This window comes from Triticum urartu, chromosome 5A, assembly GCF_056163025.1.
Source record: "Triticum urartu cultivar PI428250 chromosome 5A, HENAU_Tu73, whole genome shotgun sequence".
NCBI lineage: Eukaryota > Viridiplantae > Streptophyta > Magnoliopsida > Poales > Poaceae > Triticum > Triticum urartu.
Window position 1 is genome coordinate 417,346,299 of NC_141877.1, and position 72,089 is coordinate 417,418,387.

Below are 72,089 nucleotides of genomic sequence, written 5' to 3' on the forward strand. Positions count from 1 at the left end.
ATAGTCTTTTCTTCAACTTTAATAGGTGCAACTACTTTTACTTCAATGGGAGGATTATATTTAAACCACTTCTCCTTAGGGAGATCAACATAAGTAGCAAAGGATTCACAGAAAGAAGCTACTATCTCAGAGTCAAGCCCATATTTAGTGCTAAATTCACGAAAGGCATCGGTATCCATAAAAGATTTAACACAATCAAACTTTAGGGTTATACCTGACTCCTTACCTTCATCGAGATCCCAATCTTCAGAGTTGTGTTTAATTCTCTCCAATAAATCCCATTTGAATTCAATAGCCTTCATCATAAAAGAACAAGTACAAGAAGTATCGAGCATGAAGCAATTATCGAGAGAAAGGCGAGCATAAAATTTTTGAATAATAATTTCTCTTGAGAGCTCATGATTGGGGCATGAATATGACATTGACTTAAGCCTCCCCCAAGCTTGAGCGATGCTTTCTCCTTCGCGAAGCTAAAAATTATATATATATATATATATAATTATGATCACGATGAACAAGATGCATAGGATAAAACTTCTGATGAAATTCCAATTTCAATCGGTTGTAGTTCCATGATCCCATATCATCACATAGCCTAAACCATGTAAATGCCTTTCCCTTCAAAGATAAAGGGAAGAACTTCTGTTTGATAACATCCTCGGGCATACCTGCAAGCTTAAATAATCCACAAACTTCATCCACATAGATTAGGTGCAAAACGGGATGCAATGTTCCATCTCCTGTAAAAGGATTAGCTAGCAGTTTCTCTATCATACCCGAAGGAATTTCAAAGTAAACATTTTCAGTAGGTTCAGTAGGTTGAGGAGAAACTCTTTGCTCTATTGGTCGGGGTGAAGATACCCCGAACAAGCCCCTCAAAGGATTATGTTCCATAGTAACAAGTGACAGTAAATTTCAGCACACTATATAATTTTTTCCTTACCAAATTCCACCTATCAAAGGCGCTTCACTCCCCGGCAACAACGCCAGAAAAGAGTCTTGATGACCCACAAGTATAGGGGATCTATATAGTCCTTTCGATAAGTAAGAGTGTCGAACCCAACAAGGAGCAGAAGGAAATGATAAGCAGTTTTCAGTAAGGTATTCTCTGCAAGCACTGAAATTATCGGTAACAGATAGTTTTGTGATCAGGTATTTGTAACGGGTAACAAGTAATAAAAGTAAATAAGGTGCAAAAAGATGGCCCAATCCTTTTTATAGTAAAGGACAAGCCTGGACAAACTCTTATATAAACAAAAGCGCTCCCGAGGACACATGGGAATTATCGTCAAGCTAGTTTTCATCACGCTCATATGATTCGCGTTCGGTACTTTGATAATTTGATATGTGGGTGGACCGGTGCTTGGGTACTGCCCTTCCTTGGACAAGCATCCCACTTATGATTAACCCCTCTTGCAAGCATCCGCAACTACAAAAGAAGTATTAAGGCAAACCTAACCATAGCATGAAACATATGGATCCAAATCAGTCCCTTACGAAGCAACTCATAAACTAGGGTTTAAGCTTCTGTCACCCTAGCAACCCATCATCTATTTATTACTTCCCAATGCCTTCCTCTAGGCCCAAACAATGGTGAAGTGTCATGTAGTCGATGTTCACATGACACCACTAGAGGAGAGACAACATACATCTCATCAAAATATCGAACGAATACCAAATTCACATGACTACTTATAGCGAGACTTCTCCCATGTCCTCAGGAAAAAACGTAACTACTCACAAATCATATTCATGTTCATAATCAGAGGGTATTAATATGCATAAAGGATCTGAACATATGATCTTCCACCGAATAAACCAACTAGCTTCAACTACAAGGAGTAATCAACACTACTAGCAACCCACAGGTACTAATCTGAGGCTTTGGGACAAAGATTGGATACAAGAGATGAACTAGGGTTTGAGATGAGATGGTGCTGGTGAAGATGTTGATGGAGATTGACCCCCTCCCGATGAGAGGATCGATGGTGATGATTTCCCCCTCCCGGAGGGAAGTTTCCCCGGCAGAACAGCTCCGCCGAGCCCTAGATTGGTTCCGCCAAGGTTCCGCCTCGTGGCGACGGAGTGTCATCCCGTGACCTTGCTTATGATTTTTTTCCTAGAAGAAAGACCTCATATAGCAGAAGATGGGCACCAGAGGGCTGCCAGGGGGCCCTCGAGGCAGGGGGCGCGCCCAGGGGCGTAGTGCGCGGGTGGCCCCCCTCTGGTACTTCCTTCACCCAATATTTTTCATATATTCTGAAACGTGCTCCCGTGAAGTTTCAGGACTTTTGGAGTTGTGCAGAATAGGTCTCTAATATTTGCTCATTTTCCAGCCCAGAATTCCAGCTGCCGACATTCTCCCTCTTCATGTAACCTTGTAAAATAAGAGAGAATAGGCATAAGTATTGTGACATAATGTGTAATAACAGCCCATAATGAAATAAATATCGATATAAAAGCATGATGCAAAGTGGACGTATCAGTACTCCGCTTCACACATAGATCCCGCCACGACGCTCTGCTTGGAACTGCACCAACTGACAGCTCCACCATTCAATATAAATACGTATACGGTTTGTGACTTAGAGTCATCCGGATCAGTGTCAAAGCTAGCATCAACGTAAGCATTTACGAATGCTCTTTCTCACCTCCATAAACGAGAAACATATCCTTAGTCCTTTTCAGGTATTTCAGGATGTTCTTGACCGATGTCCAGTGATCCACTCGTGGATTACTTTGGTACCTCCCTGCTAAACTTATATCAAGGCACACATCATGTCTGGTACACAACATTGCATACATGATAGAACCTATGGCTGAGGCATAGGGAATGACTTTCATTTTCTCTCTATCTTCTGCAATGGTCGGGCATTGAGTCTGACTCAACTTCACACCTTGTAACACAGGGAAGAACCCTTTCTTTGACTGATCCATTTTGAACTTCTTCAAAACTTTATCAAGGTATGTGCTTTATGAAAGTCCAATTAAGCGTCTTGATCTATCTCTATAGATCTTGATGCCCAATATATAAGCAGCTTCACCGAGGTCTTTCATTGAAAAATTCTTATTCAAGTATCCTTTTATTCTATCCAGAAATTCTATATCATTTCCAATCAACAATATGTCATCCACATATAATATTAGAAATGCTATAGAGATCCCACTCACTTTCTTGTAAATACATGCTTCTCCAAAAGTCTGTATAAAACCATATGCTTTGATCACACTATCAAAGCGTATATTCCAACTCCGAGAGGCTTGCACCAGTCCATAAATGGATCGCTGGAGCTTGCACACTTTGTTAGCACCTTTAGGATTGACAAAACCTTCTAGTTGCATCATATATAACTCTTCTTTAAGAAATCCATTAAGGAATGCAGTTTTGACATTCATTTGCCAAATTTCATAATCATAAAATGCGAAAATTGCTAACATGATTTGGATAGACTTAAGCATCGCTACGGGTGAGAAGGTCTCATCATAGTCAACTCCTTGAACTTGTCAAAAACCTTTCGCAACAAGTCGAGCATTGTAGACAGTGATATTACCGTAAGCGTCAGTCTTCTTCTTGAAGATCCATTTATTTTCTATGGCTTGCCGATCATCGGGTAAGTCAACCAAAGTCCATACTTTGTTCTCATGCATGGATCCCATCTCAGATTTCATGGCCTCGAGCCATTTCGCGGAATCTGGGCTCATCATCGCTTCCTCATAGTTCGTAGGTTCGTCATGGTTTAGTAACATGACTTCCAGAACAGGATTACCGTACCACTCTGGTGTGGAACGTACTCTGGTTGACCTACGAGATTCAGTAGTAACTTGATCTGAAGTTTCATGATCATCATCATTAGCTTCCTCACTAATTGGTGTAGGCATCACTGGCACTGATTTCTTTGATGAACCACTTTCCAATTCAAGAGAAGGTACAACTACCTCATCCAGGGCCGGTCCTAAGGGGGGCAGGAAGGGTGACCGCCCTGGGCCCCCATGATCGAGGGCCCCCCTCCCAGGTACATACGTATAGCCTGTAGCGTATGCACGCAATGCAGCCGAGCACACATAGTGCTTTCATTCCTCTCCGATCGCTGAATGCCCAAGGTAGTTGGGCCTATACTGGATCGCTCCACCTAGCCCAAGTAGTAATAGCTACGTTGATGTATCTAGAGCATCTAATCCCCTTAAATAAAGCTGGATCGTCGGTTAGGATCGGGAGCTAGGAGCCAGGGCACATTCCACTAGCACACGCTTCCCTTTTTGCCTAGCTATGAGATCGCCACAGTTAACCTAACGCTTGCTCGAGAAGGAGACTCAAAGATACATGGCTGCGTGTCAGAGCAGGTGGCGCACCGGCGTGTAGTTTGTGGATCTGAGCGTTGTCTGCCAGGTCAATGTATTCCGCTATACGTATCACTGACCGATATGCTTCTACAGTTTGGGAACAAGGATTTTATGGTGTAGATCTCAAATATATTAAGAACAGGATGATGTTTGGATGCAAATCGTGACGAGTAGTTTTGGGTTGAATTATAGGATGGCACAATAAATTTGCACAACTAGTAGGAGTAACTTTGCATGGTTGCAGATTTGATTTCTAATCTATGAAGAATATTTTTCATATCATTTTTATTTATTTGCTCCTCTAATCTTAATTTCTTGGACATTGCTATTTATAGAATAATAATCTTACCATTAAGCAGTCCAAGTACAACTATGCTTTTTGATCAAATTTCTTTTAGCACTATTCATGGAGTCATTGTCTTCAAACCTTCTGTACCTGAAACCATATAACTATGCTCCATCGTTCTAGTAACCTTGATAATAAACATGCCTTCGTATTTTCAAGGATGTCTTTTGATAACGACATTCATATATTTTCTATACATATAGGGATACTTATAAGATCACAATGACACAAATATCAAGTGTTCACCAAAAACATTTTCTATATATACATGCATTGATTATTATTAAGGGCCCCAAAATTTAGTTTCGCCCCGGGCCCCTAAAATCTCAGGACCGGCCCTGACCTCATCAAGTTCTACTTTCCTCCCACTCACTTCTTTTGAGAGAAACTCCTTCTCTAGAAAGGATCCATTCTTAGCAGCAAATATCTTGCCTTCAGATCTATGATAGAAGGTGTACCCAACAATACCTTTTGGGTATCCTATGAAGATGTATTTCTCCGATTTGGGTTCGAGCTTATCAGGCTGAAGCTTTTTCAGATAAGCATCGCAACCCCAAACTTTAAGAAACGACAGCTTAGGTTTCTTCCCAAACCACAGTTCATATGGTGTCGTCTCAACGGATTTAGATGGTGCCCTATTTAATGTGAATGCATCCGTCTCTAAAGCATAACCCCAAAACAATAGTGGTAAATCGGTAAGAGACATCATAGATCGCACCATATCTAATAAAGTATGGTTACGATGTTCGGACACACCATTACGTTGTGGTGTTCCAGGTGGCGTGAGTTGCGAAACCATTCCACATTGTTTCAAATGGTGACCAAACCCGTAACTCAAATATTCGCCTATGCGATCAGATCGTAGAAACTTTATTTTCTTGTTACGATGATTTTCTACTTCACTATGAAATTCTTTGAACTTTTCAAATGTTTCAGACTTTTGTTTCATTAAGTAGATATACCCATATCTGCTCAAATCATCTGTGAAGGTCAGAAAATAGCGATACCCACCGCGAGCCTCAACACTCATCGGACCGCATACATCAGTATGTATTATTTCCAATAAGTCAGTGGTCACTCCATTGTTCTGGAAAACGGAGTCTTACTCCTCTTGCCCATGAGGCATGGTTCGCAAGCATCAAGTGATTCCAAAAGCCCATCAGCATGGAGTTTCTTCATGCGCTTTACACCAATATGACCTAAACGGCAGTGCCACAAATATGTTGCACTATCATTATTAACTTTGCATCTTTTGGCTTCAATATAATGAATATGTGTATTGATACGTCTCCGCCGTATCTACTTTTCCAAACACTTTTGCCCTTGTTTTGGACTCTAACTTGCATGATTTGAATGGAACTAACCCGGAGTGACGCTGTTTTCAGCAGAATTGCCATGGTGTTATTTTTGTGCAGAATTAAAAGTTCTTGGAATGACCTGAAAATCAACGGAGAATTATTTTGGAATATATAAAAAATACTGGAAGAAAGATCCATGTCAGGGGGCCCACACCCTGTCCACGACGGTGGGGGGCGCGCCCTACCCCCCTGGGCGCGCGCCCCTACCTCGTGGGCCCCCTGACGCTCCACCGACCACAACCTTGACTCCATATATTCACTTTCGGGGAGAGAAAAATCAGAGAGAAGGATTCATCGCATTTTACGATACGGAGCCGCTGCCAAGCCCTAAACTCTCTCGGGAGGGCTGATCTGGAGTCCGTTCGGGGCTCTGGAGAGGGGAATCCATCGCCACCGTCATCATCAACCTTCCTCCATCACCAATTTCATGATGCTCACCGCTGTGCATGAGTAATTCCATCGTAGGCTTGCTAGACGGTGATGGGTTGGATGAGATTTATCATGTAATCGAGTTAGTTTTGTTAGGGTTTGATCCCTAGTATCCACTATGTTCTGAGATTGATGTTGCTATGACTTCTCTATGCTTAATGCTTGTCACTAGGGCCCAAGTGCCATGATTACAGATCTGAACCTATTGTGTTTTCATCAATATATGAGAGTTCTTGATCCTATCTTGCAAGTCTATAGTCACCTATTATGTGTTATGATCCGCTAACCCCGAAGTGACAATAATAGGGATACTTACCGGTGATGACCGTAGTTTGAGGAGTTCATGTATTCACCATGTGTAAATGCTTTGGTCCGGTACTCTATTAAAAGGAGGCCTTAATATCCCTTAGTTTCTAATAGGACCCCGCTCCCACGGGAGGGTAGGACAAAAGATGTCATGCAAGTTCTTTTCCATAAGCATGTATGACTATATTCGGAATACATGCCTACATTACATTGATGAACTGGAGCTAGTTCTGTGTCACCCTAGGTTATGATTGTTACATGATCGATCGCATTCGGCATAATTCTCCATCGCCGATCCAATGCCTATGAGCTTTTCATATATTGTTCTTCGCTTATTTACTTTTTCGTTGCTACTGTTACAATCACTACAAAACCCAAAAATATTACTTTTGCTACCGTTACCTTTTGCCACCATTACCACTACTATCATATTACTTTTCTACTAAACACTTTGTTGTAGATATTAAGTCTCCAGGTGTGGTTGAATTGACAACTCAGCTGCTAATACTTGAGAATATTCTTTGGCTCCCCTTTTGTCGAATCAATAAATTTTGGTTGAATACTCTACCCTCGAAAACTGTTGCGATCCCCTATACTTGTGGGTTATCAAGAACATTTTGGCGCCATTGCCGGGGAGCATAGCTCTATTCTTTGAGTCACTTGGGATTTATATCTGCTTATCATTATGAAGAACTTGAAAGATCAAAGAACCAAGATTTTCCCCTCAACTACGAGGGAAGGTAAGGAACTGCCATCTAGCTCTGCATTTGATTCACCTACTGTTTTGAGTAAGCTTGCGACACCTAAACCTACTTCTGCTATTAATTCTGATATGTCGCATGTTATTAATGATGCCACTTCTGCTTTGCATGATACTTATGATGAAACTACTTCTATGCTTGATACTACTGTGCCACTAGGTGAATTTCTTGATGAACAACTTGCTAGGGCTAGAGAGAATGAAATTATTGAAATTGATAATATTGATGAAAGTGATGATGAAGATTCTCCCCCAAGATATGAATTGCCTGTTGTTCCTGAGGGTTATGTTATGGATGAAGAAACTGCTAGAGACTTTCTTGCCTGCAATAATAGAAGTGATCTTAAGAAATTATTAGCTAAGCTTAAAGAAAAAACTCTGGATGCTAGAATGAAATATGATCCTGCTTATGCTACTTCACCTATCTTTATTATTGATAAGGATTATGATTTCTCTATTGATCATGAGTTAATTGCTTTGGTTGAATCTGATCCTTTCTATGGCTATAAATCTAAAACTGTTGTGGCACATCTTACTAAATTAAATGATATAGCTACCCTGTTTACTAATGATGAGAAAACTCGTTACTATTATATCCTTAAATTATTTCCGTTCTCCTTAAAGGGTGATGCTAAGATATGGTTTAATTCTCTTGATCCTGGTTGTGTGCGTAGTCCCCAGGATATGATTTACTACTTCTCTGCTAAATATTTCCTCGCTCATAAGAAACAAGATGCTTTAAAGGAAATATATAATTTTGTGCAAATTGAAGAAGGGAGTCTCCCACAAGCTTGGGGGAGGCTTCTCCAATTACTTAATGCTTTGCCTGATCATCCTCTCAAGAAAAATGAAATACTTGATATCTTTTATAATGGACTAACCGACACTTCCAGAGATTACCTGGATAGTTGTGTTGGTTGTGTTTTCAGGGAAAGAACTGTTGATCAAGCTGAAATTCTATTGAATAATATGTTGACCAACGAAAATAATTGGACACTTCCTGAACCAACTCCTAAGCCAACTCCGAAGAAAAGGGGTATTCTATTTCTCATTCCTGAAGATATGCAAGAGACAAAGAAATCTATGAAAGAAAAAGGTATTAAAGCTGAAGATGTTAAGAATTTACCTTCTGTTGAAGAAATACATGGTCTTAATTCATCACCTACTGAAGAAACACACGATCTTGATAACCCGACACAGGTAATAAAGGTAAATTTTCTCTATAGATATGATAAAGCTGAAATTCCTCGTAATAAGTCTGCTAGCCAATGCTTAGATGAGTTTGATAATTTATTGTTAAATAAGAAAACTTCAATGCTTATGTTGGTAGACAATTGAAACATAATGCTTATATGATTGAACACTTGAGTGATTATATGGCTAGTGTTAAAAGTGAACTTAAACTTATTAGTAAACATGCTTCTATGGTTACCACTCAAGTAGAACAACTACTTAAAGCTTAGAATGATTTGCTCAGTGAATTAAATAATAAGAAGAATGATAATGTTGTTAGAGTTATGACTAGAGGTGGTAAAATGACTCAGGAACCTTTGTATCCTGAGGGCCATCCTAAGAGAATTGAGCAAGATTCTCAGAGAACTAATATAGATGCACCTAGTCCTTCTAAGAGGAAGAAAAAGAAAAATGATAGGACTTTGCATGCTTCTAGTGAACCTGTTGTAGACAAACCTGAGAATCCCAATGATATTTCTATTTCTGATGTTGAAACACAACCTGGTAATGAACATGAACCTAGTGATAATGTTAATGATGATATTCATGTTGATGCTCAACCTAGAAATAATGATGATGTAGAAATTGAACCTGCTGTTGATCTTGATAACTCACAATCAAAGAATCAATGTTATGATAAGAGAGACTTTGTTGCTAGGAAGCACGGTAAAAAAAGAGAACCATGGGTTCAGAAACCCATGCCTTTTCCTCCTAAACCATCCAAGAAAAAGGATGATGAGGATTTTGAGCGCTTTGCTGAAATGATTAGACCTATCTTTTTGCGTATGCGTTTGACTGATATGCTTAAAATGAATCCTTATGCTAAATATATGAAAGAAATAGTTACTAATAAAAGAAAGATACGGAAAGCTGAAATTTCCATCATGCTTGCTAATTATACGTTTAAGGGTGGAATACCAAAGAAACTTGGAGATCCAGGAGTACCAACTATACCATGCTCCATTAAAAGAAACTATGTTAAAATTGCTTTATGTGATCTTGGAGCCGGTGTTAGTGTTATGCCTCTCTCTTTATATCATAGACTTGATTTGAATAAGTTGACACCTACTGAAATATCTTTGCAAATGGCTGATAAATCAACCGCTATACCTGTCGGTATTTGTGAGGATGTTCCTGTTGTGGTTGCAAACGTTACTATTTTAACGGACTTTGTTATTCTTGATATTCCTGAGGACGATAGTATGTCTATTATTCTTGGAAGACCCTTTTTGAATACTGCAGGGGCTGTTGTTGATTGCACCAAAGGCAATGTCACTTTTCGTGTTAATGGTAATGAGCATACGGTACACTTTCCGAGGAAACAACCTCAAGTCGACAGTATCAATTCTATTGGAAAAATTTCAACAATTACTATTGGAGGTTTTGAATTTCCTCTTGCTACTGTCAAGAAGAAATATGATATTCTTATTGTTGGGGACATGCATATCCCCGTTGAGGTAACCTAGTGTTATTCGAAAATTCTCCGGTTTCATGTCATTCGAAATGAGTTTGTTAACAAGACCTGATCAACCTTGTTAGTGGATTCCTTTTGATAAGCATGAGATGGATGAATTTAGAAAACACAACTCTCTGTACCCTTTTTTTACTTTCTGTTATTTATACTAAATAAAGTAACAATAGTAATTTCTGCCTATTTTCTGAATTATCCATGCAATAAAAAATGCCCCAAAAATAAAACTTCTCCAAATGCCCTGAAAATTAAATATGATTTTTTCTAGAATATTTGAGAATATCTGGCACTGAAAACACAACAGGGGGAGCAGCCACGTGCCCACGAGGGTGGAGGGCACGCCCCCCTGCCTCGTGGACCCCACGTGAGTCCCCTCCACTTATTCCAGCTACCACACACTCCTTCCTCCCAAAGAACCACTAGCCAGCTCAAACCCGAGTCCAAGCTCATCTTGCTGCCATTTTCGATCTCCTTGCTCAAAGCTCCATTCACAAAACTGCTTTGGGGGATTGTTCCTTGGTATGTGACTCCTCCAATGGTCCAATTAATTTTTGTTCTAGTGCTTTATTCATTGCAAATTTTTGCTGCTTAGGTGACATTGTTCTTGAGCTTGCATGTCAAATTTATATGGTCAAAAGTAGTTTTAATGCATGATATTGCCACTAGGCACTTGTAGGAGTAGTTGCTATCAATATTGTTGAGTTTGGTTCACTTTTATTTTAAAGTTACTAAAAAATTTAGAAATTTTTCAGAGGAAGAAATATGTTTAGGAAAATGTACCAAGGTGGTTCTTCAAGGAAGCAAGGACCCAGGCCCACAATACGCGATGCAGACAAGGAACCACCAAGAGATGCTCAAGTGCGGCCTTGTGAATGGCCGTCAGAGGATTTCATGATCCGAGCAGGAATTAAAGAGGAATTTGATGCATATGTGCGTAATGCTGATCTGGAGAGCTTCAAGGCAGATAAGTGCCGTCAATACCTCTATTTAACTGATTCATTTGTGAGAAGGTTTAAATTCTCATCATCACGCAATCCTCAAACTGTCCTATTTGACCTTTATGATAAATATTATACCATGGACTTAGAAGATTTTAACACTGCTTGTAAACTCCCACAGTGGGGTAATGTTAGTGAACCTCGCAAATCTGAATTTAGAGATTTTCTTGCTAGTATTATAGTGGGGGAATCTAGAGATGTAACACAAGCCACCATAGGGAGCATTCATTTTCCTGCTATACATTATTTTGCTCTCTTCATAGGAAGGTGCATAAACGGTTAAGATGAAGCATGTCACATGTGTGTACCTGATCTTAGCGTTCTCAGGAGCGCTGTTTTAGGAGATAAACAATACAACTTGGGGGCTATTGTTGCACGTAGGTTGCATAATATAATCGTATTCATGGAGATTTCTTTGGTGGAATTTATGCAACTCGTATAGCTAACTTTCTTGCGATACCCATACGTGGAGATGATATTGAGTTGCCTCCTTCTTATCTAGGTTATGATGCTATGGTTCGTCATCAGTTTGTTGAGAGGAACGTTCAGTTCCTCCAGTACCGACTAATCTTTGACAGACGACGCACCTATCACGTCGCTCTCCCTGCTCCTACTTTCTTTGACTTTCAGGCAAAGGGGAGATATGTTATAACCAGGGAGGAGGCGACCGAGTAAGAGAGGATGGTGGAGACAGCTCGCCTCCAAGCTGCAGCTCATCAGGCAATTGCCGCTGCATCTCAGTACGACCCTAGCTACAACTTTGGATATCCGCCAGGCCAGCCGTGGCCATAAACCAACTTATGCCAAAAGCCTAAGCTTGGGGGAGTATGTATTTCTCACCGACATTACATTTATGTTCACACACTCATGCTAGTTGTCGGTGCTCATACTTTTTCATTGTAATATCCATGCTAGTTTATTTTCCTTTTTATGCTTTCTTCTTGTGTGTTTGATAAACCTTAAGAGAACCAAAAAAAATAGTTGTAGCTTTCAGTTAGTTTACTTTCCATGCCTGTAGTAGTAGAAATTAAAAAGAAAACCGAAAAAGATTTCTCAATCTTCTTTTGCTTGTTGGGAGCTTTCCCGTGTAAATAGTTTTATTTCTTTTCTTGTTCTTTGGGGGTCGAGAGGAGAAGACCATGATTAGAATCTTGACTGGCTCTTATATGCATTATTGTTGATCTAACAAAGAACCCGTATTACCTTGTCTTCTCTCTTGAATTGAATGCTTGCAGATTCCAGCTTAGTCCAATGCACGTGCACTATTATTATTATCCACACTATTCGGTCATGCAAGTGAAAGGCAATAATGATGATTATATGATGAACTTATTGAGATGAGAAAAGCTGGTATGAACTCAACCTCTCTTGTTTTTGTAAATATGATTAGTTCATCGTTCTTGATTCAGCCTATTATGAAAGAAACATGTTTGCAATGACAATTAGAGATTGTAGTTGCTTATGCCATGCTTAATTAGCTAGGAGTTTATAATGGTTTACCTTGCGTGCCAACATGCTATTAAAATGGTTGTGATGTGGTATGATAGGGTGGTATCCTCTTTTGAACGATTCGAGTGGCTTGACTTGGCACATGTTCACGCATGTAGTTGAAATAAAATCAACATAGCCTCTACGATATTTATGTTCATGGTGCAGTATATCCTACTCATGCTTGCATTCGGTGTTGATTAATTTTAATGCATGTTCATGATTGTTGTCGCTCTCTAGATGGTCGCTTCCCAGTCTTTTTCTAGCCTTCACTTGTACTAAGAGGGAATACTGCTTGTGCATCCAATTCCATAAACCCCAAAGTTGTTCCATATGAGTCCACCATACCTACCTATATACGGTATCTACCTGCCGGTCCAAGTAAATTTGTATGTGCCAAACTCTAAACCTTCAAATAAACATTCTGTTTTGTATGCTCGAACAACTCATGTATCAACTAGGGTTGTCTGTATCTTCCATGCTAGGCGGATTATTCTCAAGAGGAGTGGACTCCGCTCTTCACTCACGAGAGAATGGCTGGTCACCGGGATGCCCAGTCCCATGCTTTATGCAAAATAACTACAAACAAAACTCCCCCGGGACTCTTGTTAGTTGGAGGCACTCGTTGTTTCGAGCAAGCCATGGATTGATGCTTGTGGGTGGAGGGGGAGTATAAACTTTAGCATTCTGTTTGGGAACCGCCTATAATGTGTGTAGCATGGAAGATATCGAGATCTCTCGGTTGTTATGTTGACAATGAAAGTATACCGCTCAAAATATTATTCATATCTATTTCAAAACCGAGCTTTGGCACCTCTACAAATCCCTGCTTCCCTCTGCGAAGGGCCTATCCATTTACTTTTATGTTGAGTCATCATCCTCTTATTAAAAAGCACTAGTTGGAGAGCACCACTGTCATTTGCATCCATTACTATTAGTTTACGTTGAGTATGACTTGATTGGATCTCTTTTACCACGAATTACAATGTCTGGTCAATCCTTGATCTTTAAAGGTGCTCTGCATTTATGTTTTGCGGTCTCAGACAGGGCTAGCGAGATACCATCTTGTCATATCATATCATGATTGTTTTGAGAAAGTGTTGTCATACGAGATTTATTATTATTGCTTGCTAGTTGATTATGTCATTGATATGAGTAAACATGAGACCTAAGTGTTATTGTGAATATGGTTAGTTCATAATCTTTGCTGAAAACTTGAATGCTGGCTTTACATATTTACAACAACAGGAGCAAACAGAGTTTGTAAAAGTTTTTCTTTATCACTTTCAGTTTATCAACTGAATTGCTTGAGGACAAGCAAACGTTTAAGCCTGGGGGAGTTGATACGTCTCTGTCGTATCTACTTTTCCAAACACTTTTGCCCTTATTTTGGACTCTAACTTGCATGATTTAAATGGAACTAACTCGGACTGACGTTGTTTTCAGCAGAATTGCCATGGTGTTATTTTTGTGCAGAAATAAAAGTTCTTGTAATGACATGAAAATCAACGGAGAATTATTTTGGAATATATAAAAAATACTGGAAGATCCACGTCAGGGGGCCCACACCCTGTCCACGAGGGTGGGGGCGCGCCCTACCCCCCTGGGCGCGCCCCTGCCTCGTGGGCCCCCTGACGCTCCACAGACCTCAACCTTGACTCCATATATTCACTTTCGGGGAGAAAAAAATCAGAGAGAAGGATTCATCACGTTTTACGATACGGAGCCGCCGCCAAGCACTAAACTCTCTCGGGAGGGTTGATCTGGAGTCCGTTCGGGGCTCCGGAGAGGGGAATCCGTCGCCACTGTCATCATCAACCTTCCTCCACCACCAATTTTATGATGCTCACTGCCGTGCATGAGTAATTCCATCATAGGCTTGCTGGACGGTGATGGGTTGGATGAGATTTATCATGTAATTGAGTTAGTTTTGTTGGGGAACGTAGCAATAATTCAAAAAAATCCTACCTGTCACCAAGATCAATCTAGGAGATACTAGCAATGAGAGAGAGGGAGTGCATCTTCATACCCTTGAAGATCTCTAAGCGGAAGCATTACAAGAACGCGGTTGGTGGAGTCATACACGCAGCGATTCAGATCGCGGTCGATTTCGATCTAAGCGCCGAACAACGGCGCCTCCGCGTTCAACACACGTACAGCCCTGGGACGTCTCCTCCTTGATCCAGCAAGGGGAGAGGAGAAGTTGAGGGAGAACTCCGACAACATGACGGCGTGGTGGTGATGGAGTTCGTGGTTCTCCGACAGGGTTTCGCCAAGCGCTACGGAGGAGGAGGAGGAGGTGTAGGAGAAGGGTAGGGGCTGCGCCAAGGGAAGGGTGCGGCTGCCCTCTCTCTCCCTCACTATATATAGGGGGAAGGGGTTGGAGGAGGTGCCCTAGGGTTCCCTAGGGGAGGGGCGGCGGCCACAGGGGAAACCCTAGATGGGTTTGGGCGCCCCCACCCCTAGGAAACTTTCCCCCCAAGCCGGGAGGGGTGGCTGCCCTAGGGGAGGCGCCCCCACCTCTCCAAGTCACGTGAGATGCGGTGGGAGGGGCGCTCGGCCCCTTAGTGGGCTGATGTGCCCCCTCCCCTTGGCCCATAAGCCCCCCAACGCTTGCCGGGGCCCCCGAAACCCCTTTCGGACACGCTGGTCGTCACCCGGTACCCCCGAAACAATTCCGGACTCCAATACCCTTCGTCGAATATATCGATCTTCACCTCCGGACCATTTCGGAACTCCTCGTCACGTCCGGGATCTCATCCGGGACTCCGAACAACCTTCGATAACCACATACTATTTCCCATAACAACTCTAGCGTCACCGAACCTTAAGTGTGTAGACCCTACGGGTTCGGGAAGCAGAGATGACCGAGACATCTCTTCGGCCAATAACCAATAGCAGGATCTGGATACCCATATTGGCTCCCACATGTTCCACGATGATCTCATTGGATGAACCACGATGTCGGGGATTCAATCAATCCCGTATACAATTCCCTTTGTCCATCGGTATGTTACTTGCCCGAGATTCGATCGTCGGCATCCCCATACCTCGTTCAATCTTGTTACCGGAAAGTCTCTTTACTCGTTCCGTAATGCATGATCCCGTGACCAACTTCTTAGTCACATTGAGCTCATTATGATGATGCATTACCGAGTGGGCCCAGAGATACCTCTCCGTCATACGAAGTGACAAATCCCAGTCTCGATTTGTGCCAACCCAACAGACACTTTCGGTGATACCTGTAGTGCACCTTTATAGCCACCCAGTTACGTTGTGACGTTTGGTACACCCAAAGCATTCCTACGGTATCTGGGAGTTGCACAATCTCATGGTCTAAGGAAATGATACTTGACATTAGAAAAGCTTCAGCAAACGAACTACACGATCTTGTGCTACGCTTAAGATTGGGTCTTGTCCATCACATCATTCTCCTAATGATGTGATCCCGTTATCAATGACATCCAATGTCCATGGTCAGGAAACCATCACCATCTATTGATCAACGAGCTAGTCAACTAGAGGCTTACTAGGGACATATTACGATCTATGTATTCACACATGTATTCCGGTTTCCGGTTAATACAATTACAACATGAACAATAGAAAATTATCATGAACAACGAAATATAATAATAACCATTTTATTATTGCCTCTAGGGCATATTTCCAACAGTCTCCCACTTGCGCTAGAGTCAATAATCTAGTTCACATCTCCATGTGATCAACACTTATAGTTCACATCGCCATGTGACTAACACCCAAAGAGTTCACTAGAGTCAATAATCTAGTTCACATCACCATGTGATTAACACTCAATGAGTTCTAGGGTTTGATCATGTTATGCTTATGAGAGAGGTGTCAGTCAATGGGTCTGCAACATTCAGGTCTGTGTGTTCTTTGCAAATCTCTATTTCATATTGTAGATGTTGCTACTATGCTCCACTTGGAGCTATTCCAAATGGTTGCTCCACTATACGTATCCGGTTTGCTACTCAGAGTCATCCGGATAGGTGTTAAAGCTTGCATCAACGTAACCCTTTACGTCGAACTCTTTATCACCTCCATAACCGAGAAACATTTCCTTATTCCTAAGGACAATTTTGACCGTTGTCCAATGATCCACTCCTGGATCACTCTTGTACCCCCATGCTAGACACGTGGCAAGGCACATCGCGGTACACAGCATGGCATATCGTATAGAGCCTATGGCTAAGGTATAGGGGATGACTTTCGTCCTTTCTCTTTCTTCTGCCGTGGTCGAGCTTCAAGTCTTAACTTCACACCTCACAAATCAGGCAAGAACTCCTTCTTTGACTGGTCCATCTTGAACTCCTTCAAGATCATGTCAAGGTATGTGCTCTGTGAAAGTCTTATCAGGCATCTTGATCTATCTCTATAGATCTTGATACCCAACATGTAAGCAGTTTTACACAGGTCTTCCTTTGAAAAACTCCATTCAAACAACCCTTTATGATTTCTAGAAATTCTACATCATTTCCGATCAACAATATGTCATCCATATATACCTATCAGAAATGTTGTAGTGCTCCCACTCACTTTCTTGCAAATACAAGTTTCTTGCAAACTTTGTATAAACCCAAATGCTTTGATCGCCTCATCAAAGCGTATGTTCCAACTCCGAGATGCTTGCTCTAGTCCATAGAAGGATCGCTGGAGTTTGTATACCTTTTAGCATCCTTAGGATTAACAAAAACCTTTTGGTTGTATCACATACAACCTTTCCTCATGGAAACCATCAAGGAAACTTCGTTTTGACATCCATCTGCCTGATTTCGTAAATGAAAATGCAGCAACTGCCAACATAGCTCTAACAGACTTTAGCATCACTATGATTGAGAGAGTCTCATCATAATCAACTCCTTGAACTTGTCGGAAACTTCTTTGAGACAAGTCGAGCTTCACAAATGGTGACATTACCATCAGCGTATGTCTTCTTCTTAAAGATCCATTTATTCTCAATGACTTGCCGTTCATCGGGAAAGTCCACCAGAGTCCATACTTTGTTATCATACATGGATCCTATCTCAGATTTCATTGCTTCTAGCCATTTGTTGGAATCCGGGCCCACCATCGCTTCTTCATAGTTCATAGGTTCATCGTTGTCCAACAACATGACCTTTAAGACAGGGTTACCACTCAGAAGTTGTACACACCCTTGTCGACCTACGATGTTTGATAGTAATTTGATCTAAATCTTCATGATCATCATCATTAGCTTTATCCTCAACTGACGTAAGTGCCACAAAAACATCTTTCTGTGATGCGCTACTCTCTGGTTGAAGTGAAGGTTCAACAACCTCATCAAGTTCTATCTTCCTCCCACTCAATTCTTTCGAGAGAAACTCTTTCTCGAGAAAGGACCTGTTCTTAGCGACAAACACTTTGCCCTCAGATCTGAGATAGAAGGTATACCCAATCATCTTGTTTGGGTATTCTATGAAGACACAATTTTCCGCTTTGGGTTCAAGCTTTTCCGACCGAAGCCTATCGACATAAGCATCGTAGCCCCAAACCTTAAGAAACAACAACTTTGGTTTCTTGCCAAACCAAAGTTCATACAGTGTCGTCTCCACGGACTTAGATGGTGCCCTATTTAAAGTGAATGTAATTGTCTTTAATGCATAACCCCCAAAAATAGCGGTAGATTGGTGCTACCTCTTGAGCACTGCGTTGGTTTTCCCCGAAGAGGAAGGGATGATGCAGCAAAGTAGCGTAAGTATTTCCCTCAGTTTTTGAGAACCAAGGTATCAATCCAGTAGGAGGCTACGCGCGAGTCCCTCGTACCTGCACAAAACAAATAAATCCTCGCAACCAACGCGATAAGGGGTTGTCAATCCCTACACGGCCACTTACGAGAGTGAGATATGATAAGATAATATTTTTGGTATTTTTATGATAAAGATGCAAGGTAAAATAAAAGCAAAGTAAAAGCAAAGGAAATAACTAAGTATTGGTAGATTAATATGATGAAGATAGACCCGGGGGCCATAGGTTTCACTAGTGGCTTCTCTCGAGAGCATAAGTATTCTATGGTGGGTGAACAAATTACTGTTGAGCAATTGACAGAATTGAGCATAGTTATGAGAATATTTAGGTATGATCATGTATATAGGCATCACGTCCGAGACAAGTAGACCGACTCCTGCCTGCATCTACTACTATTACTCCACTCATCGACCGCTATCCAACATGCATGTAGAGTATTAAGTTAATGAAAATAGAGTAACGCCTTAAGCAAGATGACATGATGTAGAGGGATAAACTCATGCAATATGATGAAAACCCCATCTTGTTATCCTCGATGGCAACAATACAATACATGCCTTGCTGCCCCTACTGTCACTGGGAAAGGACACCGCAAGATTCAACCCAAAGCTAAGCACTTCTCCCATTGCAAGAAAGATCAATCTAGTAGGCCAAACCAAACTGATAATTCAAAGAGACTTGCAAAGATAACCAATCATACATAAAAGAATTCGGAGAAGATTCAAATATTGTTCATAGATAGACTTGATCATAAACCCACAATTCATCGGTCTCAGCAAACACACCGCAAAAAGAAGATTACATCGAATAGATCTCCACAAGAGAGGGGGAGAACATTGTATTGAGATCCAAAAAGAGAGAAGAAGCCATCTAGCTACTAACTATGGACCCGTAGGTCTGAGGTAAACTACTCAGACTTCATCGGAGGGGCTATGGTGTTGATGTAGAAGCCCTCTGTGATCGATGCCCCCTCCGTCGGAGCTCCGGAACAGGCCCCAAGATGGGATCTCGTGGATACAGAAAGTTACGGCGGTGGAATTAGGGTTTTGGCTCCGTATCTGGTCGTTTGGGGGTACGTAGGTATATATAGGAGGAAGGAGTATGTCGGTGGAGCAACAGGGGGCCCACGAGGGTGGAGGGCGCGCCCCCCTACCTCGTGGCCTCCTCTTTTGTGTCTTGACGTAGGGTCCAAGTCTCCTGGGACTTGTTCATTGAGAAAATCACGTTCCCGAAGGTTTCATTCCGTTTGGACTCCGTTTGATATTCCTTTTCTTCGAAACCCTGAAATAGGAAAAAACATCAATTCTGGGTTGGGCCTTTGGTTAATAGGTTAGTCCCAAAAATAATATAAAAGTGGATAATAAAGCCCAATAATGTCTAAAACAGTAGATAATATAGCATGGATCAATCAAAAATTATAGATACGTTGGAGACGTATCAAGCATCCCCAAGCTTAATTCCTGCTCGTCCTCGAGTAGGTAGATGATAAAAACAGAATTTTTGATGCGGAGTGCTACTTGGCATAATTTTGATGTAATTCTTCTTCATTATGGTATGAATATTCAGATCCGAAAGATTCAAGACAAAAGTTCATATTGACATAAAAATAATAATACTTCATGCATACTAACTAAGCAATTATGTCTTCTCAAAATAACATGGCCAAAGAAAGTTCATCCCTACAAAATCATATAGTTTAGTCATGTTTCATTTTCGTCACACAAGAATGCTCTCATCATGCACAACCCCGATGACAAGCCAAGCAATTGTTTCATACTTTAGTAATCTCAAACCTATAAACTTTCACGCAATATATGAGCGCGAGCCATGGACATAGCACTATGGGTGGAATAGAATATAATGAGGGGGGTTATGTGGAGAAGACAAAAAAGGAGAAAGTCTCACATCAACGAGGCTAATCAATGGGCTATGGAGATGCCCATCGATTGATGTTAATGCAAAGAGTAGGGATTGCCATGCAACGGATGCATTGGAGCTATAAATGTATGAAAGCTCAACAAAAGAAACTAAGTGGGTGTGCATCCAACTTGCTTGCTCATTAAGACCTAGGGCACTTGAGGAGGCCCATTGTTGGAATATACAAGCCAAGTTCTATAATGAAAAATTCCCACTAGTATATGAAAGAGACAAAACAAAAGACTCTTTATTATGAAGATTATGGTGCTACTTTGAAGCACAAGTGTGGCAAAGGATAGTAGCATTGTCCCCTTTTTTGGGACAATGCTCTATGAATGATGGTCATCACACTTCTATTTACTTACAACTCAAGAATTGCAACTCGATACTTAGAACAAGATATGACTCTATATGAATGCCTCCGGCGGTGTACCGGGATATGCAATGAACCAAGAGTGACATGTATGGAAGAATTATGACAATATCCACCGCGTGCGTCAACACTCATCGGACCGCACACATCAGCATGTATGATTTCCAACAAGTCACTTGCCCATTCCATTGTTCCAAAGAACGGGGTTTTAGTCATCTTGCCAAAGAGGCATGGTTCGCATGTGTCAAGTGATTCAAAATCAAGTGACTTCAAAAGTCCATTAGCATGGAGGTTCTTTCATGTGCTTTACACCAATATGACCTAAGCGGCAGTGCCACATGAAAGTGGTACTATGATTATCAACTCTACATCTTTTGGCATCAATGTTATGAACATGTGTATAACTACGACCGGGATTAATAAACCATTCACATTGGGTGCATGACCATAGAAGGTATTATTCATGTAAACAGAATAACCATTATTCTCTGACTTAAATGAATAACGATATTGCAATAAACATGATCTAATCATCTTCATGCTCAACGCAGACACCAATGCAAACAACATTTATCTAGGTTCAACACTAATCCCGAAGGTAGAGGGAGCGTGGGATGGTGATCACATCAACCTTGGAAACACTTCCAACACACATCGTCACCTCACCCATAGCTAGTCTCCGTTAATTCCGTAGCTTTTGTTTCGAGTTACCAATATTAGCAACTGAATCGGTATCTAATACCCATGTGCTACTAGGAGTACTAGTAAGGTACACATCAATAACACACATATATCAAATATACTTTTGTTGAAGTTGACAGCCTTCTTATCTACCAAGTATTTGAGGCAGTTCCGCTACCAGTGACCGTTCCCCTAATAGAAGCACTTTGTCTCGGGTTTGGGTTCTTGGGTTTCTTCACTGGAGCGGCACTTGGCTTGCCATTCAAGAAGTTTCCCTTCTTGCCCTTGCCCTTCTTTGAAACCAATGCTCTTGTTAACCATCAACACTTGATGCTCCTACTTGATTTCTACCTTTACGACCTTAAGCACGATGAACAGCTCTGGGATTATCTTCCCTTGCATGTTATAGTTCATCATGAAACTCTAGTAGCTTGGTGATAGCGACTGGAGAACTTTTGTCAATCACTCTCTTATCTGGAAGATTAACTCCCACTTGATTCAAGTGATTGAAGTACCCAGACATTCTTAGCACATGCTCACTGGCTGAGCTATTCTCCTCCATCTTGTAGGCAAAGGTCTTGTTAGAGGTCTCAACCTCTCAACATGGGCATGAGCCTGAAAAACCAATTTCAGATCTTTGAACATCTCATATGTTCTATGGCGTTCAAAACGCTTTTGGAGCCCTGACTCTAAGCCGTAAAGCATGGCGCACTAAACTATCAGGTAGTCATCAAAACGTGTCTACCAGATGTTCACAACATCCACAGATGACGCCAGAGGGGTTGGCACGCCGAGCGGTGCATCAAGGACAGAAGCCTTCTGTGTAGTAGTGAGGACAATCCTCAGACTACGACCCTAGTCCGCACAATTGCTTAAATATCTTTCAACTTCATCTTTCTCTAGGAACGTATTAAAACAAAGAGCTAAAGCGCGAGATATTAATCCACAACATAATTTGCAAACACAATTTAGACTATGTTCATGATAATTAAGTTCATCTAATCAAATTATTCAATGAACTCCCACTCAAATAGACATCCCTCTAGTCATCTAAGTGATACTTGATCCAAATCGACTAGGCCGTGTCCGATCATCACGTGAGACGGTCTAGTCATCAACGGTGAACATCTGCATGTTGATCATATCTTCTATACGACTCATGTTTGACCTTTCGGTCTTCCGTGTTCTGAGGCCCTGTCTATACATGCTAGGCTCGTCAAGTCAACCTAAGTGTGTTGCGTGTGTAAATCTGGCTTACACCCATAGTATGCGAATGTTAGAATCTATCACACCCGATCATCACATGGTGCTTCGAAACAACGAACCTTCGCAACGGTGCACAGTTAGGGGGAACACTTTCTTGAAATTATTACGAGGGATCATCTTATTTAAGCTACCGTCGTTCTAAGCAAATAAGATGTAAAACATGATAAACATCACATGCAATCAAATAGTGACATGATATGGCCAATATCATTTTGCTCCTTTTGATCTCCATCTTCGGGGCTCCATGATCATCGTTGTCACCGGCATGACACCATGATCTCCATCATCATGATCTCCATCATCGTGTCTTCTTGAAGTTGTCTCATCATCTATTACTTCTACTACTATGGCTAACGCTTTAGCAATAAAGTAAAGTAATTACATGACGTTTATGTTGACACGCAGGTCATAAATAAATTAAGACAACTCATATGGCTCCTGCCAGTTGTCATACTCATCGACATGCAAGTCGTGATTCCTATTACAAGAACATGATCAATCTCATACATCACATATATCATTCATCACATCCTTTTGGCCATATCACATCACAAGGCATATGCTGCAAAAACAAGTTAGACGTCCTCTAATTGTTGTTGCAAGTTTTTACGTGGCTGCTATAGGTTTCTAGCAAGAATGTTTCTTACCTACGCGAAAACCACAACGTGATATGCCAATTTCTATTTACACTTCATAAGGCCATGTCTGTACATGCTAGGCTCGTCAACACCCGTTGTATTCGAACGTTAGAATCTATCACACCCGATCATCATGTGGTGCTTCGAAATAACAAACCTTCGCAACGGTACACAGTTAGGGGGAACACTTTCTTGAAATTTTAGTGAGGGATCATCTTATTTATGCTACCTTCGTTCTAAGCAAATAAGATGTAAACATGACAAACATCACATGCAAATCATAAAGTGACATGATATGGCCAATATCATCTTGCGCCTTTGACCTCCATCTTCGAGGCGCGGCATGAACACCATCGTCACCGGCATGACACCATGATCTCCATCATCGTGTCTTCATGAAGTTGCCTCGCCAACTATTACTTCTACTACTATGGCTAATGGTTAGCAATAAAGTAAAGTAATTACATGGCGTTTTCAGTGACACTCAGGTCAAAAATAAATTAAGACAACTCCTATGGCTCCTGCCGGTTGTCATACTCATCGACATGCAAGTCGTGATTCCTATTACAAGAACATGATCAATCTCATACATCACATATATCATTCACCACATCCTTTTGGCCATATCACATCATATAGCATACCCTGCAAAAACAAGTTAGACGTCCTCTAATTGTTGTTGCATGTTTTACGTGGCTGCTATGGGTTTCTAGCAAGAACGTTTCTTACCTACGCAAAACCACAACGGTGATATGCCAATTGCTATTTACCCTTCATAAGGACCCTTTTCGTCGAATCTGATCCGACTAAAGTGGGAGAGACAGACACCCGCCAGCCACCTTATGCATCAAGTGCATGTCAGTCGGTGGAACCAGTCTCACGTAAGCGTACGTGTAAGGTCGGTCCGGGCCGCTTCATTCCACAATGCCGCCGGATTAAGATAAGACTAGTAACGGTAAGCAAATTGAACAAATCATCGCCCACAACTGCTTTGTGTTCTACTCGTGCATACCTAGCTCTGATACCATAGTTGGGGAACGTAGCAATAATTCAAAAAAAATTCCTACGTGTCACCAAGATTAATCTAGGAGATACTAGCAATGAGAGAGAGGGAGTGCATCTTCATACCCTTGAAGATCGCTAAGCGGAAGTGTTACAAGAACGCGGTTGGTGGAGTCGTACACGCAGCGATTCAGATCGCAGTCGATTCCGATCTAAGCGCCGAACAACGTCACCTCCACGTTCAACACACGTACAACCCAGGGACGTATCCTCCTTGATCCAGCAAGGGGAGAGGATAAGTTAAGGGAGAACTCCGACAACATGACGGCGTGGTGGTGATGGAGCTCGTGGTTCTCTGGCAGGGCTTCGCCAAGCGCTACAGAGGAGGAGGAGGTGTAGGAGCGGGGTAGGGGCCGCGCCAGGGGAAGGGTGCGGCTGCCCTCTCTCTCCCTCACTATAATAGGGGGAAGGGGGTGGAGGAGGCGCCCTAGGGTTCCCTAGGGGAGGGGCGGCGGCCACAGGGGAAACCCTAAATGGGTTTGGGCGCCCCCACCCCTAGGAAACTTGCCCCCCAAGCCGGGAGGGGTGGCTGCCCTAGGGGAGGCGCCCCCACCTCTCCAAGTTACGTGAGATGGGGTGGGAGGGGCGCTCGGCCCTTAGTGGGCTGATGTGCCCCTCCCCTTGGCCCATAAGGCCCCCCAACGCTTGTCGGGGCCCCCGAAACCCCTTTCGGACACGCTGGTCGTCACCCGGTACCCTCGGAACAATTCCGGACTCCAATACCCTTCGTCCAATATATCGATCTTCACCTCCGGACCATTCTAGAACTCCTCGTCACGTTCGGGATCTCATCCGGGACTCCGAACAACCTTCGGTAACCACATACTATTTCCCATAACAACTCTAGCATCACTGAACCTTAAGTGTGTAGACCCTACGGGTTCGGGAACCATGTAGACATGACTGAGACATCTCTCTGGCCAATAACCAATAGTGGGATCTAGATACCCATATTGTCTTCCACATGTTCCACGATGATCTCATCGAATGAACCACGATGTCGGGGATTCAATCAATCCCGTATATAATTCCCTTTGTCTATCGGTATGTTACTTGCCCGAGATTCGATCGTCGGTATCCCCATGCCTCGTTCAATCTCGTTACCGGCAAGTATATTTACTCGTTCTGTAACGCATGATCCCGTGACCAACTCCTTAGTCACATTGAGCTCATTATGATGATGCATTACCGAGTGGGCCCAGAGATACCTCTCCGTCATACGGAGTGACAAATCCCAGTTTCGATTCGTGCCAACCCAACAGACACTTTCGGATATACCTGTAGTGCACCTTTATAGCCACCCAGTTACGTTGTGACATTTGGTACACCCAAAGCATTCCTACGGTGTTCGAGAGTTGCACAATCTCATGGTCTAAGGAAATGATACTTGACATTAGAAAAGCTTCAGCAAACGAACTACACGATCTTGTGTTACGCTTAAGATTGGGTCTTGTCCATCACATCATTCTCCTAATGCTGTGATCCCGTTATCAATGACATCCAATGTCCATGGTCAGGAAACCATGACCATCTATTGATCAACGAGCTAGTCAACTAGAGGCTTACTAGGGACATATTACGATCTATGTATTCACACAAGTATTATGGTTTCCGGTTAATACAATTACAGCATGAACAATAGACAATTATCATGAAGAAGGAAATATAATAATAACCATTTTATTATTGCCTCTAGGGCATATTTCCAACAAGTTTTGTTAGGGTTTGATCCCTGGTATCCACTATGTTCTGAGATTGATGTTCCTATGACTTTGCTATGCTTAATGCTTGTCACTAGGGCCCGAGTGCCATGATTTCAGATCTGAACCTATTATGTTTTCATCAATATATGAGAGTTCTTGATCCTATCTTGCAAGTCTATAGTCACCTATTATGTGTTATGATCCGTTAACCCCGAAGTGACATTAATCGGGATACTTACCGGTGATGACCGTAGTTTGAGGAGTTCATGTATTCACCACGTGTTAATGATTTGGTCCGGTACTCTATTAAAAGGAGGCCTTAATATCCCTTAGTTTCCAATAGGACCCCGCTGCCACGGGAGGGTAGGACAAAATATTTCATGCAAGTTCTTTTCCATAAGCATGTATGACTATATTCGGAATACATGCCTACATTACATTGATGAACTGGAGCTAGTTCTGTGTCACCCTAGGTGATGACTGTGACATGATCGATCGCATCCGGCATAATTCTCCATCACCGATCCAATGCCTATGAGCTTTTCATATATTATTCTTCACTTATTTAATTTTCCGTTGCTACTGTTACAATCACTACAAAATCCAACAATATTACCTTTGCTACCGTTACCTTTTGCCACCGTTACCACTACTATCATATTACTTTGCTACTAAACACTTTGCTGTAGATATTAAGTTTCCAGGTGTGGTTGAATTGACAACTCAGCTGCTAATACTTGAGAATATTCTTTGGCTCCCCTTGTGCCGAATCAATAAATTTGGGTTGAATACTCTACCCTCGAAAACTGTTGCGATCCCCTATACTTGTGGGTTATCATGTATCACTATGATCGAGATTCAAAAAAAATAGACCACTCATCAAGTGCTTCAAACAAGATCTAGATATAATGTTCATGCTCAACGCTGGCACCAAATAATAATTATTCAGGTCTAAAACTAATCCCGAAGGTAGATGTAGAGGTAGCGTGCCGACGGCGATCACATCGACCTTGGAACCATTTCCGACGTGCATTGTCACCTCGTCCTTAGCCAATCTTCCTTTAATCTGTAGCCCTGTTTTGAGTCACAAATATGAGCAACAGAACCAGTATCAAATACCTAGACGCTACTACGAGCATTTGTAAGGTACACATCAATAACATGTATATCAAATATACCTTTCACTTTGTCATCCTTCTTATCCTCCAAATACTTGGGGCATTTCCGCTTCCAGTGACCAGTCCCTTTGCAGTAGAATCACTCAGTTTCAGGCTTAGGTCCAGACTTGGGCTTCTTCCCGGGAGTAGAAACTTGCTTGATATTCTTCTTTAAGTTTCCCTTCTTCCCTTTGCCCTTTTTATTGAATTAGTGGTCTTGTCAACCATCAACACTTGATGCTCCTTGATTTCTACCTCCGCAGCTGATGCGTCTCCAACGTATCTATAATTTTTGATTATTCCATGCTATTATATTATCTGTTTTGGATGTTAATGGGCTTTATTTTACACTATTATATTATTTTTGGGACTAACCTATTAACCTAAGGCCCAGTGCAAATTGCTGTTTTTTGCCTATTTCAGTGTTCCACAGAAAAGGAATATCAAACGGAGTCCAAACAGAATGAAACCTTCGGGAGCGTGATCTTTGGAACAAACATGATCTAGAGGACTTGAAGTGGCGTCAAGAAACGAACGAGGTGTCCATGAGGCAGGGGGCGCGCCCTCCCCCCTCATGGGCCCCTCGTGGCTCAACCGACCTACTTCTTCCTCCTATATAAGTTCACATACCCCGAAAACATCCAGGAGCACCACGAAACCCTATTTGCACCACCGTAACCTTTTGTACCCAAGAGATCCCATCTTGGGGCCTTTTCCGGAGCTCCACCGGAGGAGGCATCGATCACGGAGGGCCTCTACATCAACTCCATGGCCCCTCCGATGATGTGTGAGTAGTTTACTTCAGACCTTCGGGTCCATAGTTATTAGCTAGATGGCTTCTTCTCTTTATCTGGATCTCAATACAAAGTTCTCCTCGATCTTCTTGGAGATCTATTCGATGAAACTCTTTTTGCGGTGTGTTTGTCGAGATCCGATGAATTGTGGGTTTATGATCAAGTCTATCTATGAACAATATTTGATTCCTCTCTGAAATGTTTTATGTATGATTGGTTATCTTTGCAAGTCTCTTCCTATTATCAGTTTGGTTTGGCCTACTAGATTGATCTTTCTTGCAATGGTAGAAGTGCTTAGCTTTGGGTTCAATCTTGTGGTGCTCGATCCCAGTGATAGAAAGGGAAACGACACGTATTGTATTGTTGCCATCGAGGATAAAAAGATGGGGTTTATATCATATTGCTTGAGTTTATCCCTCTACATCATGTCATATTACCTAATGCGTTACTCTGTTCTTATGAACTTAATACTCTAGATGCATGTTGGACAGCGGTCGATGTGTGGAGTAATAGTAGTAGATGCAGGCATGAGTTGGTCTACTTATCACGGACGTGATGCCTATATACATGATCATGCCTAGATATTCTCATAATTATTGCTTTTCTATCAATTGCTCGACAGTAATTTGTTCACCCACCGTAATACTTATGCTATCTTGAGAGAAGCCACTAGTGAAACCTATGCCCCCCGGGTCTATTTTCCATCATATAAGTTTCCAATCTATTTTACTTTGCAATCTTTTACTTTCAATCTTTATCATAAAAATACCAAAATATTTTTTCTTATCATTATTATCTCTATCAGATCTCACTCTCTTAAGTGATCGTGAAGGGATTGACAACCCCTTTATCGCATTGGTTGCGAGGTTCTTATTTGTTTGTGTAGGTACGAGGGACTTGCGAGTGGCCTCTGATACGTCTCCAACGTATCTATAATTTTTGATTGCTCCATGCTATTATATTATCTGTTCTAGATGTTAATGGGCTTTATTTTACACTTTTATATCATTTTTGGGACTAACCTATTAACCGGAGGCCCAGCCCAAATTGTTGCTTTTTTGCCTATTTCAGTGTTTCGCAGAAAAGGAATATCAAACGAAGTCCGAACGGAATGAAACCTTCGGGAACGTGATTTTCTCAACAAACGTGATCCAGGAGACTTGGAGTGGGCGCAAAGAAACAATCGAGGAGGCCACGAGGCAGGGGGCGCGCCTACCCCCTAGGCGCGCCCTCCACCCTCGTGGGCCCCTCGTTGCTCCACCAACCTACTTCTCCCTCCTATATAAGTCCACGTACTCCGCAAACATCTAGGAGCACCACGAAAACCTAATTCCACCGCCGCAACCTTCTGTACCCGAGAGATCCCATCTTGGGGCATTTGCCGGAGCTCCGTCGGAGGGGGCATTGATCACGGAGGGCCTCTACATCAACTCCATGGCCCCTCCGGTGATGTGTGAGTAGTTTACTTCAGACCTTCGGGTCCATAGTTATTAGCTAGATGGCTTCTTCTCTCTCTTTGGATCTCAATACAAAGTTCTCCTCGATCTTCTTGGAGATCTATTCGATGTATTCTTATTTTGTGGTGTGTTTGTCGAGATCCAATGAATTGTGGGTTTATGATCAAGTTTATCTATGAACAATATTTGAATCTCCTCTGAATTCTTTTATGTATGATTGGTTATCTTTGCAAGTCTCTTTGAATTATCAGTTTGGTTTGGCCTACTAGATTGATCTTTCTTGCAATGGGAGAAGTGCTTAGCTTTGGGTTCAATCTTGCGGTGTCCTTTCCCAGTGACAGCAGGGGCAGAAAGGCATGTATTGTATTGTTGCCATCGAGGATAAAAAGATGGGGTTTATATCATATTGCATGAGTTTATCCCTCTACATCATGTCATCTTACTTAAAGCATTACTCTGTTCTTATGAACTTAATACTCTAGATGCATGCTGGATAGCGGTCGATGTGTGGAGTAATAGTAGTAGATGCAGAATTGTTTCGGTCTACTTGTCATGGACGTGATGCCTATATACATGATCATGCCTAGATATTCTCATAACTATGCTCAATTCTATCAATTGCTTGACAGTAATTCGTTTACCCACCGTAATACTTATGCTCTTGAGAGAAGCCACTAGTGAAACCTATGGCCCCCGGGTCTATCTTCCATCATTTAATCTTCCAACACTTAGCTATTTCTATTGCCGTTTATTTTACTTTGAATCTTTATTTCTCCTTATCATAAAAATACCAAAAAATATTATCTTATCATATCTATCAGATCTCACTCTCGTAAGTGACCGTGAAGGGATTGACAACCCATTTATCGCGTTGGTTGCGAGGTTCTTATTTGTTTGTGTAGGTGCGTGGGACTCGAGCGTGATCTCCTACTGGATTGATACCTTGGTTCTCAAAAACTGAGGGAAATACTTACGCTACTTTACTGCATCACCCTTTCCTCTTCAAGGGAAAACCAACGCAGTGCTCAAGAGGTAGCAAGAAGGATTTCTGGGGCCGTTGCTGGGGAGATTCGCGCCAAGTCAAGTCAAGATTTGACTCCCGACAACGAGCCATTTCTGGCACCGTTGCCGGGGAGTCTACGCACAAGTCAAGACATACCAAGTACCCATCACAAACTCTTATCCCTCGCATTACATTATTTGCCATTTGCCTCTCGTTTTCCTCTCCCCCACTTCACCCTTGCCATTTTATTCGCCCTCTCTTTTCTGTTCGTTACTTTCTTGATTGCCTTGTCGTTATGGCTAGTCCTCTATCTTCTCTGTTGTCTCCCGAGAATGAAGTTCTTAATTTTAAGCAAAGGGAGGGAGAAAATCTAAAAGACGCTTGGTATAGAATTTGCAATGATCAAAATAGATCTACCAGGAAGCAATCTACTTCCGTTCTTCTCCGCAATTTTTATGTAGGTGCTACTCCTTGGTACAGATATATTCTTGATACCATTACATGAGGGAATTTCTTGGGTAGCCATACTTTTGATTCTTATAATGCTATGATAGATTTGTTTGGCTCACCACCTCTTTTGGTTAATGGAACTATGTTAACTTTGGAACACGTGATGCAAAGGCTTGAAATTATTGAGAATAAAGTTGCTACTATAGAGTTGATTGAGAATTTGGATAAAAATATCCACAACCAAATTACCCAATATGGATCTAAGGTGGGAGTTACTCTGAAAAGTTTTAAGGAAAAAGAACCCATAGTTAATGAAAGAATAGATCAAAATTCTACTAGTATCGATAAACTTGAGGGAATTATCACCAACTTGGGGTCCGCTTTTTCTTCCATTAAAAATACTCCAAATCCTCCTACCAAAATTTCCAAGCTTGTTTATGTTCCTAAAAATAAGGGTGAATCCTCTAGTAAGGAAACTGCGGATTTAAAATCAATAAGTGTTCATCCCAATCTTTTTGCTATCATTAAGGAACCGTTTGCTACAAATGATTTTCTTTATTTTGTGCCTAGGAGTTTGATAATTAATAAAAATAAAGAAACTCCAAAGGGTTATAGGTTTCTTATTGAAGAATTGCCCACCAAAGATGGCAATACCTAGATCTATCTTCGCTTTTATGCCTAGCTAGGGGCGTTAAACGATAGCGCTTGTTGGGAGGCAACCCAATTTTATTTTTATTCCTTGCTTTTTGCTCCTGTTTAGTAATAAATAATTTATCTAGCCTCTGTTTTGCTTGTGTGTTTTTTTGTTTAATCAGTGTTTGTGCCAAGTAGAACCGTTGGGAAGACTTGGGGAAAGTCTTTTTGATCTTGCTGTAACAAAAACAGAAACTTTAGCGCTCACGAGAATTGCTGCCATTTTTATTTGGAAGGTACTATTTAGTTAATTCTTTTTGCAGATGATTAATAGATAAATTCCTCACGTCCAGAAATTTATTTTAGAATTTTGGGGTTCCAGAAGTTTGTGTTAGTTACAGATTACTACAGACTGTTCTGTTTTGACAGATTTTGTTTCCCCGTGTTGTTTGCTTATTTTGATGAATCTATGGCTAGTAAAAGAGTTTATAAACCATAGAGAAGTTGGAATACAGTAGGTTTAACACCAATATAAATAAATAATTAGTTCAATACAGTACCTTGAAGTGGTGTTTTGTTTTCTTTCGCTAACGGAGCTCATGAGATTTTCTATTTGGAGTTTTGTGTTGTGAAGTTTTCAAGTTTTGGGTAAAGATTTGATGGATTATGGAACAAGGAGTGGAAAGAGCCTAAGATTGGGTATGCCCATGGCACCCCAAGGTAAAATTCAAGGACACCAAAAAGCCAAAGCTTGGGGATGCCCCAGAAGGCATCCCCTCTTTTGTCTTCGTCTATCGGTAACTTTACTTGGTGCTATATTTTTATTCACCACATGATATGTGTTTTGCTTGGAGCGTCTTGTATGATTTGAGTCTTTGCTTTTTAGTTTAACAAAATCATGCTTGCTGTACACACCTTTTGAGAGAGACTCACATGATTTGAAATTTATTAGAATACTCTATGTGCTTCACTTATATCTTTAGAGCCATATAGTTTTTGCTCTAGTGCCTCACTTATATCTTTTAGAGCATGGTGGTGGTTTCATTTTATAGAAATAATTGATCTCTCATGCTTCACTTATATTATTTTGAGAGTCCTTTAGAACAACATGAAAATTTGCTTTTAGGAATAATATAAAAACTTTTATACAAGTGCATTGAATACTAAGAAAAGTTTGATGCTTGATGATTGTTTTGAGATATGGAGATGGTGATATTAGAGTCATGCTAGTTGAGTAGTTGTGAATTTGAGAAATACTTGTGTCGAAGTTTGTGATTCCCGTAGCATGCACGTATGGTGAACCGTTATGTGATGAAGTCGGAGCATGATTTATTTATTGATTGTCTTCCTTATGAGTGGCGGTCGGGGACGAGCGATGGTCCTTCCCTACCAATCTATCCCTCTAGGAGCATGCGCGTAATACTTTGCTTTGATAACTTGTAGATTTTTGCAACAAGTATATGAGTTCTTTATGACTAATATTGAGTCCATGGATTATACGCACTCTCATCCTTCCACCATTGCTAGCCTCTCTAATACCGCACACTTTTCGCCGGTACCATAAACCCACCATATACCTTCCTCAAAACAGCCACCATACCTACCTATTATGGCATTTCCATAGCCATTCCGAGATATATTGCCATGCAACTTTCCACCGTTCCGTTATTATGACACGCTTCATCATTGTCATATTGCTTGCATGATCATGTAGTTGACATCGTATTTGTGGCAAAGCCACCGTTCATAATTCTTCATACATGTCACTCATGCATCATTGCACATCCCGGTACACCGCCGGAGGCATTCACATAGAACCATATTTTGTTCTAAGTATTGAGTTGTAAGTCAATAAAGTGTGATGATCATCATTATTAGAGCATTGTCCCAGTGAGGAAAGGATGATGGAGACTATGATTCCCCCACAAGTCGGGATGAGACCCCGGACAAAAAAAAGAGGCCAAAAAAAAGAGGCCCAAATAAAAAAATGAGAGAAAAAGAGAGAAGGGACAATGCTAATATCCTTTTTCCACACTTGTGCTTCAAAGTAGCACCATGATCTTCATGATAGTGAGTCTCCTATGATATCACTTTCATATACTAGTGGGAATTTTTCATTATAGAACTTGGCTTGTATATTCCAATGATGGGCTTCCTCAAATTGCCCTAGGTCTTCATGAGCAAGCAAGTTGGATGCACACCCACTTAGTTCTTTTGTTGAGCTTTCATACACTTAAAGCTCTAGTGTATCCGTTGCATGGCAATCCCTACTCACTCACATTGATATCTATTGATGGGCATCTCCATAGCCCGTTGATACGCCTAGTTGATGTGAGACTATCTTCTCCGTTTTGTCTTCTCCACAACCACCATTTTATTCCACATATATAGTGCTATATCCATGGCTCACGCTCATATATTGCGTGAAGATTGAAAAAGTTTGAGAACATCAAAAGTATGAAACAATTGCTTGGCTTGTCATCAGGGTTGTGCATGATTTAAATATTTTGTGTGGTGAAGATAGAGCATAGCCAGACTATATGATTTTGTAGCATAACTTTCTTTGGCCATGTCATTTTGAGAAGACATGATTACTTAGTTAGTATACTTGAAGTATTATTATTTTTATATCAATATTAAACTTTTATCTTGAATCTTTCGGGTCTGAACATTCATGCCACAATAAAGAAAAATTACATTGAGAAATATGTTAGAAAGCATTCCACATCAAAAATTCCTTTTTTATGGTTTACCTACTCGAGGACAAGCGGGAGTTAAGCTTGGGGATGCTTGATACGTCTCCAACGTATCTATAATTTTTAATTGCTCCATGCTATTATATTATCTCTTTTGGATGTTAATGGGCTTTATTTTACACTTTTATATCATTTTGGGGACTAACCTATTAACCAGAGGCCCAACCCAAATTGCTGTTTTTTGGCCTATTTCAGTGTTTCGCAGAAAAGGAATATCAAACGAAGTCCAAACGGAATGAAACCTTCGGGAACGTGATTTTCTCAACAAACATGATCCAGGAGACTTGGAGTGGGTGTCAAGAAACAATCGAGGAGGCCACGAGGCAGGCGGGCGCGCCCTCCACCCTCGTGGGCCCCTTGTTGCTCCACCGACCTAGTTCTTCCTCCTATATAAGTCCACGTACCCCGCAAACATCCAGGAGCACCACGAAAACCTAATTCCACCGCTGCAACCTTCTGCATCCGAGAGATCCCATCTTGGGGCCTTTGTCGGAGCTCCGCCGGAGGGGGCATTGATCACGGAGGGCCTCTACATCAACTCCATGGCCTCTCCGGTGAAGTGTGAGTAGTTTACTTCAGACCTTCGGGTCCATAGTTATTAGCTAGATGGCTTCTTCTCTCTCTTTGGATCTCATACAAAGTTATTAATGTGTACCTCACTAGTACTCCTGGTAGCACCTGGGTATTGGATACCGGTTCAGTTGCTATTATTGGTGACTTGAAGCAAAATCTACGGACTAAACGGAGACTGGCTAAGGGCGAGGTGACGATATGTGTTGGAAGTGTTTCCAAAGTTGATGAGATCACCATCGCACGCTCCATCTGCCTTCGGGATTAGTATTGAACCTAGATAAATGTTATCAGGTGTCTACGTTGAGCATGTATATGATTAGATCATGTTCATTGCAATACGGTTATTCATTTAAATTAGAGAATAATGGTTATTCTATTTACATGAATAATACCTTTCATGGTCATGCACCCTATGTGAATGGTTCATTGAATCTCGGTCGTGGTAATACACATGTTCACGCCAAAAGATGTAGAGTTAATAATCATAGTACCACTTTCTTGTGGCACTGCCGCTTAGGTCATATTGGCGTAAGATGCATGAAGAAACTCCATGTCGATGGTTGTTTGGAGTCACTTGATTTTGAATCGCTTGACACATGCGAGCCATGCCTCATGGGCAGGATGACTAAGACCCCGTTTTCAGGTACAATGAAACGGGCAAGTGACTTGTTGGAAATCATACATGCTAATGCGTGTGATCCAATGAGAATTGAAGCGTGCGGTGGATATCGCTATTTTCTCATCTTCACTGACGATTTGAGTATATATAGGTATATTTACTTAATGAAGCACAAGTTTGAAACATTTGAAAAGTTCAAGCGATTTCAGAGTGAAGTTAAGAATCATCATAACAAGAAGATCAAATTCCTACGATCTGATCAATGAGAATTTCTGAGTTATGAGTTTGGCAAACACTTAAGACATTGTGGAATTGTTTCACAGTTGAAGCCACCTGGAACACCATAGGGTAATGGTGTGTCCGGACGTCGTAATCGAACCTTATGAGATATGGTGCGATCTATGATGTCTCTTACCGATCTACCGCTATTATTTTGACGTTATGCATTAGAGACAGCTGCATTCACTTTAGATAGGACACCATATAAGTCCGTTGAGACGATGCCGTATGAACATTGGTTTGGCAAGAAACCAAAGTTGTCATTTCTTAATGTTTGGGGCTGCGATGCTTAAGGCTTCAGCCGGAGAAGCTCGAACCCAAAGCGGACAAACACATCTTCATAGGATACCCAAAGGTGACAGTTGGGTATACCTTCTATCTCAAATCCGAGGGCAAATTGTTTGTCGCTAAGAATGGGTCCTTTCTCGAGAAGGAGTTTCTCTCGAAAGAATTGAGTGGGAGGAAGATAGAACTTGATGAGGTTGTCGAACCTTTACTTTAACCAGAGAGTGATGCAACACAGAAAGTTGTTTTCTGTGGAGCCTACATCTGTGGAATAGGAAGTTAATGATAGTGATCATGAACCTTCGGATCAATTTGCTATCGAACCTCGTAGGTCGACAAGGATATGTACTACTCCTGCGTGGTACGGTAATCCTATCTTAGATATCATGTTGTTAGACAACAATGAACCTACGAGCTATGGAGAAGCGATGGTGGGCCCATATTCCGCCAAATGGTTAAAAGCCATGAAATCCGATATAGGATCCATGTATCAGAACAAAGTATGGACTTTGGTGGACTTGCCCGATGATCAGCGAGCCATTGAGATAAATGGATCTTTAAGAAGAAGACGGACGTGGGCGGTAATGTTACCGTCTATGAAGCTCGACTTGTGGGAAAGAGTCTTTTCACAAGTTCAAGGAGTTGACTATGATGAGAATTTCTCACCCGTAGCAATGCTTAAGTCCGTCGGAATCATGTTAGCATTAGCTGTATTTTTCGATTATGACATCTGAAAGATGGATGTCAAAAACAAGTTTTCTTACCAGTTTTCGTAAGAAAGAGTTGTATGTGATACAATCAAAGTTTTGTCGATCCTAAGGATGCTAAAAGGTATGCTAGCTCCAGCGATCCTTCTATGGACTAGAGCAAGCATCTCGGAGTCAGAATATATGCTTTGATGGAGTGATCAAAGCTTTTAGGTTTATACAATGTTTGCTAGAAACTTGTATTTACAAGAAAGTGAGTGGGAGCACTACAACATTTCTGATAGGTATATGTGGATGACATATAGTTGATCCGAAATAATGTAGAATTTCTGGAAAGCATAAATGGTTGTTTGAAGAGTGATTTTCAAAGGAAGACCTGGATAAAGCTGCTTACATATTGGGCATCAAGATCTATAGAGATAGATCAAGACGCCTGATGAAACTTTCAAAGAACGCACACCTTGACATGTTTTTGAAGGAGTTCAAAATAGATCAGTCAAAGAAGGGGTTCTTACCTGATTTGTAAGGTGTGAAGTTGAGTAAGACTCAAAGATTGACCACGGCAGAAGAAAGAGGAAGGACGAAGGTCGTCCCCTATGCTTTTGTCATAGGCTCTATACGGTATGCCAGGCTGAGTACCGCACCAGATGTGTGCCTTGCCACATGTCTGGCAAGAGGGTACAAAGGTGATCTAGGAGTAGATCACCAGATAGCGGTCAAAATTATCCTTAGAGGAATAAGGAAATGTTTCTCGGTTATGGAGGTGATAAAGAGTTCAACGTAAAGAGTTATGTCGATGCAAGCTTAACACCTATCCGGATAGCTCTGAGGAGAGATACCGGATACGTATAATGGAGCAACAATTTGGAATAGCTCCAAGTGGAACGTGGTAGCAGCATCTATGATATGACATAAAGTTTTGCGAAATACATAGGGATCTGAATATGGCAGACCCATTCACTACAACCTCTCTCACAAGCATAACATGATCAAACCCAGAATTCTTTGAGTGTTAATCACATAGTGATGTGAACTAGATCATTGAGTCTAGTAGACTCTTGGATGTTGGTCACATGGCGATGTGACCTGTGAGTGTTAATCACATGGCGATGTGAACTAGATTATTAACTCTAGTGCAAGTGGGAGACTGTTGGAAATATGCCCTAGAGGCAATAATAATTTAGTTATTATTATTATATTTAATTGTTCATGATAATCGTTTATTATCCATGCTAGAATTGTATTGATAGGAAACTCAGATACATGTGTGGATACATAGACACCACCATGTCCCTAGTAAGCCTCTAGTTGACTAGCTCGTTGATCAATAGATGGTTACGGTTTCCTGACCATGGACATTGGATGTCGTTGATAACGGGATCGCATCATTAGGAGAATGATGTGATGGACAAGACCCAATCCTAAGCCTAGCACAAGATCGTGTAGTTCGTATGCTAAAGCTTTTCTAATGTCAAGTATCATTTCCTTAGACCATGAGATTGTGCAACTCCCGGATACCGTAGGAGTGCTTTGGATGTGCCAAACGTCACAACATAACTGGGTGGCTATAAAGGTTCACTACGGTATCTCTGAAAGTGTCTGTTGGGTTGGCACGAATCGAGACTGGGATTTGTCACTCTGTGTAACGGAGAGGTATCTCTGGGCCCACTCGGTAGGACATCATCAAAATGTGCACAATGTGACCAAGGAGTTGATCACGGGATGATGTGTTACGGAACGAGTAAAGAGACTTGCCGGTAACGAGATTGAACAGGTATCGGGATACCGACGATCGAATCTCGGGCAAGTATCGTACCGATAGACAAAGGGAATTGTATACGGGATTGATTGAATCCTTGACATCGTGGTTCATCCGATGAGATCATCGTGGAGCATGTGGGAGCCAACATGGGTATCCAGATCCCGTTGTTGGTTATCGACCAGAGAGTTGTCTTGGCCATGTCTGCATGAATCCCGAACCCGTAGGGTCTACACACTTAAGGTTCGATGACATTAGGGTTATAGGGAAAGTATGTACGCGGTTACCGAATGTTTTTTGGAGTCCCGGATGAGATCCCGGACGTCACGAGGAGTTCCGAAATGGTCCGGAGGTAAAGATTGATATATAGGAAGTATGGTTTTGGCCACCGGAAGTGTTCCGGGCATCACCGGTAGTGTACCGGGACCACCGGAGGGGTCCGAGGGTCCACCGGGAGGGGCCACGGGCCCCGGAGGCATACATGGGCCAATAGTGGGAAGGGACCAGCCCCTAGGTGGGCTGGGGCGCCTCCCACCAAGGCCCAAGGCACCTCCAAGAGGGGAAGGGGCAAACCCTAGGGCGGATGGGCCCTAAGGCCCACCCCAGGTGCGCCTCCCCCTCTCCCCCTTGTGGCCGCCACCCTAGATGGGATCTAGGGCTGCCGCACCCCTTGGGGTGGGAACCCTAGGTGGGGGCGCAGCCCTCCCTATCCCCCTATATATAGTGGAGGCAAAGGGGCAGCCCAACACACAATTCGATCTCCCTGTTGGCGCAGCCCTACCCCTCTCCCTCCTCGTCTCTCGTAGTGCTTGGCGAAGCCCTGCTGGAGTCCCGCGCTCCTCCACCACCCCCACGCCATCGTGCTGCTGCTGGGCGGAGTCTTCCCCAACCTCTCCTTCTCCCCTTGCTGTATCAAGGCGTAGGAGACGTCACTGAGCTGCACGTGTGTTGAACGCGGAGGCACCGTGGTTCGGCGCTTAGATCAGAATCAACCGCGTTCTGAATCGCTGCGAGTATGACTCCTTCATCCGCGTTCTTGCAACGCTTCCGCTTAGCGATCTACAAGGGTATGTAGATGCACTCCCCTTCCCCTCATTGCTAGATTACTCCATAGATTGATCTTGGTGATGCGTAGAAAATTTTAAATTTCTGCTATGATCCCCAACAGTGGCATCATGAGCTAGGTCTATGCGTAGTTTCTATGCATGAGTAGAACACAAAGTAGTTGTGGGCGTCGATATTGTCAATTTACTTGCCGTTACTAGTCTTATCTTGATTCAGCGGCATCGTGGGATGAAGCGGCCCAGACCGACCTTACACGTACACTTACGTGAAACTGGTTCCACCGACTGACATGCACTAGTTGCATAAGGTGGCTAGTGGGTGTCTGTCTCTCCCACTTTAGTCAGATCGGATTCGATGAAAAGGGTCCTTATGAAGTGTAAATAGAAATTGGCATATCACGTTGTGGTTTTCGCGTAGGTAAGAAACGTTCTTTCTAGAAACCTATAGCAGCCACGTAAAAACTTGCAACAACAATTAGAGGACGTCTAACTTGTTTTTGCAGTATATGCCTTGTGATGTGATATGGCCAAAAGGATGTGATGAATGATATATGTGATGTATGAGATTGATCATGTTCTTGTAATAGGAATCACGACTTGCATGTCGATGAGTATGACAACTGGCAGGAGCCATAGGAGTTGTCTTAATTTATTTATGACCTGCGTGTCAACATAAACATCATGTAATTACTTTACTTTATTGCTAAAGCATTACCCATAGTAGTAGAAGTAATAGATGACGAGACAACTTCAAGAAGACACGATGATGGAGATCATGATGATGGAGATCATGGTGTCATGCCGGTGACAACAATGATCATGGAGCCCCGAAGATGGAGATCAAAAGGAGCAAAATGATATTGGCCATATCATGTCACTATTTGATTGCATGTGATGTTTATCATGTTTTACATCTTATTTGCTTAGAACGACGGTAGCTTAAATAAGATGATCCCTCGTAATAATTTCAAGAAAGTGTTCCCCCTAACTGTGCACCGTTGCGAAGGTTCGTTGTTTCGAAGCACCACGTGATGATCGGGTGTGATAGATTCTAACGTTCGAATACAACGGGTGTTGACGAGCCTAGCATGTACATACATGGCCTCGAAACACATGTGAAACACTTAGGTTGACTTGACGAGCCTAGCATGTACAGACATGGCCTCGGAACATGGAAGACCGAAAGGTCGAGCATGAGTCGTATAGAAGATACGATCAACATGAAGATGTTCACCGATGTTGACTAGTCCGTCTCACGTGATGATCGGACACGGCCTAGTCGTTTCGGATCATGTTTCACTTAGATGAATAGAGGGATGTCTATCTGAGTGGGAGTTCATTAAATAATTTGATTAGATGAACTCAATTATCATGAACATAGTCTAAATTGTCTTTGCAAATATGTTGTAGATAAATAGCTCACGTTGTAGCTCCCTGTTTCAATACGTTCCTAGAGAAAGATTAAGTTGAAAGATATTGTAAGCAATGATGCGGACTAGGTCCGTAGTCCGAGGAGTGTCCTCACTGCTACACAGAAGGCTTACGTCTTTGATGCATCGCTCGATGTGCAAACCCCTACAACATCGTCTGTGGATGTTGTGAATACCTAACAGACACATCCTGATGACTACTTGATAGTTTAGTGCACCATACTTTACGGCTTAGAATCGGGATTCCAATGACGCTTTGAACGCCATAGAACATATGAGATGTTCCAAGAGCTGAAATTGGGATTTCAGGCTCATGCCCGTGTTGAGAGGTGTGAGACCTCTGACAAGTTCTTTTGCCAACAAGATGGAGGAGAATAGCTCAGCTAGTGAGCATGTGCTCAGAATGTCTGGGTGCTACAATCACTTAAATCAAGTGGGAGTTAAACTTCCAGATAAGATAGTGATTGATAGAGTTCTCTAGCCACTATCACTAAGCTACTAGATCTTCGTGATGAACTATGACATGCAAGGGATGGAGTTGATCCCGGAGCTGTTCGCGGTGCTTAAGACCGCAAAAGGTAGAAATCAAGAAGGAGCATCAAGTGTTGATGGTTTAACAAGACCACTGGTTTCAAGAAGGGCAAGGGATAGAAGGGAAACTTCATGGATGGCAAACCAGTTGCCGCTCCAGTGAAGGAACCCAAGGTTGAACCCAAACCCGAGACTAAGTGCTTCTATTGTAAGGGGAACGGTCACTGGTAGCGGAATTACCCCAAATGCATGGTAGATAAGAAGGCTGGCAACTTCAAAGTATATACGTGTTATTAATGTGTACCTCACTAGTACTCCTGGTAGCACCTGGGTATTGGATACCGGTTCAGTTGCTATTATTGGTGACTTGAAGCAAAAGCTACGGACTAAACGGAGACTGGCTAAGGGCGAGGTGACGATGTGTGTTGGAAGTGTTTCCAAAGTTGATGAGATCACCATCGCACGCTGCATCTGCCTTCGGGATTAGTATTGAACCTAGATAAATGTTATCAGGTGTCTACGTTGAGCATGAATATGATTAGATCATGTTCATTGCAATACGGTTATTCATTTAAATTAGAGAATAATGGTTATTCTATTTACATGAATAATACCTTTCATGGTCATGCACCCTATGTGAATGGTTCATTGAATCTCGGTCGTGGTAATACACATGTTCACGCCAAAAGATGTAGAGTTAATAATCATAGTACCACTTTCTTGTGGCACTGCCGCTTAGGTCATATTGGCGTAAGATGTATGAAGAAACTCCATGTCGATGGTTGTTTGGAGTCACTTGATTTTGAATCGCTTGACACATGCAAGCCATGCCTCATGGGCAGGATGACTAAGACCCCGTTTTCAGGTACAATGAAACGGGCAAGTGACTTGTTGGAAATCATACATGCTGATGCGTGTGATCCAATGAGAATTGAAGCATGCGGTGGATATCCCTATTTTCTCATCTTCACTGAAGATTTGAGTAGATATAGGTATATTTACTTAATGAAGCACAAGTCTGAAACGTTTGAAAAGTTCAAGCGATTTCAGAGTGAAGTTAAGAATCATCATAACAAGAAGATCAAATTCCTACGATCTGATCAATGAGAATTTCTGAGTTATGAGTTTGGCGAACACTTAAGACATTGTGGAATTGTTTAACAGTTGAAGCCACCTGGAACACCACAGGGTAATGGTGTGTCCGGACGTCGTAATCGAACCTTATGAAATATGGTGCGATCTATGATATCTCTTACCGATCTACCGCTATTTTTTTTGAGGTTATGCATTAGAGACAGCTGCATTGACTTTAGATAGGACACCATATAAGTCCGTTGAGACGACGCCGTATGAACATTGGTTTGGCAAGAAACCAAAGTTGTCGTTTCTTAATGTTTGGGGCTGCGATGCTTAAGGCTTCAGCCGGAGAAGCTCGAACCCAAAGAGGACAAACACATCTTCATAGGATACCCAAAGGTGACAGTTGGGTATACCTTCTATCTCAGATCTGAGGGAAAAATTTTTGTCGCTAAGAACGGGTCCTTCCTCGAGAAGGAGTTTCTCTCGAAAGAATTGAGTGGGAGGAAGATAGAACTTGATGAGGTTGTCGAACCTTTAGTTCAACCAGAGAGTGATGCAACACAGAAAGATGTTTTCTGTGGAGCCTACGTCTGTTGAATAGGAAGTTAATGATAGTGATCATGAAGCTTCCGATCAAGTTGCTATCGAACCTCGTAGGTCGACAAGGATATGTACTACTCCTGAGTGGTACGGTAATCCTGTCTTAGATATCATGTTGTTAGACAACAGTGAACCTACGAGCTATGGAGAAGCGATGGTGGGCCCGTATTCCGACAATTGGTTAGAAGCCATGAAATCTGAGATAGGATCCATGTATCAGAACAAAGTATGGACTTTGGTGGACTTGCCCGATGATCAGCGAGCCATTGAGATAAATGGATCTTTAAGAAGAAGACGGACGTGGGCGGTAATGTTACCGTCTATGAAGCTCGACTTGTGGGAAAGAGTCTTTTCACAAGTTCAAGGAGTTGACTACGATGGGAATTTCTCACCCGTAGCAATGCTTAAGTCCGTCGGAATCATGTTAGCATTAGCTGTATTTTTCGATTATGAAATCTGACAGATAGATGTCAAAAACAAGTTTTCTTACCAGTTTTCGTAAGAAAGAGTTGTACGTGATACAATCAAAGTTTTGTCGATCCTAAGGATGCTAAAAGGTATGCTGGCTCCAGCGATCCTTCTATGGACTAGAGCAAGCATCTTGGAGTCATAATATATGCTTTGATGGAGTGATCAAAGCTTTTAGGTTTATACAATGTTTGCTAGAAACTTGTATTTACAAGAAAGTGAGTGGGAGCACTACAACATTTCTGATAGGTATATGTGGATGACATATAGTTGATCCGAAATAATGTAGAATTTCTGGAAAGCATAAACGGTTGTTTGAAGAGTGATTTTCAAAGGAAGACCTGGATAAAGCTGCTTACATATTGGGCATCAAGATCTATAGAGATAGATCAAGACGCCTGATGATACTTTCAAAGAACGCACACCTTGACATGTTTTCGAAGGAGTTCAAAATAGATCAGTCAAAGAAGGGGTTCTTACCTGAGTTGTAAGGTGTGAAGTTGAGTAAGACTCAAAGATTGACCACGGCAGAAGAAAGAGGAAGTACAAAGGTCGTCCCCTATGCTTTTGTCATAGGCTCTATACGGTATGCCGGGCTGAGTACCGCACCAGGTGTGTGCCTTGACACATGTCTGGCAAGAGGGTACAAAGGTGATCTAGGAGTAGATCACCAGATAGCGTTCAAAATTATCCTTAGAGGAATAAGGAAATGTTTCTCGGTTATGGAGGTGATAAAGAGTTCGACGTAAAGAGTTGCGTCGATGCAAGCTTAACACCTATCCGGATAGCTCTGAGGAGAGATACCGGATACGTATAATGGAGCAACAATTTGGAATAGCTCCAAGTGGAACGTGGTAGCAGCATCTACGATATGACATAAAGTTTTGCGAAATACATAGGGATCTGAATATGGCAGACCCGTTGACTACAACCTCTCTCACAAGCATAACATGATCAAACCCAGAACTCTTTGAGTGTTAATCACATGGTGATGTGAACTAGATCATTGAGTCTAGTAGACTCTTGGATGTTGGTCACATGGCGATGTGACCTGTGAGTGTTAATCACATGGCGATGTGAACTAGATTATTGACTCTAGTGCAAGTGGGAGACTGTTGGAAATATGCCCTAGAGGCAATAATAAATTAGTTATTATTATTATATTTCATTGTTCATGATAATCATTTATTATCCATGCTAGAATTGTATTGATAGGAAACTCAGATACATGTGTGGATACATAGACAACACCATGTCCCTAGTAAGCCTCTAGTTGACTAGCTCGTTGATCAATAGATGGCTACGGTTTCCTGACCATGGACATTGGATGTCGTTGATAATGGGATCACATAATTAGGAGAATGATGTGATGGACAAGACCCAATCCTAAGCCTAGCACAAGATCGTGTAGTTCGTATGCTAAAGCTTTTCTAATGTCAAGTATCATTTCCTTAGACCATGAGATTGTGCAACTCCCGGATACCGTAGGAGTGCTTTGGGTGTGCCAAACGTCACAACGTAACTGGGTGGCTATAAAGGTTCACTACGGGTATCTCCGAAAGTGTCTGTTGGGTTGGCACGAATCGAGACTGGGATTTGTCACTCCGTGTAACAGAGAGGTATCTCTGGGCCCACTCGGTAGGACATCATCATAATGTGCACAATGTAACCAAGGAGTTGATCACGGGATGATGTGTTACGAAACGAGTAAAGAGACTTGCCGGTAACGAGATTGAACAGGTATCGGGATACCAACGATCAAATCTCAGGCAAGTATCGTACCGATAGACAAAGGGAATTGTATACGGGATTGATTGAATCCTTGACATCGTGGTTCATCCGATGAGATCATCGTGGAGCATGTGGGAGCCAACATGGGTATCCAGATCCTGCTGTTGGTTATTGACTGGAGATATGTCTCGGCCATGTCTGCATGAATCCCGAACCCGTAGGGTCTACACACTTAAGGTTAGATGACGCTAGGGTTATAGGGAAAGTATGTACGCGGTTACCGAATGTTGTTCGGAGTCCCTGATGAGATCCCGAACGTCACGAGGAGTTCCGGAATGGTCTGGAGGTAAAGATTGATATTTAGGAAGTATGGTTTTGGCCACCGGAAGTGTTCCGGGCATCACCGGTAGTGTACCGCGACCACCGGAGGGGTCCGGGGGTCCACCGGGAGGGGCCACGGGCCCCGGAGGCATACATGGGCCAATAGTGGGAAGGGACCAGCCCCTAGGTGGGCTGGGGCGCCTCCCACCAAGGCCCAAGGCGCCTCCAAGAGGGGGAGGGGGCAAACCCTAGGGCAGATGGGCCCTAAGGCCCACCCCAGGTGCGCCTCCCCCTCTCCCCCTTGTGGCCGCCACCCTAGATGGGATCTAGGGCTGCCGCACCCCTTGGGGTGGGAACCCTAGGTGGGGGCGCAGCCCTCCCTCTCCCCCTATATATAGTGGAGGCAAAGGGGCAGCCCAACACACGATTTAATCTCCCTACTGGCGCAGCCCTACCCCTCTCCCTCCTCGTCTCTCGTAGTGCTTGGCGTAGCCCGGCTGGAGTCCCGCGCTCCTCCACCACCACCACGCCGTCGTGCTACTGCTGGACGGAGTCTTCCCCAACCTCTCCTTCTCCCCTTGCTGGATCAAGGCGTAGGAGACGTCACCGGGCTGCACGTGTGTTGAACGTGGAGGAGCCGTGGTTCGGCGCTTAGATCGGAATCAACCGCGATCTGAATCGCTGCGAGTACGACTCCTTCATCCGCGTTCTTGCAACACTTCCACTTAGTGATCTACAAGGGTATGTAGATGCACTCCCCTTCCCCTCGTTGCTAGATTACTCCATAGATTGATCTTGGTGATGCGTAGAAAATTTTAAATTTCTGCTACGATCCCCAACATTTATGAACCATAGAAAAGTTGGAATACAGTAGGTTTAACACCAATATAAATAAAGAATGAGTTCATTACAGTACCTTGAAGTGGTGGTTTGTTTTCTTTTACTAACGGAGCTCACGAGATTTTCTTTTCAGTTTTGTGTTGTTTTCAAGTTTTGGGTAAAGATTTGATGGATTATGGAATAAGGAGTGGCAAGATCCTAAGATTGGGGATGCCCAAGGCACCCCAAGGTAAAATCCAAGGACAACTAAAAGCCTAAGCTTGGGGATGCCCCGGAAGGCATCCCCTCTTTCGTCTTCGTCCATCGGTAACTTTACTTGGAGCTATATTTTTATTCGCCACATGATATGGGTTTTGCTTGGAGCGTCTTGTATGATTTGAGTCCTTGCTTTTTAGTTTACCACAATAATCCTTGATGTACACACCTTTTGGTAGAGACACACATGAATTGGAATTTATTAGAATACTCTATGTGCTTCACTTATATCTTTTGAGTTGGATAATTTTTTGCTCTAGTGCTCGCTTATATCTTTTAGAGCACAGCGGTGGTTCTATTTTATAGAAATAATTGATCTCTCATGCTTCACTTATATCATTTTGAGAGTCCTTTAGAACAACATGGTAATTTACTTTGGTTATAAATTTTAAATGCTAAGAGAAGACGGATGCTTGATAGTTGTTTTGAGATATAAAGGTGGTGATATTAGAGGTGTGCTAGTTGAGTAATTGTGAAATTGATGAATACTTGTGTTGAAGTTGGCAAGTCCTGTAGCATGCACGTATGGTAAACGTTGTGTGACAAATTTGAAGCATCGGGTGTTCTTTGATTGCTTTCCTTATGAGTGGCGGTCGAGGATGAGCGATGGTCTTTTCCTACCAATCTATCCCCCTAGGAGCATGCGCGTAGTGCTTGGTTTTGATGACTTGTAGATTTTTGCAATAAGTATGTGAATTCTTTATGACTAATGTTGAGTCCATGGATTATACACACTCTCACCCTTCCATCATTGCTAGCCTCTTCGGTACCATGCATTGCCCTTTCTCACCTTGAGAGTTGGTGCAAACTTCGCCGGTGCATCCAAACCCCGTGATATGATACACTCTATCACACATAAGCCTCCTTATATCTTCCTCAAAACAGCCACCATACCTGCCTATTATGGCATTTCCATAGCCATTCCGAGATATATTGCCATGCAACTTTTCACCGTTCCATTTATTATGACATGCATCATCATTGTCATATTGCTTTGCATGATCATGTAGTTGACATCGTATTTGTGGCAAAGCCACCATGCTTAATTTTTCATACATGTCACTATTGGTTCATCGCAATCCCGGTACACCACCAGAGGCATTCACATAGAGTCATATTTTTTTCTAAGTATCGAGTTGTAATTCTTGAGTTGTAAGTAAATAAAAGTGTGATAATCATCATTAGAGCATTGTCCCATGTGAGGAAAGGATGATGGAGACTATGATTCCCACACAAGTCGGGATGAGACTCCGGACGAAAAAAAGAGGCCATAAAAAAGGAAAAGAAGGCCCAAACAAAAAACAAAAAATGAGAGAAAAAGAGAGAAAGGACAATGTTACTATCCTTTTTCCACACTTGTGCTTCAAAGTAGCACCATGATCTTCATGATAGAGAGTCTCTTATTTTGTCACTTTCATATACTAGTGGGAATTTTTCATTATAGAACTTGGCTTGTATATTACAATGATGGGCTTCCTCAAATGCCCTAGGTCTTCGTGAGCAAGCAAGTTGGATGCACACCCACTTAGTTTCTTTGATGAGCTTTCATATATTTATAGCTCTAGTGCATCTGTTGCATGGCAATCCCTACTCCTTGCATTGACATCAATCGGTGGGCATCTCCATAGCCCATTGATTAGCCGCGTCAATGTGAGACTTTCTCCCTTTTTGTCTTCTCACACAACCTCAATCATCATATTCTATTCCACCCATAGTGCTATGTCCATGCCTCGCGCTCATATATTGAGTAAAAGTTGAAAGAGTTTGAAAAGGTAAGTATGAAACAATTGCTTGGCTTGTCATCGGGGTTGTGCATGATGAGAGCATTTTGTGTGACGAAAATGAAGCATGGCCAAACTATATGATTTTGTAGGGATAAGTTTTCTTTGTCTATGGTATTTTGATAAGACATAATTGCTTGATTAGCATACTTGGAGTGTTACTATTTTTATGTCAACAATAAACTTTTATCTTGAATCTTTCGGATCTGAACATTCATGCCACAATAGAGAAAAATACATTGAAGAACATGCTAGAAAGCATTCCACATCCAAAATTCTGTTTTTATCATTTACCTACTCGAGAACGAGCAGGAATTAAGCTTGGGGATGCTTGATATGTCTCCAACATATCTATAATTTTTGATTGTTCCATGCTATTATATTATCTGTTTTGGATGTTAATGGGCTTTATTTTACACTTTTATATTATTTTTGGGACTAACCTATTAACCCAAGGCCCAGTGCAAATTGCTGTTTTTTGCCCATTTTAGTGTTTCGCAGAAAAGGAATATCAAACGGAGTCCAAACGGAATGAAACCTTCGGGAGCGTGATTTTTGGAACAAATGTGATCCAAGGGACTTGGAGTGGACGTCAAGAAACGAACAAGGTGTCCACGAGGCAGGGGCGCGCCCTCCCCCTCATGGGCCCCTCGTGGCTCAACCGACCTACTTCTTCCTCCTATATATGTTCACATACCCCGAAAACATCCAGGAGCACCACGAAACCCTATTTCAACCGCCGCAACCTTCTGTACCCAAGAGATCCCATCTTGGGGCCTTTTCCAGAGCTTCGCCGGAGGGGGCATCGATCACGGAGGGCCTCTACATCAACTCCATGGCCCCTCCAATGATGTGTGAGTAGTTTACTTCAGACCTTCGGGTCCATAGTTATTAGCTAGATTGCTTCTTCTCTCTCTTTGGATCTCAATACAAAGTTCTCCTCGATCTTCTTGGAGATCTATTCGATGTAACTCTTTTTACGGTGTGTTTGTAGAGATCCGATGAATTGTGGGTTTATGATCAAGTCTATCTATGAACAATATTTGATTTCTCTCTGAAATCTTTTATGTATGATTGGTTATCTTTGCAAGTCTATTCGAATTATCAGTTTGGTTTGGCCTACTAGATTGATCTTTCTTACAATGGGAGAAGTGCTTAGCTTTGGGTTCAATCTTGCGGTGCTCGATCCCAGTGACAGAAAGGGAAACGGCACGTATTGTATTGTTGCCATCGAGGATAAAAATATGGGGTTTATATCATATTTCTTGAGTTTATCCCTCTACATCATGTCATCTTACCTAATGTGTTACTCTGTTCTTATGAACTTAATACTCTAGATGCATGTTGTATAGCGGTCGATGTGTCGAGTAATAGTAGTAGATGCAGGCATGAGTCGGTCTACTTGTCATGGACGTGATGCCTATATACATGATCATGCCTAGATATTGTCATAATTATTCGTTTTTCTATCAATTGCTCGACAGTAATTTGTTCACCCACCGTAATACTTATGCTATCTTGAGAGAAGCCACTAGTGAAACCTATGGCCCCCGGGTCTATTTTCCATCATATAAGTTTCCAATCTATTTTACTTTGCAATCTTTTACTTTCAATCTTTATCATAAAAATACCAAAAATATTTATCTTATCATTATTATCTCTACCAGATCTCACTCTCGTAAGTGACCGTGAAGGGATTGACAACCCCTTTATCGCGTTGGTTGCGAGGTTCTTATTTGTTTGTGTAGGTACGAGGGACTTGCGTGTGGCCTCCTACTGGATTGATACATTGGTTCTCAAAAACTGAGGGAAATACTTACGCTACTTTGCTGCGTCACCCTTTCCTCTTCAAGGAAAAACCAACGCAGTGCTCAAGAGGTAGCAACAGCCTTAAGCGTCACGAAGAGCTCGAGAATTGTCTTTTCCATCCCTTGCATATTATATTTCATCACGAAGCCTTTATAGCTTGGTGGCCGTGATTGAAGAACTCTGTCAATGACACTATCATCAGGAAGATTAACTCCCAACTGAGTCAAGTGATTATGATACCCAGACATTTTGAGTATATGTTCACTGACAGAACTGTTCTCCTCCATCTTGCAGCTATAGAACTTGTTGGAGACTTCATATCTCTCAACTCTGGCATTTGCTTAAAATATTAACTTCAACTCCAGGAACATCTCATATGCTCCATGGTGTTCAAAATGTCTTTGAAGTCTCGATTCTAATACGTAAAGCATGGCACACTGAACTATCGAGTAGTCATCAGCTTTAGCTTGCCAGATGTTTATAACGTCCAGAGTTGCTCCTGCAGTAGGCCTTGCACCCAGCGGTGCTTCAAGGACGTAATTCTTCTGTGCAGCAATGAGGATAATCCTCAAGTTACGAACCCAGTCCGTGTAGTTGCTACCATCATCTTTCAACTTAGCTTTCTCTAGGAACGCATTAAAATTCAAGGGAACGGTAGCACGGGCCATTGATCGACAACAACATAGATATGCAAAAATCTATCAGGACTAAGTTCATGATAAATTTAAGTTTAATTAATCATATTACTAAAGAACTCCCACTTAGATAGGCATCCCTCAAGACATCTAAATGATCACGTGATCCATATCAACTAAACCATGTCCGATCATCACGTGAGATGGAGTAGTTTTCAATGGTGAACATCTCTATGTTGATCATATCTACTATATGATTCACGTTCGACCTTTCGATCTTAGTGTTCCGAGGCCATGTCTGTACATGCTAGGCTCGTCAAGTTTAACCCGAGTATTCCGCACATGCAAAACTGTCTTGCACCCATTGTATGTGAACATAGAGCTTATCACACCTGATCATCATGTGGTGTCTCAGCACGACGAACTGTAGCAACGGTGCATACTCAGGGAGAACACTTATGCCTAGACATTTAGTGAGGGATCATCTTATAATGCTACCGCCGTACTAAGCAAAATAAGATGCATAAAAGATAAACATCACATGCAATCAAAATATGTGACATGATATGGCCAACATCATCTTGTGCCTTTGATCTCCATCTCCAAAACACTGTCATGATCTCCATCGTCACTGGCTTGACACCTTGATCATCATCGTAGCGTCGTTGTCGTCTCACTAACTATTGCTTCTACAACTATCGCTACCGCACAGTGATAAAGTAAAGCAATTACATGGCGATTGCATTTCATACAATAAAGCGACAACCATAAGGCTCCTGCCAGTTGCCGATAACTTTTACAAAACATGATCATCTCATACAATAACTTATATCACATCATGTCTTGACCATATCACATCACAACATGCCCTACGAAAACAAGTTAGACGTCCTCTACTTTGTTGTTGCAAGTTTTACATGGCTGCTACGGGCTGCTAGCAAGAACTGTTCTTACCTACGCATCAAAACCACAACGATTTTTTATCAAGTGTGCTGTTTTAACCTTCAACAAGGACCGGCCGTAGTCAAACTCGATTCAACTAAAGTTGGAGAAACAGACACCCGCCAGCCACCTTTATGCAAAACAAGTTGCATGTCTGTCGGTGGAACCGGTCTTATGAACGTGGTCATGTAAGGTTGGTCTGGGCCGCTTCATCCAACAATACCGCCGAATCAAAGTAAGACGTTGGTGGTAAGCAGTATGACTATTATCGCCCACAACTCTTTGTGTTCTACTCGTGCATATCATCTACGCATAGACCTGGCTTGGATGCCACTGTTGGGGAACGTAGCATGCAATTTCAAAAAAAATCCTACGCTCACGCAAGATCTATCTAGGAGATGCATAGCAACGAGAGGGGGAGAGTGTGTCCACGTACCCTCATAGACCGAAAGCGGAAGCGTTAGGTTAACGTGGTTGATGTAGTCGAACGTCTTCGCGATCCAACCGATCAAGTACCGAACGTACGGCACCTCCGAGTTCAGCACGCGTTCGGCTCGATGACGTCCCTCAAACTCTTGATCCAACAGAGGGTCGAGGGAGAGTTTCGCCAGCACTATGGTGTGGTGACGGTGATGGTGATGTGATCCGCGCAGGGCTTCGCCTAAGCACTACATGAATATGATCGGAGGAGTAAACCGTGGAGGGAGACGCCGCACACGACTTGGAACAATCGGTGTGTCTCCAAGGGGTGCCGTGCCCACGTATATAAAGGAGGGAGAGGAAGGAGGCCGGCCCTAGGGGGCGCACCAAGAGGGGGGAATCCTACTAGGCCTCCCAGTCCTAGTAGGATTCGCCCCCCCTCTTATTCCTTCTCATGGAGGGGGGAAAGGGGGAAGGGAGAGGGAAGAGGAGAAGGAAAGGGGGCGCATCCCCTCCTGTCGTGGAATTGTCACGGCAGATGTCCTTAGTGTCAGGACTTAGTCGCGAGGCCAGCGCATCTATATGGTAGCTTGAGAGGGGTTGAGCGGGACGAGAGACGCGATATTTTACCCAGGTTCGGCCCCTCACGGTGGAGGTAAAAGCCTACATCCTGCTTCATTGATATTGATGATGATGATCACGGTTACAAGAGTGCTCTATCTCGAGAGCTATTGTCTAAACCTAACTTGTCCAACTTGTGGGACTTGTCAATCTTGTCCCTTTTGGGGGAGCCCTGCCCCTCCTTATATATGTTGAAGGGGCGGGTTACATGTAGAGTCCTATTAGGATTAGGACTAGTCTATCTCTAATACAAACCGGATACAAGTCCAGGTCTTAGCTCCTTGTAAGATAATGTTCCTCATGCCTTTCCTCTTAAACCGGTCCACCATTAACATAAACCGGCATGCTGGGCCTTGGGCCTTGTCATCCGTCCGGAACACGCGCCGGGTCACCAATGAGTCTTCAGGCTTGTGAATCGTCATACCAGTGAACCGCCAGACACGTAAACCACCAGACATGTAAACCGCCAATCACGTAAACCGCCAATCCTCTGGCGGTTTATCAATGAAACGCCTCGTCCGGCCGGGCTATACTTCCGGCCGGTTTACGCCGCGGGGTATATCCCCGACACCTCCCCTAGTCCAATTCGGACTCCCTTTGGGACGGAGGCGCGGCCACCCCTTGTGGGCTGCCTCCCCTCTACCCTATGGCCCATGTAGGCCCAATACTTCCCCGGGGGGCTCCGGTAACCCCTCGGTACTCCGAAAAATACCCGAACCATTCTGAAACCATTCCGGTGTCCGAAATCTACCGTCCAATATATCAATATTTACCTCTCGACCATTTCGAGACTCCTCGTCATGTACGTGATCTCATCCGGGACTCCGTACAATCTCTGGTCACCAAAACACATAACTCATAATACAAATCATCATCGAACGTTAAGTGTGCAGACCCTACGGGTTCGAGAACTATGTATACATGACCGAGACACATCTCCGATCAATAACCAACAGCGGAACCTGGATGCTCATATTGGTTCCTACATATTCTATGAAGATCTTTATCGGTCAAACCACAATGACAACATACGTTATTCCCTTTGTCATCGGTATGTTACTTGCCCGAGATTCGATCATCGGTATCATCATACCTAGTTCAATCTCATTACCGACAAGTCTCTTTACTCGTTCCGTAATGCATCATCCCGCAACTAACTGATTATTCACATTTCTTGCAAAGCTTATCATGATGTGCATTACCGAGAGGTCCCAGAGATACCTATCCGATACTCGGAGTGACAAATCCTAATCTCAATCTATGCCAACCCAACAAACACCTTCGGAGACACCTATAGAGCATCTTTAGAATCACCCAGTTACGTTGTGACATTTGATAGCACACAAGGTGTTCCTCCGGTATTCGGGAGTTGCATAATATCATAGTCGAAGGAATATGTATTTGACATGAAAAAAGCAATAGCAATAAAACTTAACGATCATTATGCTAAGCTAAAGGATGGGTCTTGTCTATCACATCATTCTGATGTGATCCCGTTCATCAAATGACAACACATGTCTATGGTTAGAAAACTTAACCATCTTTGATTAACGAGCTAGTCAAGAAGATGCCTACTAGGGACACTCTGTTTTGTCTATGTATTCACACATGCATCAAGTTTCCGGTTAATACAATTCTAGCATGAATAATTAACATTTATCATGATATAAGGAAATATAAATAACAACTTTATTATTGCCTCTAGGGAATATTTTCTTCACTTAGTGTTCTTCTTCTCCATTTGAGTAGTGGTCGGCTATCTCCATCACTTGGCTCGGAGTCGGAGTGTCTGTTCTGCCGAATTTCAGGAGGAGCTCCTGGTATCTGATATATGCCTTAAAAGCACAAATGGCTTGGTGTTCACTGGCATTTTCCACCGCGTTGTGCAAAGTGGTCCATTGTTGAATGTACTCTCGGAGAGTCTCTTTGTTCTTCTGCACACAATGTTGTAGTTCTGCCAATCCACCCGTCCGCTTGTACATGCTCTCGAAGGTCTTCACGAACACTCCGGCCAGATCGTCCGAACAGTAATTGCTATTGGGAGGCAACTGGTTGAGCCAGGCTCTTGCAGACCCTTCGAGCATCAAGGGTAGATATTGTATTGCCATGGTGTCATTGCCATCGCCTAACTTGATGGCCACTCGATAATCCTCTAACCAAGTTCCTGGCTTTGACTCGCCAGTAAACTTGCCAATTCCAGTTGCCAACCTGAAGTTGGCTGGAATATCTGTGACCTGGATGTACCTGCTAAAACACTCTGGATCCAAGGAAGTGGATCTACTTGGATAATCTCTGTCGATGCTATCTCTATGGGCTCGAGCTCTATCAACCAGGTTCTAAGCAAGAACATATCTTGCATTGAATTGCAGACCCCGGTAACCCATTTTCTCTCGGTCTCGCGGACAGTAACCACTCGGTCGGTGCTGGGCCTTCGATCATTCTCAAACGGCTGCCTATCATCGTACGACCGGTGACCATACGTGACATCCCGCGGAGGGGGCATCCGAGTGTGATAATAATTATCGTGCCACCAAGGAGGGGTGACCTGATCATGGTTCCAGTCTCCATACCGACCTCTGCGTCTTCGTGGCGCAATCGGGTTGTGAGCCAAGTGGACTGTATCGGCCTAGGTCGATCTACTATGAATGCAATCATGGGATTGTGACATGGCTGAGTTCTGTGCTAGGGCCGTCTTCAGCAAAGATTGTATTTGCCGAATACCTTCGCGTGTTGCTGAACCTGGTCGCTGCCGCCAAGTTTTGCAGCGGAGTGCAGACCACTCGGTAATTTTTGTGGCTGATTGTTTGGAGAAAATTGCCTTCGGCTCTGACTGGTGCTAGGTTGTTGACAAGCACGGCCATTGAGTGTCTTCTACAGCCGCTCGAGGCGTTCGCGCTCGGCTATAGTGGCCAAAAGTGTCGACTATAGTGCCATAGCTTCGGGAGTTGTCCTTGTGATAGGGGTGAGCAAATCCTGCTCATTCCTCTGCCTGAGTTCTTCCCTCTGCTCCTGAGTGAGAGGTTGGAGGATGTACTGCTCATTGTCCTCCTCGAGGCCATCATTGGTGTGCCCGCGTGATGCACCCTCGAGGCCATCACGAGCACATGTGTATCCAAGAGGGCCATTATCCGTACCTGCCATCAAAACCTCAGCAGAGGACTTGATGCTCTCGCAATCGAACTCATCTCGTACCCCTCGTAGAGAGAGGTGAACAGATCATGGATGGGCTCGTCAGGTTTGAGCACCGCTACCTGCTCAGTCACGGCTTGAAGAGCCACGACGTGCTTGACCCAATGCTGGAGCCGCGAGCGACTAGAATGCTTGTGACGACGTCCAGCGCAGAGAAGAGGTGACACTCGGTATTGGACCGATGGCTATCAGAGAAGGACTCCATATGTACTCGCACGGAAGTGCATCGCGCCACAAACGGGTAGCGACTCCACATCCAGCGGGGCTTCCTGGAGCCACGCTGAGTCATCAACGACGAAGCTGAGTGCGCCGAAACAGATCTCGCCACCGAACACCATGTCGCCGCCAAAAACCATGTTGATGAAGGAAATTCCACCTGCACCGAAAATCGCTAGACACGCAGCCCCACGGTGGGCGCCAACTGTCGAGGCGACGAACCTGACAATGAGTATTAGGGGTACGAACAAGGGCTGATCCTAGCTACGACATAGGTGTGACTCTCGGATTTTATGAGTTTGGACCTATCGTGGAGAGGTAAAAGCCCTACGTCTTGAGCCCTGAGGCTGTTTTTCTCTAGTGTCTGGATTACAGTAGGGTTGTGAACCCTTGTCTCGGCGCTAAGGGGCAGCTTATATAGAGTGCGCCGCCCCTCATTATGGCTACATTACAAGGGAGATGAATGAGGGAATTAATTACATGGGTTACTAGTAACTGATGTAATAACTACACTTGAAGCCTACCGTTATGCTCCTCGAATGTTCCAGGTCCCGCGTGGTCCCTTCATCTCCCATGCCCGAATGCTGGTGAACATGGCCGAGTGGTGGTGAAGCGTCCGAGTGAGTTGTCTCCATCCGAGTGGATGGGTTGCTTCCGAGTGCATGTTCGAAGGTGGACATCTGAATGCACCTATGGTTCCGGTACCTTACAATGATGATGTGAGATCCTAGGTAGGCCCGAGATGTTAGGTCTTTCACCCTACCCTTAGTAGGTGACCCCATCAATATACACGCTCGTAATCATACTTACAAATTATATCACTTCTGTTCAAACTAATTAATTAGACCAATGATGAAGCTACTTTTACTTTTTAGTAAATGGTAGAATTTTAGTGCTGATTGCTGAAAGCTTCTTAGATTGAAATGAGATATTTTCATAGGATTTTTTGCGGTATTTTTGCTACACATACTTTTTCAACAGATTTGAGTTTAGAACTCTTACAAATTGTCTTATGTGATTGCAATTAGTTCAAGAGTTTTAAACTCTTGGGCAATTAAAAAAAGTTCATTTTATCTATATTATGTACTTCCTATTTTCGTCTTCAAGCGTTTAAGGATCCAACGTTCCAAAACATTATTTTAGAAACTCACTCATGAATTACGTGCCGGGACTTGATCGTATAGTCAAATGCAGTCCACATATTATTACGAGTATTAATAGGCCCAAAGTTTTTGTTTTGCCTTGGGCCCTCAAAATCTGAGGACCGGCCTGGTAGTCGTCGCTAGGTGGTCTACAGATCTGGATGTAATTCATCGTCGAGGCAGAGACTTTGAAAGCTCTTGCTTGCACAGAAGCTCTAGCTTTGGGAGAGGACCTGAGTCTGGAGAAGATACACGTCACATCTGATTGTCTGAGAGTTGTCCGGGAGCTCCAAGCACCGCGAAACCTTGAAGGACATTGCATGGTGCTCAACAAGATCAGAGTGTGGAGGAATGCTTTTATGGACTGAATTTTTTTTTGAACAGTGTGAATGCAATGGGGAAGCACATAGGCTAGCTCGTATGGCTACATCTCTGGATATAGGCCGTCATGTCATGTGTGGTTTGATTTGCTGCCTGGACATCTACGTATCCCTGTAATCATTAAATCTATGTAATTTTTATTATTTTTTATGTCTGTTGTACTGACATGCTTGACGATTGAATGGATTGGAAGTTTTTTGGAAAACACGTATATAAGAAAAGAAAAAGATGCAACGTATGGCAACTCTGTGCATGCGAACAATTGCAACCGCCTATATTTCACGCTCCATGTATGAAAACGTGACTATAAACACGATGACTTTGCTAGAATTGCTCTGAAGACAATGCAGTAGGAGTGCTCCTTAGGATCATGATGGCAGTCTCACTCTCAGTTGCCGCGGTTGACTTGTCCTGCGGCAGCATCTCAGTGTTTGGTCCAGTTCCAGCCCCACTCCCACCCAAGAAAAAGGTTCCCCCCTCGTGCACGACGACGACGAGGACAGGATCCCGATTCAAACGACGACGACAGGATCACGATTCTCGGTGCTGAGAGAGAGAGAGGGGCTCGTCTCGTGGCCGTGCAGGGACGGCAGATGCTATGGTCGCGCTCGTACGAGATGCCATTAACTCGCCGGATCTGGGTCATGTGCTGCCTGATTTGATTATGCGTTTCTCATGGCCCCGTCCCGTGGACGTCTGTGTTCTGTTGGCCTTCTCTTTGGTGACCGGTGCTCGGCCGGCGTGCGCGGTGGGATCCGTTCCGGCGGGACCTCCATGTGTCATGTCCCCCTTTGCTTGCCATTCGTGTTCGATGATGCAGTGCGACGGACAGTGTCTTTCACTGCAGAACACTCTGAATCTAACCATGTTTCGGCTTCGGTGGCGACCATGGGGCATCACTTGTGTGCTCGGTAGATCCGAGTTTAACGGCAGAACACTGTCTGTTTAGGAGCAGCTGTTGCTTGCGTTGGAATCGGATCCACGATTACGCCCTTGGGACACCATGCGTGCGCGGCATCTCGTTGGAGTTGACCTAGGTTTCCGAATTCCGAGCCAGGCCACACACTGCACGATGCGATTCCACCACCAGTCTCTCTCTCTCTCTCTCTTCCAGCACCGGTGTCCCTTACCAAAAGATCCTGTCAACCGTTGCTAATCCCGCAATTCTTAAAAAAAATTGGGCGTCTATTCCGTAGATTTTTTAGGGGTCTTCGTTAACGGAAGATGGCTGATGGCTCTCATATCACCGGCCCACGTGGTTTTTTTACTTTACTTTTTCTTTTTCACCAATTCTTTTCTGTTTTATTTACTCCTTTCCCATAGTTTTCTTTATTATTTTTACTTTTAAATATTTTTAACAATACGTGAACATATTAAAAATTCTATTTTTTTAAAAAAAATTGTGAACTTTTTTCAAATTCGAAGACATTATCTCAAATTTTTCTGAAAATTTCTAATTCGCGTTTTTCAACTTTAGTGAGGTTTCTTCAAATTCCTTAACTTTTCTCAAATTTGTGATTTTTCTTCAAATAAGTGAACTTTTCTCAAAATTCAAAAAGTTTTTTAATATTCATGAACTTCTCTAAAATCTGAAAAAAATCCCATATTTTGTGAAGTTGTTAAAATTTGACATTTTTTACAATTTTATGAACTTTTCTCAAATTTGTGTACTATTTTCAAATTGTGAACTTTTTCATACTCATAAACTTTCACTGACCTTTTAAAAATTTGTGAACTTTTATAAATGCACAAACTTTTTCAAATTTGTGATTTTTTTCTATATTTCTAAATTTTTTCTAAATTCAACACCAACTTCTTTTTTTGAGATAAAAAGTCGGCATCAACTAGTCAAAGATCGATAGAACGAGCGAGGGGGAAGAACAACTGAGCTAGCCCACATCTCATGTTTTGGTAGGCCGACCCATGCGAGAGAAGCCAGTGAGTGCAACTCGCTAGCCAGCGCAATAAGCACTGACTAGGAGCTCTATTCTAATCCATCGGAACTCTAGTACCCTGGGAGTCCCTAATCAGCGCCTTAAGCGCCCTACAAGCAAACTGTTCCTCATGTGCTGCTCCCGTGGGCTCGATCAGCTCCTTTCTGATGACCCATTGACCAGCTGAACAGTTGAAGTTTACGGAAATAGTTCATGAAAATTAAGAGAAAAAATGAATTTGAAAAAGTTCATAAATTCAAGAAGTTCGCGAATCTGAAAAAAGTTTACCGATTATGAAAAAAAAGTTTACAAATCTGAAAAATGTTCATGAATCTTGAAAAAGTGCATCGGATTTGAAAACAATTCATCGGATTTGAGAAAATGTTCATCGAATTTGAAAAGGTTCATCGGGTTTGAGAAAAAGTTCATCAATTTTTTAAAAAAATCAAAAACATGTTAAAAAGTTCGCTGATTTTTAGAAAAAGTTAATCGAGTTTGAAAAAAGTTCATTGAAACTGAAAAAAGTTCATAATTTTTGAAAAAATCATTGATTTGAAAAAAATTCACAAATTTAAGAAAAGAAAAAAAGAAAAGTCAAAAATCAAGGAAAACGTGGGGGAGGGGGGCATTTCGTATAAGTAGACAAGCAAAACAAAGAAATAGGTATTGACAAGCGTCCAGGTGGGCAAGTGGTTAGTTTAGTTCACTCGTAAGGAAGATATCGCGGGTTCTATCCCTGTTGATTGCACTCCCTGCATCTCTTTTTGAGTTTTAAACGGAAAAAAAACAACATAGAATGGGCCGACCCAGAATTGAGGCGTATTGTGCGCCAGCACAGAGCTAACCACCCCACCCGCTTCCAATTACTTGTTAGAAGTAGGACCGCGGCCAACTAGAGGCGACTAAGCTCGTCTTCTCCATTTTTTCTTTTTCTTTTGTTTCATTTCTTTTTTCTTCTCCGATTTTTTCATTCTTTCTTCTTTCTTCCCAGATTTGTTTCATTCTTGTTCATTTTCTTTTGTTTCATTTTTTTCTTCTATATTTTTTTCATTGTTTTCCTTTTTCTTCTCCATTTTTATAGGGTTTTGTTTTTTTTCTTCTCCTTTTTTTGTTTGATTTCCTTTTTCTTTTCCTTTTTTTCTTTTATGTTTTCTAATGTTTGTCTTCATTTTCACTCTAGATTTCCGTACATGTCAAAAATATATTTTTAACAAGTGATCAACATTTTTTATACACGTTCAACATTGTCTGAATGCTTATTTAACATTTTTGTTCAACATTTTAATAGTTGTTCTTCACCTTCTCTTTTTAAACATCAATGCACTGTAATTTTACATTTCGTAAATTTTGTCTTATTTCAGATGTAGAAAGAGGATGTAAGAAAATATATGTTCACAGTAAAAATTATTTTATGCTATGTAAAATTACAAACGTCAAAATATAGTGTAAAATATGCATAAAATGCGATTTTTCTGGTCTTATGACCTATATATATTTCTTTTTCTATGCAAAATTTTACATACTGAATCAATATGAAGGTAACTATTTGTATTTTAAATGTAATTTATTTATGAAACGATCGTAAAATTACCTTGGGTGAAGAATAACTTATTCTACCCCCTGGGTGATGAATATTATCTTGTGCACCACTTCTCGCAGCCTGGGAGTTTCCCCCTTTTCATAGATCAGTTTATTCAAAAAATTTTATCTCTTATACCGTGCGACCAAATCTCGAACCGCTCACCTTGAATTCCTCGCGTCGAGATTTTCAAAACTTGATCTCATATTTATAGGTTTTAACGATTCTTTTTTTCACAAAAAGGGACAAAAAACCTGAACTGGGAGCAAGTTTTTTCCCTTTCCGAAAGTCGGTTTCGAGAGGCGGCCGTGCCTCTGCGGAAGCAAATCCGTGCCTCTCGTGAAAAAAAAACCGTGCCTCACGAAAAAAGAATAAAATGAAAACGTGTTTTTTTCGTTTCCGAGACACACGGACGTGCCTCTCACGGAAGTAAAATCGTGCCTCTCGCGGATGCAAAATAGTGCCTCTCGCAGAAGGAAAAAAAGTGAAAACATATTCTTTTTTCGTTTCCGAGTGCCTCTCGTGGAAGCAAAATGGTGCCACTCAGGAAGTAAAAAAAGAAGAGAAAACGCATTTTTTGATTTCAAGAGGCACGGTCGTGCCTCGCGTGGAAGTAAAATCATGCCTCTCACGGAAGAAGAAGAAAAAAGAGGAAAAAAATCCGTTTGCAAGAGGCACGACCGTGCCTCTCGCGGAAACAAAACCGTGTCTTGGGCGGAAAGAAAAATTAAATAAAACGTATTTTTCATGCAATAAAAATCATTTTTAAAGCTACAAAAGACAGGTGGAAAGCCGAAAAAACCCGAAAAATCATCTAAAAGCAGAAAACGCGTGCGAAAAAATAAAAATAAAATAAAATCTAGAGAGAGTATCCAGAGCGCGACATGTGACGGTGGTTGAGAGCGCGCCACTTGGCGCACTTTCAGCCGCCCACCCCAAGTGATCGTTGGAAGGCTTCTGAAATAGCGCTCGTCAACTAGTTGGTCTGGAGAGGCGTCCTGCCTGAAGCGTCAAATAGGGTTTGCCTAGTACCCTGGGCGAAGAAAAGCATAGTAGGCTTTCATCCATATGGATCTGGCACAACCGCTAGATGGCACAAAGCCCAAAAAAGCCCGCTTGCAAAGAAAACAAATAAGACCTCTTTGCTAATGAACAATTATAAGCCCAGCTTTACTTACAAATTATCTATCCATGCTAAAACCTATATATGGGCAGTGTTGACCTACCTTTTAACCATAGAATAGCCCTTCCATGTTCCCATCAAATGGGAACTCCTATTCGACGACCAGCCCGATGCAAAGTCCACAAAATGCGTAGGTGGGGACCGGTCCATACCAAGATAGCAAGGACTACCACGGTGTGGAACGTATAACGTTGTTTAATTTTTTCCGTCTGTTTTTTTGGCAGTCTATTTTATTTTGGTTGTTTTTACTAAAAAATCAACATTTTAATACATATTCAACCAATTAAAATTTTCCAAGAATTCAAAAATCTTTCGCGAAATACAGAAAAATTAAGAGAATTCCAAAATTGTTCATGATTTGAAAAAACAAATAATGGTCTAACTAATGTTCATGATTAAAAAAATTCTACATAAATTTTAAAAATGTTTTGAACTTAAAAACAATGTTCACAAATTAAAGAATTGTTAAAAATTTAAAAACTCTCTAGAAAGTGAAAAAAGAGGCATAAAAATAATAAGTCAAAGTTGTTAATTCAAAAATTTCTCAGGAACTTCAGTAAATGTTCGCTAATTTAAAAAATATTCACAAGTTTGAAAAAGATGAATTTCATGAAATGCTCCTGGATTTTAGAAAGTCTTCTGAATTTCAAAAATGTCATGATTTTTAAAAATGTTCTGAATTTTTTTTTTAAAAAAATTGGAATTTTTACTAAATTAAAAAATTTAGGAATTTCAAATTGTCATAGATTTGAAAATAAAATCAAAATTTTGATAAACTACTTCTAGCGTTCAAAAGTGTTCTTGAATTTGGGTAAAATCTCTAACTTTCAAAATGTTCACAAATTTGTAAAAGTTTTGCAAATCGAAAAGGTTAATTCACAATACTTGAAAATAGAAAGGAAGGATGAAATTAAATAAGAAACAAAAGAGTCGGAGGAAACCAACTGGAAAACATGTAAAAGAAATAAAAGTTCCAAAACGAGTGAAACAAATCAAAAACGTAGAAGAGACGACGAGCTGGATCCTATTCCCTGCGCATTTGGTCGTTATCCGGCAAATGCGCAGGGAATAGGATCCACCCCATCATCAAACAGCCGAGGAACTAAAAAAGCGAAATTATGGACCCATTTGGTTAGATGCTTGGAGACCGTGCCTGGAAAATTGGCTGCGAGGGATAGATCTCCCATCTTCCGATGTATCCTCGTCACATCTTTCGATGCTTGGTGCGTGCTTGCCCAGTTGACCTAGTGGAGTGGGGCAACCCATTAGAGTGGTATCGAGAAGATTCTATAGACCGGTAGACCTGTACGAACTAATTTAGAAGCTTTTGTATAGTTTTTTCCCTTTATTTTTAGCGCTTTTCTTTAGAGGGTTTTGCTGTGTGTTTTCTTTGTTGGTTTTTATCAGTTTTATTTCAATTTTCTTTTGGTATTTTGGTATTTTGTTTCTAATAGTTTGTCAAAATTTTCAAAGTTGAACGTTTTTTAGATACACTTTAAACATTTTTTTCGGATTGCACGTTGAACATTTTTTAATACACGGGGAACTTTTTGTTACATATGTGTAGTGCACGTTGTAACATTTCCATGGTGAACATTTGATTAACACACATTGACTTTTTTTTCATAAATGCCATGAATATTTGTTTATGAACATGCAAAAAATTCTTAAGTGTTTGAATTTTTTTAAATGTCAGTAACATTATTTTAAAATGCTACGAGCATTTTTTTTAAAGTACACGGGCATTTTTTAACATTGTATAAACACTTTTTAAAATGCCATGAACATATTTGAAATGTGTGAATAATATTCTGAATGGTACTATTTTTTTACATTGTATAATTTTTTTAGAAAGGGCCACCATATTTTTGGAACATTTTTAAAGTGTCACATTCATTTTTTGAATTGTATGGACATTTACTAAAAAAATCACGAAAAAATTGAGTCGGATTATCATTGGCCTACTGATTTGCGTTAAACAACTTAAATAATTTTATTATAGTTAGGCTGCTGATGTAGCACCTCCTAATGCAAGTAAGGGGGCGCATGGGCCAGGCTAAGTACCCTATGTGGGTTAGGCGGAAGAAAATCAATTTGGCTGAACCTAATCACAGTACTATGACTAGGCAGATAGGCATTTTATTTTCCAGGACACCAAACAAACGAGTTAGGCTTTCTCCGAGCCACCATCTTGGCATTGACGGGTGGGGGCCTCCGATCTTTAGGAGTCTCATGTTCATCGTCGGCATCAAGTAGTGGTTATGGAGTTTTTGTGAATAAAGTTACTCTAGTTTCTTCTTTGGCGGTGCCATGAAGGTGAGAAGTTTTTGTTCTCACATATCCGATTATTCAGATATGATGAGTTTATATTATTCTGTTGTGTATTTTTTGTTGATTGATTTTTTGTGGAGTTGAAATCTTTCCACGATATTATGGTGAAGATTGATCTACGACCTGCACTTTTAGGGTTTCATCCTCTGCCCAACTATGTTCATCATTCAAGGCTTCTCATCTTTTTGGTTTTGTGACCCAAGAGGATTTCAGGAACAATTATTAGTAATCATGTTCCTACGGGTGAACAGGTGGCAGTATCGCTACTGCAGTCTAATTGTTGTCTCTTTATTAAAATCTTGGGAGTTTTTCGTCTTGTAAAGATTGAAACAACGGAACAGAAGTCTCCAAGAAATATTGTTGTAATCCTTAGTCATAGGAGTTACTTCATTTTTTTCTTATCTTTAACCTAAAATATTGTACCTATAATGGTTATGAGTATGAATAAAATTAACATTGTTAAGGAAATCAGTAATTGGTAGCTGTTTGGTCGGCTTGGGAGTAGCGAATAATCGGTTAATCATCTTATTAACTGGATTAATCAATTGATCAGTAATCGGTAGGTTAAATAGAAACGGCGAACATTTTCTAGTTTTTTTTATGTATTATACCTACTCTCATGCTCTCAACTATGTAATATACCAAAATAGGGTATTGTTTGATCAAATCCAAACTATTGAGGAGCGAGAGGAGGATGGTAGAGGTTACATGCCAATAATTTAGGCTTTGTTTGCACAGAAGTTAATAGGCCAGCAACGATTAATCAGCCTAACAACCGATTAATTGGTCTGATAGGCTAGTTAATCGGCCTAACGGGCCTTTTAATCGACTTGACAAGTTAAGGCGATGAATAGGTGATATTCAAATCGATCACCCAACAAGTAGCGATTAACTGGCCCATTAACAAATTAATCAGATGTTGAACAGTGAAAATTATAGATGTTTCTAAAAAATGACATCAAGCAAATAAGTACCAGCAAACTACACGAGCCATCTAGGCCAGGTGTGTGATACGTCTCCAACGTATCTATAATTTTTTATTGTTCCATGCTATTATATTATCGACCTTGGATGTTTCATATGCATTTATATGCTATTTTATATGATTTTTTGGACCAACCTATTAATCCAGAGCCGAGTGCCAGTTTCTGTTTTTTCCCTGTTTTAGAATATCGCAGAAAAGGAAAATCAAACGGAGTTCAATTGACCTGAAACTTCACAGAACTTATTTTTGGATCAGAAAAAGTCCAGAAGACTTGGAGTCTACGTAAGGGAAGCTTCGAGGAGGCCACGAGGTAGGGGGCGCGCCCTCCACCCTCGTGGGCCCCTCGTGGCTCCCCTAACGTACTTCTTCCGCCTATATATCTCCATATACCCTAAAAACATCGGGGAGCACAATAGATCGGGAGTTCCGCCGCCAGAAGTCTCCGTAGCCACCGAAAGCCAATCTAGACCCGTTCCAGCACCCTGCCGGAGGGGGCAATCCCTGTCCGGTGGCCATCTTCATCATCCCGGTGCTCCCCATGACGAGGAGGGAGTAGTTCTTCCTCGGGGATGAGGGTATGTACCAGTAGCTATGTGTTTGATCTCTCCCTCTCTCATGTTCTTGAGGTGGTACGATCTTGATGTATCGTGAGCTTTGCTATTATAGTTGGATCTTATGATGTTTTCTCCCCCCTCTACTGTCTTGTAATGGATTGAGTTTCCCCTTTGAGGTTATCTTATCGGATTGAGTCTTTAAAGATTTTGAGAACACTTGATGTATGTCTTGTCGTGCGTATCTGTGGTGACAATGGGATATCACGTGATTCACTTGATGTATATTTTGGTGATCAACTTGCGGGTTCCGCCCATGAACCTATGCATAGGGGTTGGCACACGTTTTCGTCGTGATTCTCCGGTAGGAACTATGGGGCACTCTTTGAAGTTCTATGTGTTGGTTGAATAGATGAATCTGAGATTGTGTGATGCATATCGTACAATCATACCCACGGATACTTGAGGTGACATTGGAGTATCTAGGTGACATTAGGGCTTTGATTGATTTGTGTCTTAAGGTGTTATTCTAGTACGAACTCTAGGGCTGTTTGTGACAATTATAGGAATAGCCCAACGGATTGATTGGAAAGAATAACTTTGAGGTGGTTTCGTACCCTACCATAATCTCTTCGTTCGTTCTCCGCTATTAGTGACTTTGGAGTGACTCTTTGTTGCATGTTGAGGGATAGTTATGTGATCCAATTATGTTATTATTGTTGAGGAAACTTGCACTAGCGAAAGTATGAACCCTAGGCCTTGTTTCAACGCATTGCAATACCGTTTGTGCTCACTTTTATCATTAGTTACCTTGCTGTTTTTATATTTTCAGATTACAAAAACCTATATCTACTATCCATATACCACTTGTATCACCATCTCTTCGCCGAACTAGTGCACCTATACAATTTACCATTGTATTGGGTGTGTTGGGGACACAAGGGACTCTTTGTTATTTGGTTGCAGGGTTGCTTGAGAGAGACCATCTTCATCCTACGCCTCCTATGGATTGATAAACCTTAGGCCATCCACTTGAGGGAAATTTGCTACTGTCCTACAAACCTCTGCACTTGGAGGCCCAACAACGTCTACAAGAAGAAGGTTGTGTGGTAGACATCAAGCTCTTTTCTGGCGCCGTTGCCGGGGAGGTTAGCGCTTGAAGGTATATCTTTAGATCTTGCAATCGAGTCTTTTAATTTCTTGTTTTATAACTAGTTTAGTTTATAAAAGAAAACTACAAAAATATGGAATTGAGTTTGTCTCATACGCTTCATCTTTTTAATATCTTTCATGAGTATGATGGAAAGGAAAATTGTGCTCAAGTGCTAGAGGAAGAAGTCTATAAAATGTTTAGCACTAAATCTTTGAATGATGAGCAGGATTGCAATGTTGTTAGTACGGATTCTTTGAATATCCATGATACTAATGATGATTGCACTAGTTATGATGAAAATGTCTCCTATAAACATGTCAATTTTTGTGGAGTGCATTGGTTTTGCAAGTATACACCAAATAGGGGAAGATAGATATTGCAAGAGGCATAAGTATTTAGAAACTAAATTGTTGCAAGAAAGTTTTGATGATTGTGCTAAAAAATTCAATATTTTTCGCACCCCTTGTGAACTTTGCAATGAACATGGTCATTTAAATCTCCAATGCAAATTGTTTCATGACCGAATCGTATCCAAAAATTGTGATAATTTGATTACCCTTGAGCATCATAAAGAGCTTAGTCTTCTTTTGGGGTATGAGGAAATGGAATGTATAACTGAGGGTATTCCAAAGTTTAATCTTGATAGATTTCTTGATTTTGATCTAGAGAAAATTTATATGTATTGTGCGGTGAATTGTATTGAAAATCCTTATATTGCCAATTACATAAAGAAAATAAAGCAAATAGAAGATGAAGAGAATACTAATGAAAGGGAAGAGACTTCCCAATATCCTTCTATTATTTCTTATGATGAATCAGGTAATGAGGAGGAGCCTCCTATTCAACCAATCTCATTAATAAGGAGCTCCAAAAAGAGGATTGAACCCACACATGATGTGGTGAAGAAGAAAAGAAATAGAAAGAGAGGTAAAAAGATATCTCCCCCAAATAATGCTGCTCCTATTACTATTGTGCCTCATGAAAATATAATTGTGAAAGATAATGATACTTCTTATGATCTTGAAAATCTTTTTGGCACTTGCTTGGAAGAATATGATAATTGCTATACTATTGGTGCTATCCATACTATTGATGATGAAAGTGATTATGCTTATGATACGAAAAGGCCCAAGCTTGGGGATGCTATGTTTGATGAGGATGACATATTTGAGAATATATTTTCTGAAATTAATGTTTGTCCCAAGCTTGGGGATGCTACGTTTAATGAAGATGATATTTTTAGTCTCCCAAGTTTTGATATGCAAATTTATAATGATGATAGCATGCCTCCTACTTATGATGATTATTGTGATGATACTTATGCTATAAAAAGTAGTGATTATATTTATAAAACTTGCCATGATTACAGTTACCCCTTTTCCAAACATTACTCTTTTAATGCGGAAACAATTTATAGTATTCAAGTCTCTTATGATACTCCCACAATCCCGAATGAGAAGAATTTTGCTTATGTGGAGAATAATAAAATTTCTATGCTTGTAGATCATGAAAAGAATGTTTTAGGTGCTGGTTATATTGTTGAATTCATTCATGATACTACTGAAATTTATTATGAGGAAGGAACATATGCTTGTAGGAATTGCAATAATATCAAGTTTCCTCTCTATGTGCTTAAAATTTTGAAGTTATCCTTGTTTTACCTTCCTATGCAAGTTGATTGTTGTTCCCACAAGTTGTTTGCTCACAAAATCCCTATGCATAGGAAGTGGGTTAGACTCAAATGTGCTAGTTATATTCTTTATGATGCTCTCTTTATGTTTCAATTCTTATCTTTTATGTGAGCATCATTGAAATCATCATGCCTAGTTAGGGGCGTTAAACGATAGGGCTTGTTGGGAGGCAACCCAATTTTATTTTTATTCCTTGATTTTTATTCCTGTTTAGTAATAAATAATTCATCTAGCCTCTGTTTAGATGTGGTTTTGTGCTTTTAATTAGTGTTTGTTCCAAGTAGAACCTTTGGGAAGACTTGGGAGAAGTCTTGTTGATCATGCTGTAAAAAACAGAAACTTTAGCGCTCACGAGAATTGCTGCCATTTTTTTGGAGAGTTCTATTTAGTTAATTCTTTTTGCAGATGATTAATAGATAAATTCCTCAGGTCCAGCAATTTATTTGAGAATTTTATGAGTTCCAGAAGTATACGTTTGATTCATATTACTACAGACTGTTCTGTTTTTGACAGATTCTGTTTTTCATGTGTTGTTTACTTATTTTGATGAATCTATGGCTAGTAAAATAGTTTATAAACCATAGAGAAGTTGGAATATAGTAGTTTTAACACCAATATAAATAAAGAATGAGTTCATTACAGTACCTTGAAGTGGTGATTTACTTTCTTATACTAACGGAGCTTACGAGTTTACTGTTAGGTTTTGTGTTGTGAAGTTTTCAAGTTTTGGGTAAAGATTCGATGGACTATGGAATAAGGAGTGGCAAGAGGCTAAGCTTGGGGATGCCCAAGGCACCCCAAGGTAATATTAAAGGACAACCAAAAGCCTAAGCTTGGGGATGCCCCGGAAGGCATCCCCTCTTTCGTCTTCATTCATCGGTAACTTTACTTGGAGCTATATTTTTATTTGCCACATGATATGTGTTTTGCTTGGAGCGTCATTTTATTTCATTATGTTTTGCTTTCTGATTGAATAAAATACCAAGATATGAAATTCTTAAATGTTAGAGAGTCTTCACATAGTTACATAATTATTCAACTACTCATTGATCTTCACTTATATCTTTCGGAGTAGTTTGTCGTTGCTCTAGTGTTTCACTTATATCTTTTTAGAGCACGGTGGTGGTTTTATTATATAGAAATAGATGAACTCTCATGATTCACTTATATTATTTTGAGAGTCTTTATAATAGCATGGTAGTTTGTTTTGGTTATGAAACTACTCCTAATATGATGGGCATCCAAGAGGGATATAATAAAAACTTTCATATAGAGTGCATTGAATACTATCAGAAGTTTGATACTTGATAATTGTTTTGAGATATGAAGATGGTGATATTAGAGTCATGCTAGTTGAGTAGTTGTGAATTTGAGAAATACTTGTGTTGAAGTTTGTGATTCCCGCAGCATGCACGTATGGTGAACCGTTATGTGATGAAGTCGGAGCATGATTTATTTATTGTTTGTCCTCCTTATGAGTGGCGGTCGGGGACAAGCGATGGTCTTTTCCTACCAATCTATCCCCCTAGGAGCATGCGCGTAGTACTTTGTTTCGATAACTAATAGATTTTTGCAATAAGTATGTGAGTTCTTTATGACTAATGTTGAGTCCAAGGATTATACGCACCCTCACCCTTCCACCATTGCTAGCCTCTCTAGTACCGCGCGACTTTCGCCGGTACCATAAACCCACCATATACCTTCCTCAAAACAGCCACCATACCTACCTATTATGGCATTTCCATAGCCATCCCGAGATATATTGCCATGCAACTTTCCACCGTTCCGTTATTATGACACGCTTCATCATTGTCATATTGCTTTGCATGATCATGTAGTTGACATCGTATTTGTGGCAAAGCCACCGTTCATAATTCTTCCATACATGTAACTCTTGAGTCAATGCACATCCCGGTACACCACTGGAGGCATTCATATAGAGTCATATTTTGTTCTAAGAATCGAGTTGTAATTCTAGAGTTGTAAGTAAATAAAAGTGTGATGGTCATCATTATTAGAGCATTGTCCCAGTGAGGAAAGGATGATGGAGACTATGATTCCCCCACAAGTCGGGATGAGACTCCGGACGAAAAATAAATAAATAAAAGAGGCCAAAGAAGCCCAAATCAAAAAAATAAAAAAGGCCATAAAAAGAGAGAAAGGCCCAAATAATAAAAAAATGAGAGAAAAAGAGAGAAGGGGCAATGCTACTATCCTTTTACCACACTTGTGCTTCAAAGTAGCACCATGATCTTCATGATAGAGAGTCTCCTATGTTGTCACTTTCATATACTAGTGGGAATTTTTCATTATAGAACTTGGCTTGCATATTCCAATGATGGGCTTCCTCAAAATGCCCTAGGTCTTTATGAGCAACCAAGTTGGATGCACACCCACTTAGTTCTTTTGTTGAGCTTTCATATATTTATAGCTCTAGTGCATCCGTTGCATGGCAATCCCTACTCACTCACATTGATATCTATTGATGGGCATCTCCATAGCCCGTTGATACGCCTAGTTGATGTGAGATTATCTTCCCCCTTTTTGTCTTCTCCACAACCACCATTTTATTCCACCTATAGTTCTATATCCAT